Source organism: Molossus molossus, unplaced genomic scaffold (genome assembly GCF_014108415.1).
Source record: "Molossus molossus isolate mMolMol1 unplaced genomic scaffold, mMolMol1.p scaffold_m16_p_17, whole genome shotgun sequence".
In the NCBI taxonomy this organism is placed as follows: domain Eukaryota; kingdom Metazoa; phylum Chordata; class Mammalia; order Chiroptera; family Molossidae; genus Molossus; species Molossus molossus.
The window spans coordinates 25918481-25977611 of NW_023425352.1; the positions used below are offsets into that span (position 1 = coordinate 25918481).

The window sequence follows — 59131 nt, forward strand, 5'->3', positions numbered from 1 at the left end:
TATCACTCAACTTACTCCACCTAGTTAGTACCCACCCGCTCTCCCCACAGTCACCCTATAACCCTCCTAATCTTACCTGGGCCTCCCAAGAATTCCAACAGAGCCTGAAAAGGGAGGAAGAAAGCTGGCTCCAGCCTGAACCCATCTGGCTCCAAAGACCCCACTCTTCTGCCACTTTCTCCCACCGAGTATTCATTCGTCCATTTAGTCGTTCGTTCGTGCAACATGCATGGCACACCTCCTACGTGACTGACAGTGTGCGAGGAGCAAGGGACCTGAGATGGTTAAGACAAGGTCTTGCCCTTGTGGAACTCTGTCTACTAGACAGCCAGAAACTGAGAAAATAAACTCAGTGATATGCTGGGTGATGCAGTACAATGAGAGCTGCAAAGGGAGGTTCGCAGTTCTACAGAGATGGCCAGCGAGGACGCCTGGCCCACCTGGAGCCCAGGTGAGACCTTCACACTAAGAGCAATCAGAGCAGCTGAGGGTCTCAAGCTGCAGGGCGAGGCTATCAAGTCAGCAGTTTGAAATGGTCACTTTGCTCCTGCAGAGTGGAAAACAATGAGACCAGAGGGCTGCCCCAGCGGTGAGGCAGGACAGGGGTGAGGAGGCAGAGCACGAGTGGATTTCAGAGAAATTTACGAGTGAGAAGCCACAGAATTTGTGACGGTTTCTAAAGCCATTGTCACACCAATCTTCAATGGAATTAACTAACGATTATATAAACAGTTCCTTCTGTGTGCACCGTTCTAAGCAATTTTTAAATGAACTCTGATACTCTCAATAATCCTATAATGAATTACTGTTACCATCCTCATTTTACAGATGAGAAAACTGAAGCACAGTTAAATAACTTGCCCAAAGTCAAGTTATTTAGCATTGCTGAAATTAGAATCCAGTCTTGCTCCAGAGTTCATACTCTTTTTTTTTTTTTTAATATGTTTTTATTGATTTTTTTAGAGAAAGAGAAAGACAGGAACATCAATTGGTTGCCTCCTGCACGCCCCCTACTGGGGATTGAGCCTGCAACCCAGGCATGTGCCCTGACAGGAAACTGAATCGGAACCTCTCAGTCCATGGGAAAACACTCAATCCACTGAGCCACACAGGCCGGGCCAGAGTTCATACTCTTAACCAAAACATTTGACTGCTTCTCTGATAAGCTTTTAGCCGGGCTGCCCACTAGCCACAGCCTCGGACTCCAAGGTGTGCTGGGACCCACAGGAGAGCATTACTCAGCCTTTGCTCCACCCTATCCCTCAAGAACACCAGCAGTGTCCACCCCCACCCCACTTCCTTTTGCGCTTCAGGCAGGCTCTCTTAGACCTAGACCAAGCCCCAGACCCAATACCAGTGGGCCTCTGCTTTTGTTCCAGAGCCATGTGAGACCCAGTGTCCAGGTTCCTAAAAGGAAGGACTAAGGCCTGCCTTTCTGGCCTCTTGAGTCAGTGACAATGAGCCTAGCTCCAGCCTCCCTACCCCAGGCCCAGTGATGCCAGGCACCCAGAGATCCTGAGCAGGGCTTCTTGAACCGTTGCCAGAGCACAACACCACAAAGGGGGCTCTGGGACAGATGCTGACCTTGCAATCAACAAAGCTAAAACACTGGAAAGTAAAACTGCGTAGATGTGACAGGAAGAGCACTGAACTGGGAGTCAGAAAGACCGACTTCTAGTTTCCTCTTACAGAAAACGGTGGGTGGTGCTGGGGGACAACAGCAACGGGTCCCTGCCTGCATTTAATAGTCCTTTTAACTACACAGACCACTCACCCTGGGTTTTTGCTGAGCACCCAGGAGCAGCTTCTATGAAGACAGGTGTCCTGGCAGGGGAATGCTGACATTGCAAAAGGCAGATAATCCCAGGAGACTAAAATAAGGACAAGATTTGATCTCAACACTCTGGCATCCCAGCTGTGAACCTGGAAGGACAGTGGGGAAGACACCTACTAAGAAGAGCTCCTGGTGGCTAATTGGGCTCAAATTTAAAAAGCAGAGCCTAGCAGCCATTTCTGCACAGGGTCCTCACACGTAAAATGTACTTCACAGAGAAGCCCGAGCTGAACTGCCTGCCTGCCTGCACTGTGTTTCTGCCTTCTGAACAAGCCTTATAAAGGTTTCCTGGAATCCTATTTCAACTAATAGGAGCGAGGCTTTCCTATCCCAATCAGAGCTGAGCAGCTCTGACCAATCAGGACAGTGCCTTTGGGGCCAATCAAACTGTGAAGATTCAGAGCTCTCATTTACATGAGGATTGACCAATCAGGAACCAGGGGCGGGGACTTCTGTCTATATAAGCCTGGCCTCTTAGTGCGTTTCCAGCTGAAACACTGAAAAAGTCTAGCCAGAGCAGAGTGGAGCAGACTAACACAGCACAAACCAGACTGGCACAGTGCACAGAGAGGGGCCTGGCCCCAGGACGCCTGACTCCAGAGTTGTTCTGCAGCCATGCTGTATCACAATTGAGCCGTTCTGCATTGAGTGAAGTTTCCTTCTTCAGTGCACCCCAAACTGGGGAGTCTTGTTGGCCGTTGAATTGACACCAATATCTGTCAGGTGACACAACCTTCTTGAGAGGTGGGCAAGTCTTTGCTGGCAGGACCTCCTCACAGCAGAGGACAGAAGAGGTTCCCAACAGCAGGCCAAGGACAAAGTCAACCTCACCTGCACCATCATCCCAACCCTTTTCACTATCACATTTTATCCTCAAGATAGCCTCATGGGGAATGGAAGTCAGAGGTGGTTCTCCCAATTTACAGATGAGGAAAACCGAGACTCAGGATCGGGCGGAGGGGGACAGACTTGCTATTAAGTTGAAAACAAAACACAACACAGATCTTCTTAATCCAAGCTCGTGCACGCCCCACTATGACACACTGTCTCTCCTGGGTGCTCTGTAAGGCGGCACAAATGGGGCAGATCTCGCGGCCCCTGGCTATGTTGTCACCACAGACAACCACGTACTCTGCCAGGTGCTTTTCCCATCCCTTATCTCAGTAAGTTTTCACCACCACCAAGTAAACAAATGTTATTAACCCCATTTGACAGATGAAGAAAGTCATGTTCAAAGTCCAACAGACATATGTCCAAGAACACACTGCTAGGAAATGACAGAACTCACCACCAGTCAGTCTGACTCAAAGCCCAGACTCTTCCTGCTACACCGCGTTGCCGTGGTGTGCTCATGTTCCCCCCCGTGGACAGGTTCGGACTCTCACACGTAGCCTGGCCCATAGAAGGCTCTAGTTTAATATTGGTTTGTAGAATTATTATTCCCAAGACTAAAGCCTTAAACAGAACGAAGAAGACTATTATATACAGATAGAAATTACAATCCAACCAGAACATATAATCACGAAACTTTATGCTCCTAACAACATAGCTTCTAAGTATATGAAGCAAAGTGATTCAAGGGGGGGGAGGAAAAATAAAAAATCAACAATCAAAGTAGATGTAATATACTTCTATCAGAAATGAACAGAATAAGTCAACCAGTGATTCTTAAACTTTTTGGTCCCAGGACATCTTTATATTGTTAAAATTCATTGAGGTTTTATATTAAAGAGCTATTATTTATATGGGTTTACACCTATCAATATTTACCATGTTTAAAATAAAACAGAAAATTTTTATTTATTAACTTATTTAAAATAACAATAATAAACCCATTATACATTAACATAAATTTTGTGAAAAATAATTATATTTTACAAAACAAAAAAATTAGTGAGAAGAGAGGCATTGCTTTACATTTTTGCAAATCTCTTTCATGTCTGGCTTAACAAGAAAATAGATTCTCTTATCTCCTTCTGCATTCAGTGTGTTGTTAGATACTGTTCTGCTTGAAATATTTGAAGAAAATGTGGCCTCACACAGAAATGTAGCTGGACAGGAGAGTATTCCAATAGCCTTTCGGATACTGTGGATATTCTTCTTGGATACTACCAAAAATATTAACATATTAGCGGCAGTTCCTTAAATGTCTGATATAATGTAGAATCCGAATCCATATCAATAAACTTTTCTTACTCTGTTACCTTAAAATCTGTTGGTCTAGCCTGCATTTTGAGTGGATCTTGGAATTGTGTACCATTTGACCTTGCAGAACCCCTGAAAGGGACTTGAGGACCCTCAGAAGAATCCTGGTTGCACTTGGAGAAATACTGGAGTAAGCCATACAAAAGTAGAAATAACATAATTAACAAGTTTGACCAACAAGGTATCTGTATAAGACTTTGCTCACAACAAACCACGAATAAACATTCTTTTAAACAAATGGTCGCCTCTCTCAGCTGGGGGAAGTGTGTGCCTAGAGAGACTGCAGACCCTCCAAGATGGGCAGATGCCCAAGCATGCCAGGTGTTCCACCCGGCTGCCTAGGCCCTGGAACAGCTTCATCAGGAAGGGCACCCACATTGGAGTGAGGCCTCCTCCCTTCTAGGGCCGCAGAGCCAGGATAAGCAAATGGCCTGGCCTCAGACAGGAGAGCTTCCCTGGATGACTGCCTCGGTGAGGCACCACCTGGACACCATTTTTTTTTTTTTTTTTGGATCCTCACCAGAGGACATTTTTCCATCTTTTGTTCAGATAGAGTGGGGAGGGAGAGAGAGAGAGAGAGAAACATCGACATGAAAGGGGCACATCGAGTGGCTGTCACCCGCACAACCCAACCAGGGCCGGGGACAAACTGCAACCGAGGTACATGCCCTTAGCAGGAACCGAACCCGAGTCTCTCTGGATGGTAGGCCAACGCTCTAGCCGCCGAGTCAAACTGGCCAGGGCTGGGCACCATTCTTGTGATGATCTTCCCTCCTGGGTCTCAGCAGGAAGCCTCAAGGATCCCCAAAGCAGAGTTGGGTAAAGACTGCCCATCCTCCTCTCCCAGGAGGCTTCCAGCCTGGCCCGTTCCCCTCAGAGCCCCTGGAGCTGCCAGGTACAGACAGTCTGCTCTCGGACCATCTGCAGGTCTTACATAACCAGCAGCAGGAACAATGCCTCCCTCTGTCCAGACCAGGCACTGGAACTCCAAGAACAGCACAGGTGACCAGCTGCCCAGGGAGCCAGCACCTTGTACAACCACCTGGGGAGCTCCAACACCCCTCCCCACCAGTGCCAGAGGCCACACCTCCCCTGGAATGCAGAAGCCTGGCCAAGCCAGAAAGAGGACTTTGGAATGAGCTGGAGTACAGAGAGCAGAATCCCAAACCAGAGCCAGGGCCAAGGTGTCCGAGGGAGCTTTCAGAACACATGCCACATCTTTACCCTATAATCACACATCCCTTGGAGAGCTAACGTTCCTAGGTGCCTGTTATGTGCTGGCACCGTGCAGGGGGCTTTCTTTCCATGCATCATTTTGTTTGCCCTTCACAATAACTGCTGAGGAGGTTCCAGCTTACAAACAAGGAAACAGAGAGTCGGAATGGCTAAGTACTGGCACAAGGTCACTCAGTGAGTGTGCACTTGGATTTGAACCTGACTCTTTCTGTCTGCAGAATCCAGACTCTTGCACTGTTACTACACTGTTCTGTCTGTCCCCAGTATGGGACCGGTCCTTCACCTCCTTAGTGGTCATCCATAGAACCTCTTCATGCTGGGAACTGGGACAGGGAATAGGGGGAAGAAATACCCTCAGCTTGTTCTTCCTGGACCCAACTGAGTCATCCTGAGCATCAAAAGATATTCTGTCCCACCCCGAGGTTTTATCTGCTGACTTTTATTTTGCCTTCTCTGCCTTGTGTCTTCTTCTCACAACTAGATCAGATGAAGCAGAGCCTATGTCTTTTACATTTCTGCATCCCCTTGTGTGTGTGTAGTTGCTCCATGTACAGTGAGCATTAAGAGGAGAGGCCCTTCGCCTCTCTCCACTACCACTGCAAGGACAGATCCATGCGAATCCAGGAAGCTTGGAAACATCTGGGAGGATTGGGAGGCTGTGGGGATAAGGGCAGGTGTGTGGTGTGGGGGGGGACAAGTGCCTCAGCACTCCTGTCTCCCAGCAGAGCCAGATCCCAGAGCACCCCAAGCCCTCCTACAAGACACCTCCCCAGGGTATCCTCCCCAGCAAAGACTGGGAGGTCAAGTGCAGCCATCCTGTCCACAAGCCTCTCGTCCAAACTCCTCGGACAGTAAAGCCAATGGCAGGCAGACCCCATACAGAAGGAAACGACTCCAAACATAGGCTCCTAAAGTTGCCTTCTGATGCCTCCCTGGATATCCTCCTCAATTCCTTCCTTCTCCCAGCTCCCAGGGGAGGTACACTCTCTTCCCACTGCATTTACTACCCTGGGTTGGAATTTATCTTAGGGCAGAGTGGTTAAGCCCTGGCTCCTTCACCTATGAGCTATGTGACCAAGGACCAGTTACCTCACCTCTCTTTTTCCCCCATAGCCATTAAGCCTGCAGCCTCAGCATCCAGACCTCTGGTTGTATCTGGGCTCTGAGCCTGGAACCAGACTACCTGGGTTCAAGTCCCCACCCCAATGATTACTTAACCTCTCTTAACCCCTTTCCAAACTTATAGCAGTAAAAGTGGGGTTATTAATAGTATCTACCCACCTCATAGCATTGCTGTGTGAATTAAAAGAGGTAATTATGCAATGTGCTTAGAACAGACTTGCACCCAACAAGTATCAGCTATCATTAGAAATAGTACTTGATAAGGTTGCAAAGTGCTGTGCAGTGTCTTTGGCACTTAGGAAGAACTCACTAAATAGTAGGTCTAGTTATCTTAGCCCCCACTACGTTATGATGTTCCTGGAGGCGGGTTTGGGGTCACATCTCTGACTCCCTAGCAGCTAGCACGGTGCCCAACACCAAGCAGGAGTTTAAAAAACTGCTTGAGGAGTAAGGAACTGGCCGCCTGAACCAGGAGGGTGTGGGCAGCCAGGAGCCTCCTGCAGGGAGAAGGGAGAACGGAGGTGTCGGGGAAGAGAAAACAGAGAGGAGGGGGAAAGGCCGAGACGGAGAGATAAGCAAACGAAGTGAGTGAGAAAAGGAACAGGAGAGGCTGAGGCTGAGAGATAAGGAGGAAGGATGGAGAAGGCGAGGGCGAGGAAAATGTGGAGAGAGGTGAGGAGCCTCAAGGAGAGGCGTGAGGGGAGACCCGGGCAGCGGCAGGGGAGCCGGGGAGCGGGAGAGGGGCGTGAGCCGGCGCTGGGCGGGAGGGGCGGGGCCGCTGGGAGGGGCCAATAGGGCTCCACCCTGCCTCCCTGCGGCCTTGGGGCGGGGGCGGGCTGCCGGAGATTGGCTGGGGCGCGCGTCGAGGCCGGGCTGGAGCCCCGAGGTGGGAGGTGCCAGGATCCCACTCGGTGCGCCCCGGAGGGGAGCGAAATCGGCCACCCGCTCTGACGACTTCGGCTGCGGTGGCCGGAGGGGAGCGTCGTGGCGGCGGGAGCACGCGGGGCAGCTGCGGGCGCCGTGCACCGAGCGGCGGGGACCGCGCAGCCATGCGGGCGGTGGCGGGGGGCGCGCGGGCGGCCGCGCTGGCGCTGCTGTTGGGGGCGCTGCACTGGGCGCCGTCGCGCGGTCAGGAGTACGACTACTACGGCTGGCAGACCGAGCCGCTGCACGGACGCTCGTACTCCAAACCGCCCAAGTGCCTCGACATCCCCGCCGACCTGCCGCTCTGCCACACCGTGGGCTACAAGCGCATGCGGCTGCCCAACCTGCTGGAGCACGAGAGCCTGGCCGAGGTGAAGCAGCAGGCGAGCAGCTGGCTGCCGCTACTGGCCAAGCGCTGCCACTCGGACACGCAGGTCTTCCTCTGCTCGCTCTTCGCGCCGGTCTGCCTCGACCAGCCCATCTACCCGTGCCGCTCGCTGTGCGAGGCCGTGCGCGCCGGCTGCGCGCCGCTCATGGAGGCCTACGGCTTCCCCTGGCCCGAGATGCTGCACTGCCACAAGTTTCCCCTGGACAACGACCTCTGCATCGCTGTGCAGTTCGGGCACCTGCCCGCCACCGCGCCTCCAGGTAGCGCCGCCACCGCAGCCCCCTCGCGCTCCGATGGCCCTGGGTGCACCGCGAGCTGGGCCCCCGACGGATGCCGCTCCCCCATCCCCTTAGCACAGCTCTGTGAGCCCCCCAGAGGTGTCAACCCCTGTACACACACACACCAAATTCACTAGCCTTGAGCACCCTGGGGGATTGTCTCCCACAGCCTTCCAGCCTTCCCATCAACCCGTGGACTGCCGAAGTAGTGCCTCCCTGCGGCTGTGGACATTCCCACTGCTCCCCATTTCAACTCGGTTCCCCAAACCCTCCAGGCTTCCCTCGCAGCGCCCACCTTCCCCAGCCGCTGGAATCCCTGGGATGGCCCCAGTACTGTCCCCTCATCCTAGGACATCCTGATAAATGCCTTATTGCTTCTTTCAGCCCAAGAATGTTGGGGGTCGCTAAACAATGCCTTTCACCTCCCCCACAACCCTGGACCCCACGGTACCCAGGCAAGGGTCCCCACCCGGTTTGGGGACCTTGGGAGGAGAAGAGGGCTGATAGAAGGGATATCGTGAAAGACCGGGAGCTAAGTGCATACCTGGGCTATGATTTACATTTCCCCATTTTCTGTTCCTGGGAACCCTATTTTCCCACTCTCTTCCCAATCCCCCAGACTGGGAGACCTTAGGCAAGGCTCAGTGCAGAAGAAAGAGAATATTGCCAGGCTCTGCCCCTTCCGGGAGTTGCTTAATTTTGAGCATCGGTTTCCCCCAGGTTCCTGAAACCTGTGACATCCTGGGTGCTGCCTCCCACCCACCAAGTCCCATGACCCCTACTTCCTGCTTGGTCTCAGCCTCCCGTCACTCTGCATCCCTTTCACCTTCCCTCATCTTCCCAGCTCCTTCCAGGCAGAGTAACCCCCAGATGGCACCAGACAGGAGGATAAACCCTGGCATTTAGCAGGAAAGCTTTGCCCAGGCAGTTAATAGGAGAGTCTAAGGAACCCCTGACACTGGAATTTCCCCAAAGTGCAGGACAGCTCTCCTTTTTTCCTATCTGACCTGGTCCCCAAAGAGCAACTGGACCGCAGCATGCCACCCTCACCCCCCAGGATGCCCCACCCCTGCCAGGGCTAACCTCACCAATATAGTCTTCAGCCCTACACACCATGCCCTCTCCTGAGAGAGTCAAGGTTGGGTGGTGGTCCTGTGGCTGCAGAGTGTCAAGAGAAGGGAAATCCCTCCCCCTCCACCATCCACGGGTTGAAAATGGAACATGAAAGCGAAGAGACAGCCTAGTCCCCAGCAGGGATCCAATCTGGTTCTTTTTCCAGTTTTCTTAGAGCCCAACCATTCAGTCTGGAAGGCAGGGAAGTCCCGGGCTCGAAAACCCCTGGCCCCTACCCTTGCACTCCCACCCTCTTTGAGCCCCTTTTCCCCCATGTTGGGGCGGCCACCTGGAGACAGAGACATAGGAGAGCAGGGGTCAGTTGCTGTGCAGTTGCCTCAGGACCAGTAGCCTGAGTGTATCAGACAAACTCAGAATATGTCATATAAAAATCGAGAATTTTGGCTTCCTTTAAAAATCAGAAATCCTGGCAGTGCTAAGGCCTCCCACTCTAGAAGAGTGGGTGCTCCTCTCCCACAGTCCTTGCCCTGTCAGCGTCACTTGTCTACCCATACGCCTGGACCCACGAAGACCCACAAACACCCCCACCCAGCACGAGCCTGGAGTCACCAATCCTGAGGGGCGACTAAGCTCAGTTCTCACAGCTTTGCAGACTTGGGTAGTGCTCTGGACCTGAGTTTCCTTTTTTTAAAAAATAAAGAATTACTTACTTCATAGACTGAGGATTAAGTGAAATAAAATTTAGAAGAAAACAGTGCACATCATGGCTGCATCTGCTGGGGTCATGGACAATCGTGCCCATGGGCAGTTTTGTCCCTGCACAGTCTTATCTCCTTTCATATTCACAACTACTCAGTGAGCAGGTGCCATCATTCCCCCATTTCCTGATAAGGAAGTGGGGGCTGGGCACAGGGAGGTGGCTGGTCAGTGGGCAAGCCTGCACCGTGAGTGGCTCTTTGGACTCTGGTCCCCACACCAGCCTCCCTCGACCCCGCCCTTGCTTCTCTCTTCAGTGACCAAGATCTGCGCCCAGTGTGAGATGGAGCACAATGCCGACGGCCTCATGGAGCAGATGTGCTCCAGTGACTTTGGTGAGTGTGGAGCCCACGAGGCCACCCCTGCCCCTCCTCCTTGACACACACACATATGAACACATGCCCACACCCATCACTGTTTCTGCTTTATGGACCCTTTTGGACTGATGATAACCATGCACCCTCCCAGCAGAGACATGCCCCTCGTTTTTGTCATCTCAGGGACTTCAGGCCATGGTCCACAACCTCAGATACCATCCCTGCCCTGGGCTCCTGCAGTGCTCCCTTGGCACTATCCACACGGGGGCCTCTCGGGCTGGGTTCTCTCTGGGGGTGCAGGCTTAGTTCCGAGATGGATGGGGCAGCAAGTGGGGAGAGATGGACTCCAGGACGAAAGTGCAGCCCCCTTGTCCCTGGGGTCCTCTGCCGAGTCCCTGAGGCACTCTGGCCATGGGAGCTGTGGTCACCTGTGCCACAGCTTCATCCTGGAGCCTCCCCAGTCCTGGGGCAGCTGAGCCAAGTGCAGTCAGGCCCTGGCTCCTGTGTGGACCACACAGCCTAGCTTGTGATCTTCGCCAAGTCGGCTCCTGTTTTGTGTCTTGGCCTCCCTGTCCATAAAAGAGAGAGAGCAAAGAAATCCTTACTTCAGCAGCTCTTTCATGGCACTAGTCTGTTTGGAAAGAGAATACCACCATAGCAAGGTGTTTGTGTATCCAAGAGAGAAAATGAGGAGGTAGGGGGAAAGGGAGAAAGGAGGGAAGAGATTTTATAACTATTTCCTTCCCTGTGTGGAAAATTTATTCTCTGGCTTCTCCCTAGAATAGAGGCTCATTTCACCCCTCACCCGTACCTGCAGGATAAAATGTGATAAAGTCTGTGAAAGTCCAACACATTATGGGAGCTTCATAAATATTAAAATGTTCGGGTATAATAAGCCCCACCTCTCCGAGCCCCAGGCTTGTGACAGGCACAGCATCCTGAGCAAACCTGACCATCCTCATTTTGTCCTCTGTCCACCCCCACACAGTGGTCAAAATGCGCATCAAGGAGATCAAGATAGAGAACGGAGACCGGAAGCTGATTGGAGCCCAGAAAAAGAAGAAGCTGCTCAAGCCGGGCCCCCTGAAGCGCAAGGACACCAAGAGGCTGGTGCTGCATATGAAGAATGGCGCGGGCTGCCCCTGCCCGCAGCTGGACAGCCTGGCTGGCAGCTTCCTGGTCATGGGCCGCAAGGTGGATGGACAGCTGTTGCTCATGGCCGTCTACCGCTGGGACAAGAAGAATAAGGAGATGAAGTTCGCTGTCAAATTCATGTTCTCCTACCCCTGCTCCCTCTACTACCCCTTCTTCTACGGGGCTGCTGAGCCCCACTGAACAGCGCCCCTCCCGGCCCCACCAGCCAGCTGTGCCTTGCCCTCTGTCCCTGCCTTGGGGCGCACTGTCACCTCCTGCCCCCTGGCCTGGCCCTGAATCCCAGCGCAGGCTCCAAGGGATGGGCATGGAGTCCTTGACCAAGGTCTTCTGGGGTGTCTGAGGCTTCCTCTCTTAGAAATAAGGCATTCTCTTTTGGGGGGACCCCCAGGGTCTCAGAGAGTAGGCAGGGAAGAGAGATGGAGGGAAGGGTGGAGGGGCTGTGAGTGGCCCCGGGGGTTTCTGGAGGGGACCATGATGTCAGCTCCCCTCTGCTGCTGGTGAGGCCTTGGAGAGGGGTCTTGATATGAGGCTGAGCTACTGGAGGACAGTTCTCCACCCCCACTGCCCCTTCATGTGTCTTCTCCTAGCCCCCAAAGGAAAGGCACTAGGGTCACAGTACCCTCTAGCCACACCTCCCCACTGTCCCATCTCTGTCAGTTCCCTTCCCCCAGAGCTGGAGAGAAGCCCAGCCTAGACCCCCTCTCATAGGCTCACTCCTTGGATTCATTCCTCAGCCCCCACGTGCCCCTTTTACCTTGACAACAAGTAAATTATTGCTACTGCTACAAGGCCACAGGTACTAGACTGATGCACGTAGGTTTGGTTTTTCAATTTTTTAAAGTTTTTAATTAAATCAAAGAAAACAACAGTTGGTTTTGATCAGGTGATTTCTTTGTCAGGCAGTTCCCCAGAGGTTCAGAAGGGACCTTTAGCCAGAGGCCCTTGCCATAGCCCATGGCCTGTCCACACAGACAGACTCAGAATGACTAAGAGCAATGTCGTGTCTGGGCACAATGCCCCAAGAGCACACTACAAGGGTCACCCTAGTCCCTCCCACTAATGATGGGTGGAAATGACCGTCTTTGCCCCTGAGGAGGGACAGAGATGCCAAGTTCCCCAGCCTACTCCCACGGTCAGAACACCCCCATGGTCTGCAAACTCCAGCCATGCCTGCTCCAAGGAGCCCAAGAAGGCTGGGCCACGGTACCACTCAGAAGGGCCGGAGGCCTGAACGTGTCGCTCCTGCGCTTCCAGCACTGACACCCCCACACACGGGCCCTGCCCTGTCGGAGATGAGGGCAGGGCAGCGGTCTCTCAGCGTGGTCCCTGGACCAGAGCATCCGCATGAAGTAGAAGGTTAGGCCCACCCACACCTGCAGTGTCAGAATCTAGTTTAACACATAAAGCTTCCAATCATCGAAGGAGCTTCTACAAAACCCCGGACCTCACTCTAAACAATTAAATCCCAATCTCTGGAGGGTGTTCAGAAATCAGCATTTCACCATGCTCCCTGGGGTGGTTTGCAACCCCGGGTTGAGAACCTCCATCTAGGTATCTGCATAAGCCCACAGCTAAGGCAGGAGGAGGGCGAGGGGCTGAGGTTTCCTCGGGCTTGGAAGGGTGTTGGTCCTGCAGGCAGAGAGGGGACCAGCTATCATGCTTGAGGGGCTTCTCTGTCAACTCAGAGCAGATGGAGGCTGCTCCCTCGAGCTGGATGGGACAGGGAGGGGACCAGCCCCGAAACGGAGGCAACAGGCTGTTACCAAATGTCCAGCATTTGGAAGAGGTGGTGCCCAGAAAGGGGGGGAAGTCCATCAGCAGATACTGAGGGACAGGGCAGATGTGCCCAGAGCAGGGAGCTGGGGACACCAGTGAGGGTGCAGCAGGGGTGCCGAGGCCAGCCATGGTCTGGCTCCTCCATCACAGTAAAACAATGGAACCACAATCCTGGGAGGTGAGACCATCTTGGCTCCCGTGGCTCTCAGGGGAGCATGTTGCCTCAGAGAAACGAGGAGTCCAGGGGCCTGAGTTCTTGCTGTGGGGCCAGGGTGAGCTAACAGGTGGTCTGACAGTCTGCCCGTAAATCACCTCCTCGGGCCATCAGGTGGCCTCACCACAGGTCAGGAGCAGCAGAGGCCTGCTTGTTTCTCCTCACCTCTGAGGAAGCCACCGCCACCCACCCTTGCCCAAAGCCTGCCCGGCCCACCTGGCTCCCTGAATCCGCCCCTTGTCTCCCAGCCTCCTACCCTGACCAAATGTTTACGGACACTTCTATGGTCAACCAGGATCAGGGATTATTTTTCCACTGAACATACAGGACTGTGCCTCTTCTGGCTAGAGCACAATACTGACCTCTGTCAGGTGCTGGCAGCCAAGAGAGGGAGCAGGCAGGGAGAGGCTCCCTTAGCCCAGCCCCAGAAGCACTTCTTACCCACCCGCACAAAGGGACCAGGCCTGCTCTCCACGGTTCTGTCCCCAATATCTGCTGTCAGACCCTCAGCAATTTCTTCCCTGGGACCAAGACGAACCCTCCCAGAGCCCACGGAGGCCCTGGAGCCCACCCTTCATTTCCTTAGCCACAGCGCTCCCTCCTGGCTGGTCTGCAGCAGGCAGCGGGCGCTGTCAGCGGGCATCCAGGACAGCCTCTGACTGCGTGGAACAGAAATGCCGAGAAACAGTGGGGCTTCTCCAGTGGAGGCGGGCAGGGGAAAGGTCCATGTCCCAGACCCATCCTGTCTCCCTGCTCTGCCAGGGGGTGGCTTTTGTGCTCATGGTTATAAGATGGTGCCTCCTCCTCCCAGCTTCTGGGCCACTCAGGCAGCAAGGTATGGAAGGGCTAATGGCAAAAGCATGTCAGCTGCCTCTGGCTCTTTTGATCAGGGAAACGGTAATTTCCCAACATGTCCCACATGGTAGATTTCCACTTCTAGCTCACCAGCCAGGACCAAGTCACGTGCTCACCCCTAGTTGCAAGGGAGCAGAGGAAGTCAAGCATTTCAGCGGGGTACAAAATCAGAGTTCTGATAGAGTGCAGGAAGGTGGGGGAGGCTGCTGAACACTCAGAATCAGGCGAGAAAAGGTGGTAAAGCCCAGTTCTGGGTTCTAATCCTGTAACAGTGGCCGTGTGACATTGGGAACACAGCCCAGCTGTAAAATGTCTACTTCACAAGGTAACTGAGTGTTATGTGGGAAAATGTATGAAAAGTACCTGGAAACAATGTCCAGCATTTGGAAGGTGCTCATTAAATGGTAATCAGTATTTTTATGAACCAAAGGCCATTACCCAGCACAGTGCCCGCACATAAATACTGCTCAAGAAATCCCGAATTGACTTGTTAACCAACTACTGATGAGAAGACAGGAGCCGTTTATCTAAAAGCCAGAGCTGTCACTTTCAGAAGGGGCATGGAACCTACATTTGGACTTTTGCTTCAGAAAATACATCCCCAGTGGTGTGTAAGCCAATATAGGGGGAAAGACATATAATACCAGTGATCAATAAGTGTCCGCCTATGCTGGGTGGCAGGCCCTACTCAAAGCATTTTAACATTCTAACTTAAGCTGCCCCACAGCCCTTGAGGTAGGTACTGTTATTGTCCCCATTTTAACGATGAGGTGGCTGAGGCTCAGAGAGGGCAAGGAACTTGTTGAAGGTCACACAGCTTGTATGCGGCGGTGGTGCTAGGATCTGAGCCAAGGAAGGCCAGAGGGTGACAGGCAGCCAGGCTCCTGCCCCCCGCCGCACAGGAAGATTTCTGGGAGCCCTCTCCCAACCCCACTCCAAGAACCCCGACAGCAGCAGAGGAGCCAGCCTCAGACTGTGGCTTTTCTCGAGACTCCCAGAGCAGCCCACCCTGACCCACTCCTCTCTCAGCCCCATCAGCATTCAGCCTCTTGGGTCCCACAAAGGAAGCTCACATCCCACAACTGTTTAGTCGGCTGTAATCCTAGCTAAAGTTCACTCCTTGGGAAATACAACGTGGGGGGTGGTTGCTGCTGGAATGTGTGTGGCTGGGACCCAGTGTCCCAACCCAGACAGCGGGCTCTACTGGGGCCGTGAAAAGAGCAGGCGGCCAGGGGAATCCGGAGTCCCCAGCCCCCAGTTGTACCAGAGAATGGAATGTGCTGCTCTGGGTGTTAAAACAGACCCAGCCAAGGAAGGGGGGGGGTGCTGGGAGCTGGCGGAGTGGGGTGAGCTCCTACCACAAGGCTGCCTCTGTTCCCCTGGAGGCTGAGCCCACTTTGTTAGGGCTGGGGTGGGAAGTCCTTTCCTGCTAGCTCAGTGGCTCCGAAGCTGGTGGGGGCAAGGCAGAACAGGGGAAGGGGACAGTCAGGATTGCTGTTCTCCCAAAGTTCTCTTATGAGGCCTCTATAGGTACCTGTGGCACAATTACCGTCCTGGCCCAGTGGCTTCCGAGCTATGTGGCCTGGGGCAGGTTATTTAACCTCCCAGGGCCTTCATATAACCCTCGGTAAATGGGATAAATAACAGGATTAGCTTGGGGGACTTCCATAAGATTTAAACGATAATGTGCTCAGCATGTTGCCTGGCACAAGTGCTCAATAAACATAGGCATTTCATGATCTGAGGGCCACCACGGTAGGATGCTGGAGCCAGGGGCCCTCGAGAGGGTGGCCTCGAAGGTTCCATGGAGACAAGGGAATGAAAATAGAGCTTTGTTTGGCTTCAGCATCGATGGTGATCAAGGACCACAAAGATCCTAGAAAGCACAGCCAGTACAAGGCCCAGGGCCACTAGAGGCTGCTCCCCACCACGACCAAACCACGGAAAGATGGGCAGGCTGTGGGAGCTGGCAGCCCATCCCGGGTCTGCCCCAGCAGGCAGCAGGGCTGTCACTGAACCTGGCTTCTGTGCCTTCCTCCTGGGTGCTTGAGAACTGGAAAGAATCTTTCAAACAGGCATTCAATGCTGCAATGAACAGTCTGTCTTCCAGGCCACCCCACATTCAACCCTCTCCTCACTGTTGACCCCAGCCAGCCAACTGTAAGGCACAATCCAGTCCTGACAACCCGTCTGTGGTTTCCTTTCCCTCGTGGTACCTGCACTGTAAAGAGGTCCATCCCTGACCTGCTGTCACTGAGGCCCTCACATGACCACGTGAGACAAGGAGGTGCCTCCCAGCTTCCCTTCTCTGGAGCTATGGACCTCGGACGATGGGAACTGTTTCTCACGGCCTGTATCCCACGCCCTGCAAAATACTTGCACTATTCTGCATTTCACCAGCATTTGGCATTGTTTTCATTTTCCCAAAATAAAATGGTACTGACTCTCCTTACTCCAACTACACTCTGGCCACTCTCTGAGATTCTTTCCTGAATAACAATCTAAGACTATTCTTTGGTATAGTTAAAAAAAAAAAATCACTGTTCTAAGCCACCCAGGGCAGTTGTTTCTTCTTTCTCGGAAGACTGCCAGGATGATGGTAATGAGGTGGCGTTTACTGAACCTCACTATGCGCCAGACACTGCACTCCAACCTCACATGGACTATCTCATTTAACCCTCACAGTGGCCCTACAAGGCAATGTCACCATCATGCCCATTTTACAGATGAGTAAAGCAGCACAGAAAGGCTTGGAGGAATGCCCCTATGGCAACTCACATGGTGTCACTGCAGCTGATGGCAGAGCAGGGCCAAGGATGGAGCTGGCCCACAGCAAGCACCCACCCCTACCATCCCCAGGACACTCCCTGGCTAACGCAGGCCCTAAGGCCCCAGTCCATCTAACGCCATGCGGAACACACATCCACAAATGGACACGGTGCCACTTCTGAGTGAGAGGCAGGAGGACTGGATGATCTCTGGGCAGCCTCCCCACTGCCCTACCAGGACACACCCACGAGAAGTGCCAGCACAGCACAGCCACCCCTTCCCTTGGCCTCTGCTGTCATTCCTGTCCCCTCTTGCTCAAAGGCCCTCTTTTCTTTTCCCCTCCTCCATCTTCTGGCCCACCAGTCTGCTGAGGCTGCCTTAATTCCCTTTTTTTTTTAGAGAGTAAGAAGGGAGAGGGAGAGAAATATCGATGTGAGAGTGGAGCATTAATCAGCGCCTCCTGAACGCCCTCTAGCGGGGATCAAGCCTGCAAGCCAGGCTTGTGCCCTGACTGGGAAAATTCAGCAACCTTTCCGTGCATAGGACAATGCCCAACCAACTGAACCACACCAGCCAGGGCTGCCTTGATACTTTTTAAAGTGAACATGCTCATCTGTATAAACTGTCAGGACAAGGTCCTGGCTGCTTCCTTGCCTCTCAGGACCCCTCTGGAGCTGCTGGGGCTCCTCCACACTGGGTGAATTTCCCGAGCTTTGTAGAATCCCACCTAGACCAGACCAAGGCCGCAGCATGCTTCGAGGACACCCTGGCACCTCCGTCCGAGTGCACATACAGGGGGCTGCCACCTAACCTCCTCCCTGAGGGTGGGTCTTGCGCTCACTCCCTCACTTCCCCAGGCCTACCGTCCAGAAGACACAGCTCCTATCCAGCCCTGGTCTGCACAGTGCCGTGCTGAGCCTTTCACAGCCACTGCTTAGCTTCCCTGGGCCTCAGTTTCCTTTCCTGTGAAATGGGGAGAAGTCCAGCACCTGCTTCAGAGGGCACTGTGAGGGTTCAACTAAACAGTGTATGTGAAGCACTTACAACAGGGCCTGGCAGCCAGTCCACAGCCCCAGCCCCACTCTGGGAGAGCTGCTTCTCCCCCATCTCACAGCCACTCCTCTTTCCGGCTAGTAGATCCTTTTTTGCTTCCTCAGAGAGATTAGCTAAAATCTTTCCATTCTAAAGCCTGCATTGCTTAGAGTTTACTGAATTCTGGTACCAACCAAGCCCAGCCCCACAATTTGGTCACAAGACAGAGCTTCAAGTCAATCCAACAAACATGTGCTGAGCCTGCCGTGTGCAAGGCTTTCCTCCCTTTGCCCCGGCTCACACCCCAACTTCAGCCTCCACGCCCATCCAGCCCTGTGCTGCAGGCACAGCCTCGGCCTGCAAACTCAGCCAGCACTGGGGGGTCCAGCTCTCCATCTGTAGAGAGAAGGTGAGTGCAAGGACCAGGTCAAAAACTTAAGACACATGAGGCCTTTTTATTGATAATTTTCCACATACACAAAAGTCCTTTTGTTCCTCTCCAGTGTAATAAAGCACAGGACACTTAACTCTCATCTCTGAACAGGAAAAGGGAGCCCGAGAAAGGGGATACACCAAGACCTGCCTGGTTCCCCAGAGACTTGCACCTCACTGGCCGGGAGCAGAACCCTGTCTTCCCAGCCCTGGCTAGACTGGTTGGCCTGGCAAGAAAACTGGCCTAGGATGGTCCTTGTCTCCCCAATCTGCCTCCAGGGCCCCTGCTTAGGGTATAGAAACATCACCACCTATGGGCTCTGAGTCCCAGGCAGCCCAAGACTCCAGGGTAGCATCCTAAAGCAGGAGAAGCCCCCATCCTCCTCGGTCCATTCCTTGTGCCACATGTTCCCAGGAACCATACAATAAATAAATAAATACTTCAAAAAGGCTCCAGGGGAAGGTAGGGGTGCCTGAGCCCGCTCATGGCTTAGAGACACAGAGCCCTGAAGAGTATACAAGGGAATATGAAACTGCTGGAGAGAAGATGGGGACCCCAAGTGGCCTTGTCCCATAACTGAGACTGTCCAGTCCTGGAACTTAGGACCCAGCTCAGCAAAATCACACACTTCCCAGGCCCCCAAGGGTCAAAGGCTTCAAGACCTCTGCTCTGTTCGCCTGGTCTCATACTCCATGGGGCAAGGGGCTGGGAAGGGGAAATGTAGCTCTGAGCCAGAGGACGGGTGCCCGAGGCTCTGAGCAGCGGGAGAAGTGATCTGAGTGCCTGGCATCTATCCATCAGGGCTGAGGGCACCAGGGCAGCATGTGGACTAAGATTCTACAAGTCAAGGTTTCTGCAAGGTGGGGCTGAGGTCCTTTGAGCTGCAGGGGCTCCCTACGTTTTGCTCCAGTTAATAAATACTAAGGACTCTGCCAGGCCCTCCTAGACACATCCTCCTCTGGGGGAACTTGGGGACTTCAACCCTGTTTCTAGAAATACTTTTGGTCTTGTTAGCCCAGGCCACACCCTCTGGTGGGTACAATGAGATCCTGATGCCTGGAGGGACAAACAGCAGACTTGGGGCATGGCCCTCCCAAGCCCTTCTGCAGACTCTCAGGGGCAAAGGGCTTGGCCCAGTACCTAGCAGGAGAATATCTCTTTCCCCAGTTTCTGATCTCCAGTCTCAGAATATTCCCAGCTTTGGAGCGAGGCCCTGATCCCCAGAGACCCTAATTGAGACCAGGTGTGGCTCTCTGCTGCCCTCTAGCGCAAATCCCCTGCCTAACCCTAAATCTACTAAGCCTGGGACAGAGTAAGGCAAACATGCCAGACGCCCCCAGGGGTTTAAGAGCAGCCATACTAACTATCCACAGAAGTGGGGAACAGCTCCAGAACCCGACTAGAGACAGCAAGGGCAGAGAGGGGAAGCCTACCTAGCATTTGGGCCACATTTGCCCAGCACACGCCACATGGGGCGAGGGGTAGGGAGAGTGGGATCTACTGCTGACCCAGGGACTGGAGCCTGCTTGCATCCTGTCCCCTCTTCTCACTTGCTCAAGGTCTGGTTACACGAGGCACACACAAACACAGTCTCTCTCTGGGCTTCAGGGGCTGAAAAGAAGGAAGAATTGGGTGAGACATTTCCTCATGCCCTTTGGCTCATGGCCCCAACTACTAGAACCACTTCCCTAGCCCCCAAACCCCACAGACCACCCACTGCCCAGCCCACACCCTTGCTGAACCAACTCACTAGCCTGCCCTTGGAGACTTCTCTGTTCATGGGAACCAGGGGCTCTGGGAGTGACCATGCCAACAGCAGGCCTCTTCCAGGTATTCTATGCATTAGAAATTATTTTGCCACCAGCTCAACACCTTTAAAAATATTTTTTAAATAAAGTCCTAGAAGAAAAATTTCCAAAATGTTTTAACAGTGGTTATCTCTGGGTGGTAAGATTACAGGATCATTTTTCTCTTCCTACTTCTTCTGTCTAGTAATTTCCAAAACATCTAGTATAAGCATGGGCTACTTTCATTACCAGAAGGAAAAACAGAGCGCCTGTAATGTCTCCCTGCAACGTTACGAGGAACAAGGTGAAGCATGCTCCCTCCCGGACTGGGCATTAGCAGCAGCCTATGTGCACGGGGGCTCTTCCTGTTGCTCAGCCGTACGTTTCGTTGACAATTCATATGTACAGCTTTTATAGAAGGAAAAGGCATTCTTCTTTCTTTTGTCAAAAGTATTACCAAGGTAATGAGAAAAAGAAAGAACTGCAGGGCGGCGGTCTCCCCGGGGAAGGCAGGCGTGGCACGGGGAGCCCCGGTGGTGTGGCCGACACTGCTCTGTGTTTAACTTCAGTGGAGCGGTCACAGGCATTCATGATTATGCTTCATAACTGAGATATATCTTTTTTGCATGCATGCATGCATCAAATATTTCAGGTTTTTGTTTGTTAAAGGGTGATGGAGGAGAAGTTACTATGGGCCAGACCTATCAGTGACCCCTCACTCCTATCCCACAAGCACGCCTCCTCTGAGGAGGTGGGAACCAGCCAAGCCCACCCACTGCCCTGCCCCCCAGCTCTGTGCACCACTCACCTGTGGCGCCCATGGAAGCCTTGGGCACCTTGAAGGAGCAGCACCGGGAGCAGAAGCTGTTTCCACAGTTACTGCAGCTTCGCTGAGGACAAGTGCCAAGGTCAATATCAGATGCACCCCCCGCCCCAGGTACCTGGAGCCCCCAGCTCCTCTCCTGTCTACCCAGTGATCCCACCCAAGGAACCTGGGACTACTGTGGGACTGGGGAGGTGCCCAGGTGGGACAGGACTGAGACCCGACAGGGCACCCTCAAGGAGACTTACCCTCTTCTTCAGCACTGAGAAGGTGGCTGAGCAGCCCGTACAGCTCCCTGGAAAAAGACAGCAGCTCAGCTTTGACCTAGCCTGGGCCTCTCAACTCTCACCCGTTCCTGGATCTTCTAAATGGGGACCCTCAGGACTCCAGCCCAGCCCAGGCTCCTTGGCTGGGAGCAGTGAGCAAGGGAACCAAGTCCAGACCCAGAGACAGAAGGAAGGAACTGATCTCCAAACTGTATATAGCTGCCAGTCCCCATACCCTCCTGGGCTTAGAAGCCCCACCTGTAGGTCCGGCTGAAAGAGAAGAGCATCCAGCAGAATCTCCCTGTGGAAACCACACCAAGCTGAGGGGCCTGACGACAGGCATCCCTCAGACGAGGCAACTCCAACAACCTCAAATGAAACCTGCCTGACACAACCCCTTCCGTTGTGCCCTCACACACACTCCACCACGGGTACCTCCTAGAGCCCCAGACCCTGCTTTCTGTCACCTGAAGACTCAGGAGAGAAGCTCAGAAGCAGGCACCTCCCGAGAAGACATGCAGGGCAAGAGATGCAAGTGCAGAGTGGCAGGCAGGATGTGCAAGACAGAGCTGGGAGGCAGATGCTGCCTAAACAACCAGAGACCACAAGGTGACAAAGCTTCAGTCGATGGCAGCTCGGAAAATGGCTGGGAGGGGGAAGGACAGCGTAAGAAGAGAGGAAGGATGGAAGGGAGGGGACAAGTTATTCTTTCAGAGGCTATGTCAAGGCAAGGAGGCTGTACGCACCTCCCACCCATGCTCCTGGAAATTACAGATGGAAAAGGTGGGCTGCGACAAGGACAGTCTGATGAAGGTGCATGAAGGTGAAGGAAGAGAATCAAACGGATGAGGGCAAACGCGATCTGAGGAGAGGAAGGGCCACGATGGGCCCTACAACTTCAACAGGCTCTAGAAGCAAAAGCACACCCTGACGAGAACCAAGGAGGATCTGAGGGCTGCGCCCAGGAGTCCTGACTACAGTTCAGTGCTGATCTCTCCATGGAGGCAGGGGGACCGAGCCAGGGGAGGGAAGGCAGGGTCCACAGTAGGCAAGAGGTTGTTCCCAAAAGGGGACCAGAGGGCCCTGTAGGCACAGAAGGAAGCTGACTTGGGTCCTAGAAAAACTTGGGAGGGGATAAGGCCACTGGAGGAGATTTCCAGAACTTGGGGCCCAAAGGCCCCCTGTGATATGGCCAGACCAATTATCAGCTTCAGGGAGCACCGCTGTGCCTCCTGGACCACCTGTCTCACCTTCACACAAAGACCCCAAAGCTATATGGCACCTACATGTGGCCCCTTCCTCTGTCCAGCCAGAATCTCCTGAAGCTCTTGCTAAGGGTTACTCCCTGCACTCAAGGAAAGAAAGGCCCCAGCCAGAGCAAGGAGAAACCCGAATAAGGTCAGTGCTGTCGCTGTCAGTCAGCTCGTGGCCCCAGCAGAGGAAAGGAGAGGGAAGCGCACAGCAGCTGCTGGCTGGTGGTGCCAAACCAGAAAACAGGTTGCCCAACTCTCCCCAACGCTAAGAATCGGGCAGGCAACCTGCCTCTGCCTCTCCTTAGCAAGGGGGCAAGGGTATGGGACTGCAGAAATGAGCCGCTCAAAGACTGACACTCTGGCCCATGTATGCAGATTCTTGACATGGGCCACAGGAATGAATGAAGTCCTGGGCCAAGCACCGGCTCAGGCAAGTGTATGGAGGAGGAGAGCACCCCTGTTCCCTTCCAACATCTACCAACCCTTCCTGCCCCTACTCTCAGTATAGGTCCTGACTCACCCTGTGATGATGCCTCAGGGGCAATCCAGTAGGGAGGAGCCTAAGATGGAATGGAGCCTCCAGGACAGAGGGGGCCTTTCCACCAGGACTCTCCCACTTGGAGGCCAGAGAAGCTCCTGAGCAGCCTGTCCTCACTCCTCCCGTGCACCCCTTCATCCACTGGCAGCTGGAATAGAATGGCCCCTTGGCCTGCAGGAGCCAGACCCCGGAGCAGAGCTGGCACACCTGCCCTCACAGCAAGGAGCTTGAGGACATCTCCAGGAAGGGACACTGAGAGGTCTGGGAGGGGAAGAGTGTGCCCTGTCCTTGCCATCTCGCAGGAACCCGGAAGGTCTGGGAGGCAGGAACTGAGAGGGGACTGGAGGGGAAGAAGTGTGCCCTGTCCTTGCCATCTCGCAGGAACCCGGAAGGTCTGGGAGGCGGGAACTGAGAGGGACTGGAGGGGAAGAAGTGTGCCCTGTCCTTGCCATCTCGCAGGAACCCGGAAGGTCTGGGAGGCGGGGACTGAAAGGGGACTGGAGGGGAAGAAGTGTGCCCTGTCCTTGCCATCTCGCAGGAACCCGGAAGGTCTGGGAGGCGGGGACTGAAAGGGGACTGGAGGGGAAGAAGTGTGCCCTGTCCTTGCCATCTCGCAGGAACCCGGAAGGTCTGGGAGGCAGGAACTGAGAGGGGACTGGAGGGGAAGAAGTGTGCCCTGTCCTTGCCATCTCGCAGGAACCTGGAAGGTCTGGGAGGCGGGGACTGAGAGGGGACTGGAGGGGAAGAAGTGTGCCCTGTCCTTGCCATCTCGCAGGAACCCGGAAGGTCTGGGAGGCGGGAACTGAGAGGGACTGGAGGGGAAGAAGTGTGCCCTGTCCTTGCCATCTCGCAGGAACCCGGAAGGTCTGGGAGGCGGGGACTGAGAGGGGGCTGGAGGGGAAGAAGTGTGCCCTGTCCTTGCCATCTCGCAGGAACCCGGAAGGTCTGGGAGGCGGGGACTGAGAGGGGACTGGAGGGGAAGAAGTGTGCCCTGTCCTTGCCATCTCGCAGGAACCCGGAAGGTCTGGGAGGCGGGAACTGAGAGGGACTGGAGGGGAAGAAGTGTGCCCTGTCCTTGCCATCTCGCAGGAACCCGGAAGGTCTGGGAGGCGGGAACTGAGAGGGGACTGGAGGGGAAGAAGTGTGCCCTGTCCTTGCCATCTCGCAGGAACCCGGAAGGTCTGGGAGGCGGGAACTGAGAGGGACTGGAGGGGAAGAAGTGTGCCCTGTCCTTGCCATCTCGCAGGAACCCGGAAGGTCTGGGAGGCGGGAACTGAGAGGGACTGGAGGGGAAGAAGTGTGCCCTGTCCTTGCCATCTCGCAGGAACCCGGAAGGTCTGGGAGGCGGGAACTGAGAGGGACTGGAGGGGAAGAAGTGTGCCCTGTCCTTGCCATCTCGCAGGAACCCGGAAGGTCTGGGAGGCGGGAACTGAGAGGGACTGGAGGGGAAGAAGTGTGCCCTGTCCTTGCCATCTCGCAGGAACCCGGAAGGTCTGGGAGGCGGGAACTGAGAGGGGGCTGGAGGGGAAGAAGTGTGCCCTGTCCTTGCCATCTCGCAGGAACCCGGAAGGTCTGGGAGGCGGGGACTGAGAGGGGACTGGAGGGGAAGAAGTGTGCCCTGTCCTTGCCATCTCGCAGGAACCCGGAAGGTCTGGGAGGCGGGGACTGAGAGGGGACTGGAGGGGAAGAAGTGTGCCCTGTCCTTGCCATCTCGCAGGAACCCGGAAGGTCTGGGAGGCGGGGACTGAGAGGGGACTGGAGGGGAAGAAGTGTGCCCTGTCCTTGCCATCTCGCAGGAACCCGGAAGGTCTGGGAGGCGGGGACTGAGAGGGGGCTGGAGGGGAAGAAGTGTGCCCTGTCCTTGCCATCTCGCAGGAACCCGGAAGGTCTGGGAGGCGGGAACTGAGAGGGACTGGAGGGGAAGAAGTGTGCCCTGTCCTTGCCATCTCGCAGGAACCCGGAAGGTCTGGGAGGCGGGAACTGAGAGGGGGCTGGAGGGGAAGAAGTGTGCCCTGTCCTTGCCATCTCGCAGGAACCCGGAAGGTCTGGGAGGCGGGGACTGAGAGGGGACTGGAGGGGAAGAAGTGTGCCCTGTCCTTGCCATCTCGCAGGAACCCGGAAGGCCCTCGCCCATCCTGGCAGGGATTGTCTGAACCAAAACCAAATGCAGAAATGACAAGACATAAAACCAGGGACAAAGGGAGGAGGATGAATGAGAAAGAACACAGGAGCCAGATCAGGTGACCTGGATTTGAGTCACAGCTCAACCATTAACTGGCTGAAGACTCTGGACAAATCCCTCTTTTCACCTCAGGTTACTATCCTGTAAAATGGGAACATCTAGGACCTTTACTTAAAATCCAGACATAAATGAGTCATTTGTCAGAGTTAAAGTATTAATTCTCATGTAGTGTCATTTGAAACTTCTAAGCCCATGAGAACTGCCTGCTCCTGACACATCTACCATCAGGACTCACAAAGCAGTGCACTGAACCGAGTGCTCCAGAGAAGTCAGCGATCGTCCTCCGTACAGGAGAGGGACCGTGAATGACGGGGCATTCACACAGAAGAAAGAAACAGCTCGTCCAGGACCACTAATCCCGAGAGCTGCTTGCTGCAGGGGCAGGAAGGCAGCCCCTGGATGTCCTGGGTCAAATTCCTCAAGATAAGTCCCAGGGGCTTCTCCTAGGTCACAGAGCCTAGAAGTCACTCCCACCAGAACAGAGAGCACAGCGACCCATCCTCCTCCCTGGCAGCTGACACCAGGCAGAAATAGGGCTCTTCTTCAGGACCAAGGTGAACCCCAAGTCACCCTCTCTCTAGGCTTCAGCATAACTCTATCTGGCATAGCTCCTGCTCTGAAACAGGATTCCAAGCTGTACTACCAGTCAAGTCCACCCTTCTCCAAAGCTGCCTTCCTTGACCCACCCTCACTCCCAGTGAAAAAGGACTAGCCAATCTATGAACTTGGCTGGGGAGAAGGGACCTCAGGGCTCTATCATGCCCAGAGAAGACACCATTTGCTTCCACCTAGATAGGAAAGATCCAGACAGGCTCCGAGGCACCTGCAGGATGGACCAGGGCCTCTCATATTAACAGTGCCCCTTATTAAGCACCGACTATGAACCAGCCAGTACTGTGCTAGCACTTACTAAGCATTATCTTATTTGAGTTCCAAAACAACTCTGTGAGATAAGAACTACTATCCTCCTTTTACAGAAGGGGAAACTGAGGCATGGAAAAGTTAAATAATTTGCTCAAGGACACCCAGTGGAGCTGGGAGTCGCACCCACACTCAGACGCCATGCTCTGTTCTCAGCCATCATGCTACACTGCTTTCTGAGGCCCTGCATCTCAGGGTCACACCTCTCTCTGCAGTCCAGCGAACAGAATTCCTATCTTCCCACAAGCTAACGGTCAGTACAGAGGGACGAGGAACCCACAACTCACTCTCTCAACAATCCGGCTGTGTGTTTAATACCTTCCCAGGATCCCATGGACACCACTGTACTCCTCACTCTTGTCACAAACCAGTACCCCCAATGCCAAGAGTTTGGCCCTGCGGCCATGGCGCCCCCTCCCCGTCCCCGTGTCCTGGCCATACCAAAGTTGTTAGTGGGGTACCGCTTGCGGAGCCGCTCTGTGAGCCGCGACACCTTGCTGCGCAGCACTTCATTCTTGCTCAGGAACCCGTTGTCATGCAGGGCCAGCTCATCCTCTACTGGGCACGGGGCACCCTCATCATCCTCCTGTGGGAACAGCTCCTTCCAGTCCTGCCCACCTGTGGCAGAGCTCCAAGGCCGCACGCAGAGGCATCCCGGCACAGTGGACCCCACAAGGTGTGACAGCTGGCTTGCCCACCCTCCCCCTGCCCAGCCCCTGCCCACCTCATCAAGGATCCTCCTTACCAGCACCACCAGGTGGGTCTCCTGTTCCCAAGGTGCAGGGGAGAAGAAAGAAAACAGAGAGATAGCAAGAAGAAGGAAGCTGCTATGAGGGAGTCCCCAAGCAAAAGGAAACACTAAACTGCTACTCCAAGTTCTGTCTAAGCATGTCTCAAAGGGTGACATTAACAGAGGCCCCCATAAAAGGATTCCAACATCAAATAAGCTTGGGCGATGCTGTGTACTGGTCAAACTGGGTGACATTAATTAAGTGGGTCATTATTTTAACAGAATAGAATAGAACAGGAAAGAAAAGATCCCTTACGACATATTTTTTAGGAAACTTGTCTCAGTTAAGCTTTACACATATTACCGACCTGAGTGTGAACTGGGTCGGGATGTCCGTGTGTGCCTTTCCGTGGCTTATGGGCAGAAATGCTTGAAAGCTGCTGCTCTACATACTCCCCACCATCACCACCACCCCCATTCAGAGTCTACTTCGTACGTCAGCGTCTGAGAAACCTTTCAGCAGTTGAAAAGTAAATGCCTACATGGGTCGTGCTGATGTAAAAGTGGGTGGGCTGGGTGAAAGGCACTTATATCTCAATTTCCCACTTTACAGAGACACAAGGAGAAAGTATTTCCTACTGTAAGAAAACAATAGCACAAATGTGACCAAATGACAACTGCCATAGGACTCAGTGACTGGGGAACACAAGGAGAGATGGGGACTGTGTGACTTTTCTAAAGAGGACAGTCGCTCCTCAGCTACATGGACCATTACAGACTCAGGACTATCAGAGCTTCTGAAAAATTGAAAATCCAGGGTTTTCACTGAAATCTCTCCACTTTTAAATACTGTCTTAAAAAAAGTTTAAGGTTGTATTCCAAATAAAACACTGCAAACTGTCAGCTTGAACCACTGTCTTAAAGTCAGAAAGACTATTTAACTTTCTCTGACCTAGCGCTTGGCCACGCAACCACTTTCTCCAACCTCCCTTCCCTGACCCCCAAAGGAGCATCTTTCAGACCTCATTCTGCATAAGAGCAGTCGGAGACCCAACACAGTGCCCTACCCCAAATCTGCCTTCCCCACACCCAAGGTGACAAGTCCACAGTCTGCAGCCAATGCCCAGCAGGGCACTCCCCAGAGGCTCCCAAAGCCATCCCTGCCCTGGGCAGCGAGGACAAATCACTAGATCAGCAACAGGACAAGCAGAAGCTCAGGGGTTCCCTTTCATCCAGTGAGTACTAGCTCAGAGCAAGTTTCAGATTCTTACTTGAATATAAGAGGATTTTTAAAATCCAGACTTGGGATGTGAGAAGCCGCACAGCTCCAGGACCACCCAACTTCTGGCCTGGTCAGTAGAGGGTGCTAGGGAAGGGCCACCCACCTCAATCGCATCTTTAAACTCCTCATCAGGCTCGGCCTCCTCGGCCTCCTCCACACTGCCTGGCGTGAGGTCCTGGAAAGAGAGAATTGATTACAAAGGAGAGCGATAGCAGCCCTGGCCCCTGAGGCAGAGGCCATCTCCCCTGAGCCAGCACCCAGGTTTCCCAAAACTTCTGTTCCAGCCCCGGGGAAATGGAACAACTGCAAGAAAGAAGGAAGTCACAGAAAAGACGCACTCCTGGCCCAGCAGGGACAGGGAGGGGACCGAGACCATGACGGGCCCACAGTGGCTGCACAGCACAGTGGCTGAGGGCATGGGCTCTAGAGCTACAGGGCCTGGTCCGAGTCCTGCAACACCGCCCTCCGGCAGCTGCTCTGTGCTCAACCTTCTCCTCTGCAAAGGAGACAGTCTCATCCTCAGAAACAGCCCACTCCTCACAGGGTTAATATCTACAGAGTATTTGGAACAGCAGAATAACTACTCGATAAAGCACAGAGTGGCCATTACTATTACAATTATTATTATTAAGCACCTCAGAGGGGATGAGGCCTGGGAAGAAATAGGAACCACATAGAGGGCAGCCCAGGAGCTATGTGGTATGAGCAGCTGCTAACAGGAAGGTGCCAGAACCAGCCCACAGGAGGCTCTGTCCTGACAGTAGGGGGTGCTCACCTCTGTGGGTGTGGGTACAGGCGTGCAGTCTGGCAGAATGCCCTTCCCCCCAGCATCCGGGGGCGCTGGGCTCTGGAAGGCACCCTCATCCTGGCTGGGTTGCATCCGCCGCTGCAGAGATGCCCTGTACTCAGACACCACTACCCAGGGCAAGGAGAGTGGGATGGGAGACAGAACAAACAGCATGAATGAGTGCTATTTTAGGGGTATCCATTTCTGCTGCTGGTTGCTTCTTTCTCCAGCATCTCACTCTCTAATACAGGAAAGACTCACCCTCCTAATTCTGAACAAGTCACCTAATCTAAGCCTCATAAACAAAGCAGAGATACCACCACCTACACTATGAGATTGCGATAGAGATTAAATGTAGTAAGTGCTCAATAAATTAGGTATTCTGTAATTAATTACCCAACCACAGCAAGGAAAGCAAATATAGCAATCAGTCAAACACATGTTCAGGCCCAAACATCTGTAACTCAGGGCCCCTCCAGACTGCCTCATTGCTTTAGAAGCCAGATGGCAGATGGGGACTCTGGGATCACACAAGGTGTGGCAGCAACTCCAGGGGATTGCATCCCAGGAGTTGGGTGGCAGCACTGGAAAAACATCCCTCCCACACCTCCCAGAAGCCACTATACCACGTAAGCATTGGTTTACCTGCCTCAGAAAGGCAGAGGGACCCCTACAACAGCAGCCTCCCCAGTGTTCCAAGTAACATCTGAGAGAGGCAGAGCCCAGGAGAGCCCTCCTAGTGTGGTGCTGCCCCCTTGTGGAAGGAATAGCAAACAGATGATCGGCTATGGAGACAGATAAACAAGGAGCCCACCTGTCAGGCTCTCCAGGGCTTACCTCGGAAGAACTCCACATTCCCTAGAAAGAGTGTGCTGTTTAAAAGGGCAAGGACCCAACACAGCGGCAGCAGATACAGCATGCAAACCGTGCCCAGAAGAGCCCCATAGAACCTGGATCGACAGAGGAACCACAGGATCAGGAATTCATAAGATCAGAAGGAACTAATTTGGGGCACACCATATAGGGGTCGGGAAAGAAATAGTTCTGGGAAGTTAATAAACTGACAAGATCTGCTAATCAAACAAGTGGACAATAAAGTGAGGTGGAAGGCTTTACAACTACCAACAAGTCACTGATTGCTAACAACGGAGACGGTGAGGCCACCGTGGTGACTGAGGCAGGGGCCACATAAATGGGTTCAACGCTCATCACTCCTCAGGCTCTCGACTCTGACAGTCGAGAATAAGACAAACTTAGCTTTGAGTCCAGCTTTGCCACTTCTCACTGTGTGCCCTTGGGCCAGAGGTTCTCAACCTGTGGGTCGCAACCCCTTTGAGGGTCGAACGACCCTTTCACAGGGGTCACCTAAGACATAACAGTAGCAAAATTACAGTTATGAAGTAGCAACAAAAATAATTTTATGGTTGGGGGTCACCACAACATGAGGAACTGTATTAAAGGGTTGCGACATTAGGAAGGTTGAGAACCACTGCCTTAAGCAAATCCCTTGGTTCTCTGAGTGTTACTTCCTTCACGGGTAAAGTAGGGATTAAAAAGTGCCTACCACCTAGAGTTACTATGAAAAGTAAGATAATACATGGGAAGTGTTGAGCAAGGGCCTGGCACAAGGGGAAAACTAAATAACTACTAGTTATCAGTATTATTTATACATAAAGGGCCTAAAGGACATTCTTTTCATGGTATCCATAGTTTCATCCTTGAATTTATTCTAAGAAAAAAATATATATTTTTTATTCCTCGCCTGAGGATATTTTTCCATTTATCATCAGACACAGTGAGAGGGAGGGAGAGAGCAAGAGACAGAAAGAAACATCGATGTGATGAGCCACATTGACTGGTTGCCTTCTACACGACCTGACCAGAGCCGGAGATGAACCACAACGGAGGTACATGCCCTTGACCAGAATTGAACCCACGACTCATTGGTCCTCAGGCCGACACTCTAACTGCTGAGTCAAACTGGCCAGGGCAGAAAATTTTTTCAAAAAATTAAAGCTAAACCTTTACAGCGGTTCTCAACCTGTGGGTCACAACCCCTTTGGGGGTCGAACGACCCTGTCACAGGGGTCACCTAAGACCATCAGAAAACACATATTTCCCATGGTCTTAAGAACTGAGATACGGCTCTTCTATCCATCTCCCGGCAGGTCCGCCCACATGCAGATACGCCCACATACAACATGAGGAACTGTATTTAAGGGTCGTGGCATTAGGAAGGTTGAGAACCACTGCCTTACAGGGTTAGTAATAAAAGTTAAAATTGACTAAATGTGTAACAGAATGGTTCCATAAATCATAGTATATTCACCATCGATATTAATCTGGTATTACAATAATTCCAAAAGCCATGCAGCAACAAAGAAAACCATTTATGCCCTGGCTGGTTTGGCTCAGCGGTTGGAGCGTCGGCCTGCGGTACAGAGAGACCCGGGTTCGATTCCCGCTAAGGGCACGTACCTTGGTTGCAGTTTGTCCCCGGCCCTGGTTGGTCGTGCGGGTGGCAGCCACTCGATGTGTCCCTTCACATCGATGTTTCTCTCTGTCTCTCTTCCTCTCTCTCCCTCCTGCTCTATCTGAACAAAAAATGGAAAAATGTCCTCGGGTGAGGATAAAGAAAAAGAAAAAAAAAAAAGAAAACCATTTATGCCTAGTCAGTGTAGCTCAGTAGACTGAGTGTCGTCCCATGGACTGAGATGTCCTGGTTCGATTCCTGGTCGGGCACATGCTGGGGTTGCAGACTCCGTCCCCAACAGGGGGCATGCAGGAGGCAGCTGATTGATGTTTTCCTCTCACATCGATGTTTCTATCTCTCTCTCCCTTCCTCTCTCTCTAAAAAAAAATCAATAAAAACATATTTAATTTTTTTCTTTATTGAGAGACAGAGGAAAGAGAAGGGAGAGGCAGAAATACCGATGATGAGAGAACATCGACTGGCCGCCTACTGCATGCTCCCCAGCGGGGATCAGGCCCACAGCCTGGGCATGTGCCCTGACTGGGAATTGAACTGGCGACCCCCTGATGCATGGGTTGACGCTCAACCACTGAGCCACACCAGCCAGGCAATAAAAACATATTCAAAAAAAGGAAAAGAAGCCCTGGCCGGTTTTGCTCAGTGGTTAGAGCGTCAGCCTGCAGACCAACGAGTCACATGCTCAATTCCAGTCAAGGGCACGTACCTCGGTTGCAATTCATCCCCGGCCCTGGTTGGAGTCATGCAGGAGATGGCCACTCGATGTGTCCCTTTCACGTCGATGTTTCTCTCTCTCTCTCTCTCTCTCTCTCTGTATTCCTCTCTCCCCCTCCCACTCTATCTGAACAAAAAAATGGAGACATGTTCTCAGGTGAGGATAAAAAAAATTAAAGAAAACCATTTATGATATATAATGGTAAGTGAAAAAGAAAAAAAAGGGAATCTCACATACACTGTGAGGCTACAGAGTATATGCATATGACAAACTCTACAGGTCAATCTAAACATGATATCAGCCGCTATACTGGGGTGGGAGATTACATGGCAAGTTCTTTTTCTATTATTAAAATATTTTTACCAAACACAAAAGAAGTGCATTCCCACCTACAAGCCTACATGCAAGTCTGCACACAAGAGCCTCAGGGGCTCTCATCCCCTGAGCTAGGGGCACTGGTGCCCTCAAGGCAGCTCACTTTGCAACTTCCTCTAGCACAGTGGTAGTGGGAGCAGAGGGGCCACTCACTGCGAGGACACGGTGGGGTTCTCCCAGCGTAGCACTCGGTAGACAGCTTCACAGGTGCAGCACAGGTGGCGCAGGAAGGCCTCCAGCTGGATCAAGCTGCAGACACAAAGGGCTTCTGTGAGCCACTCCCCCTGCCCCACTCACCCAAGGGGCCTGACAGAGCTCTGAGCCAGCAGAGCCTAAGATTTCACAAGCCCAGCTGGCTAGGGGTGGCCGATCTCTCCAAACCCTCGGGAGGGGCCAGAGAACTCGGGAGAACATTCATACATTTTAGTCCTCCTTTTGGAATCCCCACTGAGGTGGAAACAGTATGAAGTTCCTGCTTTGGTCTCTTTCTACCTATTGTTAGAAGGCCAGTCACTTACCTTTACTTAAGTGGGCTGCCGTTCTCCTCTATAAAATGAGGATCAGGGTAGCCACCTCACAGATACACTAGAGCTGTGAGGATAAATGACAGGAGGTAGATAGGTCAATGTGTCTCCAGTTGGTATGTAAGGCAGACTCACTTGGAGAGGTTTTTTTTTTTAAATAGATATATCCCAGAAGCAATGAGCACAAGCTTGTACAATGAGCATTCAGATCTTGGTTTCTGAAATGCTCCTTGGAGAAATGACTGATTCTACAGCTAGAGCAGGGAAAGTATAAAACCAATCTGAACATCCTATTGTCCCATAAAGTAAGAAAGCACTCAAAAAAGATGGGGTCGGCTGGTGTTGCTCAGTGGTTGAGTGTCGACCCACGCACCAAGAAGTCTCTGTTTTGATTCCCGGTCAGGGCACATGCCCAGGTTATGGGCCAAATCCCCAGTGAGGGGTATGCAGGAGGAGTCCAATTGATGTTCTCTCTCATCCATGTTTCTCTCTCTCTCTCTCTCTTCCTCTCCCTTCCTCTAAAATCAAAGAAAAAAACATTAAAAAAAAAAAGATGGGGGCAGAGCAAAACAACACAGGGGCCAGTTCAAAAGTGATCCTACTGGCCAAATCTAGGACAATTTGAGATCAGAATAAATAATGACAGTAATAAATTATGACTCACTGAATTAAATTTTAAAATCTTGCATTCAGCCCTGGCTGGTTTGGCTCAGCAGTTAGAGCGTTAGCCCATAGACAAGAGTCTCAGGTTCAGTTCCAGTCAAGGGCATGTACCTTGGTTTGGTTCGGTTCCCAGCCCTGGTCAGGGTTGTGAGGGAGGCAACCAACCAATGTGTCTCTCTCACATCAATGTTTCTTTCTCTTTCTCTTTCCCCCAGTCCCCTCTCTCCCTCACACTCTATCTGAAGATAAATGGAGGAATATCCTCAGGTGAGGATTAAAAAAAATGTTGAATTCATATTGATAATAAATTAGAATTACAGTAGAATGCCAGCTAATAATGACAATTAGAAAATCACCTTTGTAATCATAATGGGAATAAATTGGTAAAGCCAAGACCCATCAATGAATTTAAAAGTAGTGGGTAAATGTTTGATGAAGAACAAGGTGTTTACTTGTGTACCCCCCTCAGATTACTAACTCTAAAAAGTAAAAGGGTCATCTTACCATGGAGAAACCTTAACCAAGGGATCAAAGTTAGTATCTCCCATATCGAGACAGACTGATATCGTGTACTCCTGAAGTGATGCACCGACAAGGATACCATGTCACCTGTCATTTCCTGCCAACAACCCACAGCCTGGATCTAATCATGAGGAACCAAACAACCCCAAACTGAGGGAAATCCTACAAAATAATAAGCTTGTTCTATTTTTAAAAAGCCAAGGTCGTGCCCTGGCTGGTTTGGCTCAGCGGTTAGAGCATCGGCCTGCGGTCCAGAGACACCGGGGTTCAGTTCCCGCTAAGGGCATGTACCTCAGTTGCAGTTTGTCCCCGGCCCTGGTTGAGTCGTGCAGGAGGCAGCCACTCAATGTGTCTCTTTCATGTCGATGTTTCTCTCTCTCTCTCTTCCTCTCTCTCCTTCCTATGGTGGGGTCATGCAGGTGGCAGCCACTTGATGTGTCTCTTTCATGTCGATGTTTCTCTCTCTCTCTTCCTCTCTCTCCTTTCCACTCTATCTGAACAAAAAATGAAAAAATGTCCTCGGGTGAGGACCAAAAAAAAAAAAGGGTAAATGCAATGTGTGATTCTGGATTGGATCCTGGATCAGGGGAAATTTACATAAAAGATTTTATTGCCCTGGCTGGTTTGGCTCAGCGGTTAGAGTATCAGCCTGTGGTCCAGAGAGACCCAGGTTCAGTTCCCGCTAGGGGCATGTACCACAGTTGCAGTCTGTCCCCTGCCCTGGTTGGGTTGTGTGGGTGGCAGCCACTCGATGTGTCCCTTTCACATCGATGTTTCTCTCTCTCTCTCTCTCTCTCTCTTCCTCTCTCTCTCCCTCCTACTCTATCTGAACAAAAAGTGGAAAAGTGTCCTTGGGTGAGGATAAAAAAAAAAAAAAAAAAATACTTTATTAACACAACTGGTAAAATTTGACTATGAACTCTATATTTAATAATAATACTAATGTTAATGTTATCAAGGTAAATTTTCCTAATTTTGATTACAGGACTAAGGCTATATAAAAGAATGTCCTTGTTCTTAGAAAATACACACTGAAGTATCTGGGGAAGACAGGCATGATGTTTGCAACTTAATTTCAACTGGTTCAGAAAGAAGAAAATAGCGTGAAGAAGAAAGATGCAGTCAATGTGACAAAATGTTGATAACTGTTCTGAGTAAAGGGCACGTGAGAGTTCTTTGTTATTCTTGCAACTGTTCTGTAAGGTTTTGTTTATTTGGTTTTTTTCTTTCACAACCTCACTTGAATAAGTCATATACAGGTTTACTAACTACAATCTATATCCTAATAAAGACTGAAACTATACATTCCAGTTGTCTTTAGCTTAAAATCACCTCAAAGTAAAATATATTTTTTTAAACCCCAGACACTCAGGCCCCACTCCAGATAACTGACTCAGAGTTTCGCCAGGGAAGGGCGAGGGAGGTTGGGGGGAAGGTGGGGGACTTCCAACTGTTTTTTGGAAGCTCCACAGATGCCTCCGCTGCCCCGGGAGGGATGAGAACCCTGCTATATGTCAAGAAAGCCCAGTTCAGGGAGGACTCACTAAATGGCAGCTGCCACTGAAGTTATGTTAATATTATTTGACAGTCTTAAGGTGCTTCCTCAGAAGTACCAGCTCTGTCACATTTAAGAAGTGTCTCCATAGTGCAGTGATGATGACTAACATTTACTGAACACTTCCTGGGTACTAGACACTCGTTTAATCTTCACAACCACCTGTGACGTAAGCCTATTATTACCTCATTTAAGAACTGGAGGCACAGGAAAGCTGAGCGACTTGCCCAGTACCACACAGTAAGTAATGAAAGAACTAGGACTTGAACCCAGGCAGTGGCTCCTGGGTGCACATGCTAAGTCAACACCCTAAACTGTCTCTAGTGGAAAGAACACAAACTGTGAAACCAGCTGGATCTGGATTCTCATCCCAGCTCGATCAGATTCTAGCTTTGAAAGCCCTTCTCCTCACCCATAAATGAAACATAATAATAGCAGCTAACTCCCAGAACTGTTAAAAAGATAAAAGGAAATTACATCTGTGGTTTACCTAATACAATGTCTGGCACACTCAGTGTGGTGGAAGGTTTTACTGTGAATGTCCCTCACCTCCCTGGCCCCTTCCATACTCACAAGCTCTTCACCTCAGCCACAGCCTCGGGGCGAGACAGGCGAACTCTCTGCAGGTCCTCCTGCCTCACGCTATGGTATTTCCTCCGCATCAGCTCAGACTCGGGCAGCCGTGCCCGGCAAACTTCCTGCAGGTAGCCCAGAAGAGCGGGCACTGAAATCACCAGGGCACCCACAGAGTACCATGCACCTGTGGGATCAACAATACTGTAAGTAAACAGGTAGAGCAAGGATCCGGAGTCTCGCTCACCCTCCACATGCTTGCTCCCTCATCTCCTCCAGGACTCTGCCTGAGAGGCCTTCTCTGATCACTCCACAGGAAACAGTGTCCAGCCCTCACCTCAGTTTTATTTTACTTCACTGAACTTACTACAGGACAGATTATAGATATGGTTGCTGTCTCTCCCACAAATGTAGACTATTGAGGGCTGGGATTTTGTCTATCTGGTCACTGTTATAGCACCAAACCCATGTTTTTCATATTAAAAAACCCACGCAGGCATACAGTAGGTGGCTCGTGTCTGGAGTCTGGCCACTGGGGGGCTCCTGATAACTGTATTCTGACCTTTGGGCCAACTGGGGCAAATTGGAAACCTTTCCTTTGGCTTTTAGGATACCCCAGACTACTGTGGACTGAAAAACGGTGAAGCTGAGAGAAAATCCAAAGGAACTTGGGTACCCCAAGGCAGGCTAATGGAGCATTGGGCACAGAAAAAATATCATCTGATTTATTTTGGAAATATGTTCAGAAAAACCTAACAGCCTGGGAATGATATTTGCATTTCAATCAGGCAGAGGAGAGCCCCACTGAGAAATAATAGGAGGTCTTTCTTAGGTGAAATGGGTTTTTTTTTTCTTTTTCTTTTTTTATCCTCACCCGAGGACATTTTTCCATCTTTTGTTTAGATAGAGTGGGAGGGAGAGAGAGAAACATCCACGTGAAAGGCACACATCTAGTGGCTGCCACCCGTAGACCCAACCAGGGTCGGGGACAAACTGCAACCAAGATGCATGCCCTTAGCGGGAACCGAACCCGGGTCTCTCTGGACCACAGGCCGATGCTCTAACCGCTGAGCCAAACCAGCCAGGGCGAAATGGGTTTATTTTCAAACCACCGAGTCCATCTCTCCATAGGAAACAAAGGAGACTTGAGAAATGGGGATTCAACAGAAGAATGAATATATGAGTAAAGGACCCAGCGCCTAAAAACAATCTATGCCAGGTCCTTCGCTCATTTCCCCTGAGGGATTCAGCTTTTTTTTTTTTTTTTTTTTGCAGCCATCTGCCAATTACCACAAGAGAAAGGGCTGGTTCACCGCACACCTTATCACAATAGGTCCCCAGGAGACATCACTACCCAGGACCCATACAGCCACCCACCTGTCCACACATCTACTCAAAGGCTTCACACTAGACCCCTCACTGGTGGTGGTGCCTGGCAACCCCCACTGGGATCATTTGCTGAGCCAGAAAAAAATCAACAGATGTGGCAAAAATCCTCATCAGCTCACCTTCCTGATCCCCTCACCCCATGTCATGCCCCAAATGACCCCAGAATCAGCTTGGAAACCAAACTAGAATAAGCATTCAGTCAAGAAAAAACAATAATAATAATAGCAATACAGAAGACCTCCTTACCTGCAGGGATATGATCCAAGTCCCAGTGGATACCTAAACCCGTGGATCTTACTGATTCCTACATACACTGTTTTTCCTATACATACATACCTATGATAAAGTTTAGTTTATAAATTAGGCAATTTCACAGACAGAAGATTCATTCTTACTGTAAAGTTTAGCAACCTCAGCACACAATATTTTTTCTTTCTTTAAGTCAAGAACTTCCACCTTTTCATTTAAAGGAAGCTCTTTACAGCTTCTTTGACATATCCAAATTGCCAGCATCACTACTCTTGAGCTTTGGGGCCATTACTTAGTTTAAAAAAGGGGAGGGGGTACGTGCAGCAACACCGTGATAGTCAATCTGATCACCAAGAGGTCTACAACGTGACAGGCAGCATATACAAAGAGGAGACACTGAACAAAGGGATGACTTCCATCCCAGGAGAGACAGAGTGGGATGGTGAGAGATTCCATCAGGCTACTCAGATTGGCCCCTCAAATTTAAAATTTATAAATTGCTTATTTCTGAACTTTCCCATTTAATATTTTTGAAAATATTTTTAAAACCTATGCTAGCACACTGTAGGTTGACAGCAAACAACTGAAACCATGGAAAGCACAACTGTGGATAAGGGGGAACTACTATAAAGTACTGGCTGCTTATCTGTGTGAGGCACTGAGCTAAGTGTTATACATAGATACTCTCACTCCCTACAACCACACTCTGAGAAAAGCACTGTTATTCTCCCTTTAAATATAAGGAAAATTAGGTGTTAGGTCACACCCCGAGCCCAGCCAGGATTCTAGCCCAGCATGTGTCTCTCGAGAACTTGTGTTCTAACATCATGCAGACATACAAGAAGGCCAACTCCAGGGCAAGACCAGTGTGGCTCCTTCACACGGGGCTGCTTTTCAGAATTCCTCCCATTTACTCACCAAAAAAAAAAAAAAAAAAAAAAAACCCTGGTCCCTGGAAGCAGTTCTTACCCTCATTCAAAGTGAGGAACAAGACGTTGAGGCCCAGGCAGGTCAGCAAGGAACACAAAGGCGTCTGCCACCTACAACATAGAGAGTTCTAGTCACTCAAGTCCACTCAGTCGCTCCTCCAAGTGGGAAGGGGGACTGAGCCAGCACAGGTGAGACATTAAAACCAGGAGCAGGAGAAGGGCCTGTAGTTCAGGGTGTCAAGGAGAAATGAAAACTGGGTCTCTCACTTGGACAGGCGCCTGGGAGAGGAGTTAAAGTCACATATTAGACCCTGGGGTGAGAAAAGGTATCCTCTTAGGACTACAATATCTGTAGCACTTTCTCCCAGGAACAGAAAACGTTCATAATATTATCTATTAAGAAACCTAGTTAGGAGTGCACTTTCCCTTTCTACCTAAGACTTCTTTCCCTGGCTGGAGCTGAAACACTGAAGATGTTCACTGGAGCACAGTGGAGCAGACCAACACAGGCCCGAGCATACTGGAACAGAACAGAGCCGAGCCGAGAAGAGCAGACTAGAGCAGGGCAGACCAGAGCAGAGTGGACCAGACTAGCGCAGGGCAAAGCAGGCTGGCGTGGAGCGCAGCAGAGCCAAGCAGACCAGCGAAGAGCAGGCAGAGCTGTCTAGCCAGAGAGGAGCCTGGCCCCAGGTCCACCTCACAGCCTGCGGTTTTCACAACTGTGCTGTATCATAATTGAGCTGTTTTGCCCTAAAGTTTCCTTCTTCACTGTACCCCAAATTGGAGATTCCTGTTGGCACTGAATTGGTGCCAACAATCATTTGTTGACAGTTGTTTGTGCACATCTACCCAACCCTGAGGCACTCAAAAAACAAAAAACAACAAAATATCTAGTTAATACAGTTTATCCTCTGTTTTATAAGGTTCTAGTCTCTTTAAAAGGTAACAATGACAAACATTCTTCTCTAAAATTTTCCTTTATTTTTATCAAGATACATATTTTTCCAGTTTCATAAGAACATATATTCACTGCACAAGATTCATCTAATACAGAAATCAAGAGAACAAAATATAAAGGATTTCTCTGACCCCATTTATAACTTTCTCCTATTTCTGCAATTTTGAGTTTGCTTTAAACATACATTAATAGAAAAAGAGGAAAATATTTTTAATATATTAAAAAATGAAGGCAAAACCAGGGTGTAGCATTCTCTTCACAAACATGCCCTAAGTAAACAGGACCAGATGAAAGCACAGACCCAGCTCCCATCATCACCACCCAATGGAAAAGCAGAAGCCTTCAAAGAGAGAAGACCAGAGACTCAGGCTGCTAAGGACAAGCAAATACTGCTGGCTTAGTCCCTGATAAAAGACATTTTACAGGGAAAAAAGAGCACAGATGTAATAATGAAGCCACTGACACGTACAGTCTAAAGAACAGCGTCAGTAAGGTCAGCCATCAGAGGAGAAAAACAAACAGAAAAATAAACAAGTAAGTTGCTGGCAAGCAATGTATTCAGAACTTTAATGTATTTTTTTTTTTTTTTGCTCTAATTGGAGTATTTCAGAGTTACTAAATGAGGTAAACTGAAATGTGTGCTGCTTTTATTTCTTAACAGTTATAGCAAGGGAATGAATGACCTCTCTCTCTGCCTGTTTCTTAAAATTCAACACATTCCAACTGTACCCACCCTAATTAGGCCACCAACCATCTAGAGGCAGCTACCAGGATAAAAGCAAATTAAAAGTCAGGTCTAAAACCAATCCCATTTCAGAAATAAAAGCATCACATAGCCACTGAAATCATTCATTTTAAACCCTCTCCCATTCTATCTGTCTTCACTGACATTTTGGACATGGAGGCCTACCTACTAGAATAGCTAATCCCAGAAAAGAGGAGTCTTTTAAAAATCTACTGCAGCCCTGGCCGGTGTGCTAAGTGGTTAAAGCATCAGCCCACACATCAGAGGGTCAAGGGTTGGATTCCAGGTTAAAGGGCACATACCTGGGTTGCAGGTTCAATCCCTGCCCTGGTTGGGGCACATGAGGGATGTAACTGATCAATGTGTCTCTCGCACACAGACATTTCTCTTTCTTTCTCTCTCTCTCCCTCCCTCCCTCCCTTCCACTTTCAATAAATAAATAAATGTAAATAAAAATCTACCTGCAGATCTAGGCTTCAGACCTAACAGACACAGCTCAAGATTAAGTCCCTTTTCCAAGTCAAATCCTCTTTACTAAGAAAAGAACAATCAAATGCACAAACTAATCTGACAGCCACTTTCACAAACCAGTGCTCTGTCTCCCAGTGGCATGGAGACCACAAGCTCCTAAGGGCTTTTTAAGCCCAATGCATCTCCTCCATCAATCCCACCACATCCTCAGATTTCTAATTTCATAAAAGGAAAAAACCCTAACACATTAGTGCTAAGAAGCACTAATAGGCACAAAAGAATGGCAAGATATACTGAACTTCTGCATTTTGCCAAAAAAGGGCAAAACACACGTACACATACATACATACATACATACATACATACTTCTGCACTCATACATGCGTACATCCGCACGCATAGTGGAAAACACCAGAGAGCACAGCCCCTTGCTCTCCAGAGCCAACTCCTCCCCTAGAGGAGACTGAAGTTCATTTCAGATAGTTCATGGTGGGATTATAAAATGAACTCCTCCTCATACTGTCTCACTATCACTTGCACCAAGAGTACAGTGATCTAACAGTAGAGAATATTGCTCTGGAACACTGAGTAGCTCATCTCCAGAGATAATGCCATAAAGTAAAGGGGCTCTGGAAAGAATAAGAAAAATTAGGGCTTTGGTCAGAAAGTTAAAAATAAACCTCCCACTATTTCCACACTAAGGTAAGAATGATTATTCAACAGCACCCTTAGAGGTTAACCCCACTCCACTCACTCTGCCTCCTACCTGTCTCTCGTTATCATTTTTTTTTTCCATTTTTCCCTACCTGTCTCTCCTGAGCATCTTAGAGGGTTGAAGATCCTTTATGAGAATCTGATAAAATTAGAAGCTTCTTCCTAGAAATCTATATGTGTGCCTACATATAATTTTCATTGTTTCAGGAGCTTCTAAAGCCCCTAAAGCCCATTTCACAGGCTCCAGGGTTAGAACGCCTGTTCTTTAAGACAGCCAGGTTTTATGGACTCCCACTGAGATGCAATATTAAAAACACATGACCTTTGTAAAAAAAAATTTTTTTTTAATTTAAATTCAATCCAATCTTTAAATCTAACTTGCAGTTTGCACCATGAAGAAGCAACCAGACATATCTGTATAGGAAGTTCTCCAGAACAGTGAGCCGAGTCTCTTCAGCAAGTCAGTTTTATAAAAGAAGAAACCACATTAGACTGAGAAGACTTAAGAGACTTACTAACCACAGAGAATGTATAGTCTGGACTGGAACCTCATTGGTCAAAAAAAATTGTAAATGACATTCTTGGGACAACTGAGGAAATCTGAGTATGAATTGGATACAGGGAGATATCATGGAATTATTGTTATTTTTGTTAGCTATGATGTTACTTTGATTATGAAAAAAAGTCCTTATTTTGAAACAAAGAGAAGTATTTAGAGAGTGAAATGGCACATATCTGTAATTTAAAATACTTTAATATAAGATATAAAATGAGCTGAAAGAAGAAAAAGAAAATTATGTAGGATGAAAATCAAAGCAGAATAGGAACAAAAAAATTTGAGACCTATAATCCTAAAGGATTCGTGAAAATAGTACCTACTTATTCATAGGTATTTGTATTTCTTTAACTTACATTCAAAATTATTTTCTAATTTTAATATTAATTAAGCTAATATTGGAAGGAGGAAAAAAGCATGCTCTAGATATAGAAGGCCCAATGTTCAAGGTTAGCTCGAAATCCTGAGGTATAAGATTATTCAACCACAAAGAAGAAACCCTGGTGAAAGGCCAGATGGTTCCCAGTGCCTGCCTCTCCTGGGCTGGGCCTGAGACACAGGATGGGCCTGGAATAAGCCCAGAGGCCCAATGGACCTTCACTAGGGCAGAAAGGACAGCCCAGCTACTGCCTAAACAGCCGGTGCAACTACAGAGCAGGAGACCCAGAAGGTCAGAGAAACTCTACAAAGTCTGTACCTGAGCAAGTACCGGACACCGTCACCTGCGTCCTTCAGAGGTTCAAGGTAGATCTCCAGCCTCTTGTAGGACAGAACCAAGTTGAAAAGATCAAACGCAGGGGATTTGGCAGGGGCTGGTGGAGACTCCGGGGGAGCCTCAGGCATCACGCTGGGGCTGGCCTCAGGCTCACGTTCTGATGACTGCATCCTGCAACCATAATTAATTCCTGATATTTCCATCACACTTCCAATGCCCCACACAATTCTACTTGCATTATTTCATGTGGTGCCCACAATCAACCTGTGAGGTAGGCAGGACTACAGGTGGAATGTCCATTTCACAGAGGAAACTAACATTCTACAAGGTGAAATGAATTACCCAGATATAAAATCCTGCTCTTCCGACTCTCTATCTAATGTTCTTTTTCCCCACACACCCATTAAAGAGTATAAACTGTAAAGACCAAGCAAACTGTAAAGACCAAGCACACATGGTTGCTGAAGGGAGGTAACCTGGAGTCTCAAGAGGATTGATGTCCTGAAATATTTTTCTCCCACTCTTTACCTGGTTAATTCCTACTATTCCTTCCAGTATTTGGCTTAAATATCACTCCCTTGCTCTGAGAAATCTTTGCCAACACCTCCAGTTCGGACTAGGACACCTCCCCAATGCTCCCAAAGGATTATGTACTCAGCCTAACAGCATTTATCACAGCAAAGTGACACTCCCCGCTTTCTTCCCAGGCTGCCCCTCTTAATTTTGAGCTCCACCAGTTAAAGGACTACGTCTGCCATTCACCACTGTTTCTGCACACAGTGGGCGCATAATGAGTAAATTAACTGCCCAGTGCTTTCTCCTGCGCCGCCCCATTCCCTAACCCTTCCCTCGCCCTTTTGTTCCCGACAACTTCCTGGACCATCCCTACCCACTATCCTCCCTTCTGCCCCCTCCCCCCCTTTGAACCCTGCGAGGCAGTCACCTTCCGTAACGCCCCATCTCCCTTCTCTGGATAGCCACAGGAAACGCTCACCCTCTTTCCTCATTTCAAAGTCCTGCCCAAACGCTAAGCAAAAACAAGGGGGCGGGACCTCGGCGCACAGCAACAAAAGCCAGTCCAGGCAAGGGGATGCAATCTAACGGCGGGGGACGGGCTGACAGAGGGGCCACCAAAACCCCCGCAGGCCGAAAGGACCCAGGGCGGCGCGAGGCGGGAGTCCAGGAGGGGTGAAGCACCTCAGCGCCGGCAGGGGCCCGGACCCCGACGTCTGAAGCCCTGGGAGCCTGACGCGGCCCTGTGGCCCAGACTAAGGCAGGCCACGCCCAAGGTCGCTGGGCCAGCAGGTGGTGGCCCCCAACTCCACACAATCGGCGGAAGCAAGGGAGTGGGGAGCAGGTGGTACCTCACCTACGCGGTTGCGGGGTTGGTTGAGGGAGGGGCGGGGACGGCCAGGGGGCACTGATAGGGCCGATAGGCCCGCCCCACTCCGACAGCTCGCCTCTCTCCAATGCGGTTCTGAAGTCGCTGGTCCGAGAACCTCCTCCGCCTCCCCCGCCGCCGCTTCCTCGCAGTGTGCGGCGGCGTGCACGTGACGCCATCGCGCTCGCCCCGCCTCCGGCCGCGCTCCCGGGCTTAGCACCGCCCTCTCCAGCACAGGTAAATGCTCTCGTTATCACTGCGCCTGCGCGCTTTCCCCTCAGCCGGGCCCGGACTCCGCTCCGCCCCTGCGCGACCGCAATTCGCGAAATCCTGCGGAGCCCTGGGAGCAAGCGCTTCGGTGGCCAGTCGCTGGCTGTCTCCGCCTCGCTCTGAAAGATTCCGACAGGGAACAGTTGGAAAGAACCTAAAGTGAAGAATTTTCGTCTGCATCCTTAACGGACTCGGGTGCACCCAGTCATACCACCACCCATCTTAGTCTTAACGTATTGACCTCATCCCCTGCTACTTTCTTTCAAGAGTATCTTAACTTGAGTCAATTGAGCGAGCCCTCCGTTGCTTGGGCATTGCCTTGCTAGTGCTGTGAGCTTGGGGTGGAATGCACTCCCCCCACTCCTGCTTTGGCCCTAATCCAGTCCATTCATGTAAGCAGGAGTCAAATGTCGTTCTCTGATTGCCCCAGCTGGAAACAATCATTTCCCCCTCCAAACAGCCAGAATGTAGACAGATAGAATCCCACATACAGTAGTCCCACCTTGGGAAGGGGGGGATATGTTTCAAGGCCCCCAGTGGATGCCTGAAATCCCAGCAGATAGTGCCAGATCCTATCTATACTATGTTTTTTTTTTTTCTATACATACCTACCTATGATAAAGTTTAATTTATAAATTAGGCACAGTAAGAGATTAACAGTAATAACTAATAATAAAATAGAAAAATTAAAACAATATACTGTTATAAGTTATGGGAGCCCTGGCTGGTGTGGCTCAGTTGGTTGGGCATCCTCCCATGCACCAAAAGGTTGCTGGTTTGATTCCCAGTCAGGGCACATAACTGGGTTTTAAGTGTGCAGGAGACAGCTGATTGATGTATCACCTCACATCCATGTTTCATCCTCTCTGTTCCTCTCTCTAACATTCAATAAATTATTCTTTTTTAAAAGTATGTGAATGTGGTCTTTCTCTCTCAAAGCATCTTACTGTACTGTACTCATCTTTTCATTTAAAGGAAGCACTTTACAGCTTCTCTTTGGCATATCTGAATCACTAGCATCACTATTCTTGTGTTTGGGGGCCATTATTAGGTAAAATAAGGATTTTTTTAACACAAGCACTGTGACACCATGACAGTCGATCTGATAACAAAGACAGCTAAGTGACTAATGGGCCAGTAGCATATGCCCTGTGGATACATTGGACAAAGGTATGAGTCACATCCCTGGCAGGTCAGAGCAAAACAGCACAATATTTCATCACACTACATGCTTAGAATAGCACACAATTTAAAACTTATGAATTGTGTATTTCTGTAATTTTCCATTTAATGTTTTTGGACCACGGTTGATTGAGGGTAAGTGAAACAGTGGAAAGTAAAATGGCAGATAAGGAGGGCTACTGTACACCACTAACTATATCAGAAATATCCCTACTTGTTAAAGGAATGGGTTTGCTTTGTGGCCTGCCCAGGCTTGTCCGCTGGACTCTGCCTCTTCTCTTTAGGATGAGTCTAGAAGAAGTATAAAAGAAGAATTTTTTTCTTCAATATCTTAACTACTTGAAATCCCACCATCAGTAATTTACTCCAAAGGTAAATTTCAGTTTCTCCTCCTTGGGTCTGCCTGAGCCACTGGCCTCAAGCTGGTTGTGGCTAGTAGTATTACTGGTTCTCTCTTCTGGCAACTATAGAATTGAGGGATATTATTCAAGAATTCTTAGACATTATTTGGGGGAGATCACTGGAAGATACAAGAAGCCTCTAAAGACCAGAAAGGGGCAGCAGTCATGGCCAACATCAACGAAAAAAAGTTCTCCCTGGTAATTAGAGATTGGTCAGTTGTACTCTGCTTTCTGAGGTGTGACTCTGAAATTTTGTGATCAAGTTCACTTAGTTCTTTCTTTCCCTTCTCCAGCATTCTGAATCTTCATTCTTTGCCTCAAATTCTGGTGCCACGGATGTTTTCCCCTACATAGCAGATAAATGGAAGAAACTAAAGGAGAAAATAAAATAGTAAAAGAGAATAATTAATACCTTAAGTTGACATTTTTCAGAGGTTAGTCTTTGCATCTATAAGTGATAGTGTGTACGGCCCACATATTTAACTCATAAACTTCACTGTGGCTCTTGGAGAAATTCCAGAAGAAAATGCTGGGTAGAACAAGCTAGAAAAATAGAAGAGTGGGAAGAGAAGGGAAAGTCTAAACACACCTTCATCCACCAGATGGCTCCCTCTCCCACTCTTACACAGACTGGCCTTTCAGGAGCACCTCTAAACTTGGAGTTACTGGCTGCGGTCTCATGCCATCGTTTCACTACAGGCCTACCACTGCGCTTCGCTTTACTGCGCTTCACAGAGGTTGCATTTGTTTTACAACTTGAAAGAAGACCTTCCACCAGCAAATGTGGTGGTCTGGAACTGAACCCGAAATATCTCCGAGGTATGCCTGGATACCAGATTTTTTCATGCTTCTAGCTATAAGTTACTGCCTGTATATATTTCAAAACTTAGTGGCTTAAAACAATAATAAATATATATTATCTCACATTGGGTTTTTGGCTTTTGCATGCTTTTGGTGAGGAAATCATGAACAACTTGGTGAGCAGTTTTGGCTCAGGGGCTTTCAGGCAGTTGCAGTCAGATGTTGGCCAGGGCTGCGGTCTGTCATCTGAAGGCTTGATAGAGCTGGAGGACTGGCTTCCATGATGGCTTCCTTACATGGCAGACCCACTGGCCAAAGATTTCAATTCCTCTTCACTTACGACTCTCCAGAAGGTATCTTGAGTGTCCTCATGCCATGGCGGTTGACTTCCCCCAAAGTGAAAAACCCAAGAGGGTGCAAGGCAGGTAGCCACAAGGTCCTCTATGATATATTCTCAGAAGTCACTTTCACAATATCCTATTGGTCTCATGAGTCAGAACCATTCATGTCCCAATGCATAATGGGAGGATTATAAAAGAGCATGATCACCAGGTGGTGAGAATAATTGTGGCCATTTTGCAGGCCATCTTAGATGCTGGCTACTAAGTGCTGTCAGCTTAGAATACCTTGCACTTCCACCTGAACTCCTCCACTCACCTTTTTCTTTTGGTTGCCTCCCGCACGACCCTAACTGGGGCCAGGGATTGAACTTGCAACCCAGGTAAGTGCCCTTGACTGGGAATCAAACCTGAAACCCTTTAGTCTGTGGGCCTATGCTGTAACTGCTGAGCCAAACCAGCCAGGGCCTACCATTCACCTTTTAATATCCAGCTTGAATGTTAGGACCTTTGTGAAGACTGCCCCAAATCATGCCTCATTTCCTCCTCTCTGTTTACATAGAACTATGTTCCATCTCTATTAAACACTTATCACCTTGCATTTTAATCTGTCTCTTGAATTTGATTGTTTCCCCCGCTGTGTTCTAAGTTCCTGAACTTAACATCTTGGCAGCCCCAGTTTCTGCCAAGTATAGCATCTTGGCACACTGGATACTCAATGGATGCTTGCTTTAAAATAAATGAATAAAACATAAAGTAACAAATGGTGGTGAGGATGGAGAAACTGGAACTCTTGTTTCAGTTTCTGTTGGTGGGAATGTAAATGATGTAGCCTCTATGGAATCAATATGGCAGTTCCTCAAAAAAATAAACCTGTTAATTAGAAATAAGCATTACCATATGATCTTGCGATGTCACTTCTGTGTATATACTCAAAAGAATTGAAAGCAGGGTCTTGAAGAAATATTCGTACACCCGTGTTCATGGCAGCATTATTCACAATAGCCAAAAGGAAGAAGCAACCCAAGTTTCCATGACAGATGAATGGATAAGCAAAATGCGGTATGTACATATATACAATGGACTCTTATGCAGCCTTAAAAAGTAAGGAAATTTTGACACATGCTGCAACATGAATGAAACTTGAGGACATTAATGGTAAGTGAAATAAGCCAGTCACAAAAAGACAAATATTATATGACTTCACTTTTTTGAGGTACCTAGACTAGTCAAATTCACAGAGACAGAAAGCTAAATAGTAGTTGCCAGGGGCTAGAGGGAGGGGGAATGGGGAGTTAGTGTTTAATGGGTACAGAGTTTCAGTTTTGCAAGGTGAGAAGCATTCTGGAAGTGATGGTGATGGTTGCACAACAATACAAACATACTTAATACCACTGAACTGTGTGCTTAAAAATGGTTCAAGATAGCCCTGGCCAGTTTGGCTCAGCGGTTAGAGCGTCGGCCTGTGGTCCGGAGAGACCCGGGTTCGGTTCCCGCTAAGGGCACGTACTTCGGTTGCAGTTTGTCCCCGGCCCTGGTTGGTCGTGCGGGTGGCAGCCACTCGATGTGTCCCTTCACGTCGATGTTTCTCTCTCTCTCTCCCTTCCTCTCTCTCCCTCCCACTCTATCTGTACAAAAAATGGAAAAATATCCTCGGGTGAGGATAAAAAAAATAATAATAAAAATGGTTCAAGATGGTCATTTTGCCACAATTAATTTGTAAAAATAAAAGAATGATAGATAAATAAAGTGTGATATATCTATTCAATGGAATATCGTTCACCATATAAAGCATGCCCTGGCCAGTTTTGCTCAGTGGTTAGTGTCAGCCCTCTGACCGAAGGGTCACAGGTTCGATTCCAGTCACAGACAAGTACCTGGGTTGTAGGTTCATCCCCAGCCCCAATTGGGGTCATGCGGGAAGCAACTAATAGATGTGTATCTCCCAATAGATATCCCCCCCGCACCTCCCAGCCACTTTCCACCCTATCTACTCTCCCTCCCACTCTATCTAAACAAACAAAAATCAATGGAAAAATACCCTCAGGTGAGGATTAACACACACACACAAAAAGCACGAAGTATTGATACATGCCACAGCAGGGATGAATTTTGAAAACATCACTATATGTGAAAGAAACCAGACACAGCCCTGGCCGGTTTGGCGCAGCGGTTATAGCATCGGCCTGCGGTCCAGAAAGACCCGGGTTCGGTTCCCGCTAAGGGCACGTGCCTCAGTTGCACATTGTCCCCGGCCCCGGTTGATCGTGCGGGTGGTAGCCACCCAATGTGTCCCTTTCGCGTTGATGTTTCTCTCTCTCTTTCTGTTCCTCTCTCTCCTTCCCACTCTACCTGAACAAAAAGTGGAAAAAGTGTCCTTATCCTCGGGTGAAGATAAAAAAAAAAAGAAACCAGACACAAAAGTCCACATATTGTGTGGTTCCATTTATATGAAATGTCCAGTATAGAAAAATCCGTAGAGACGGAAAGTAGATTAGTGGTTGCCAGGGGCTGGGGGGAGGAAAGAATTGGAAGTGACTGCTACCACGTACAGGGGTTCTTTGTGGGTTGATGGAAATGTTCTGGGATTGCACTGGCGTGATAGTTGCACAACTTTGTGAATATACTAAAACCATTGAGTTGTACACTTTAAAACTGAGAATTGTTATGTTGTGTAAAATTTTGTTACATAAATCATATTCGATTTTAAAAAGTAATGCTTAAGGAAATAAATATTTGACTGGTATGTGTCTTTAGATTCTCTTTAATATTTGGATTTTCTCTAGTATTTAAACTTCATGTTTGAGTATACTTTGGGATTAATAGCTCACTGCCTTTGCTCTGAAAAGTGTTCCGCAAATACATCTCTCTGTTCTTGTACCTGGGAAAGAAGTACTCATGAGTAATGAGTTTTCCAGCTGTGAGACACTAAGTTGTCCGACAAACACAGCAAGGAAATGAAAGCCTGCAGTTACATTCTTACTCAACAGCTCTTGGCAGCCATGAAAACAACCATTCATCAAACACGGGCACAAAAAATAGTCTTGCAGAGTAAGGCAATGAAAACCTCAGCATTAAAACCTTGTGGCTTCCTGTGAAAGAAAGTAAACTGTCCACCAAAAAGTCCTGTTTCCCATTCCATATTATAACACTGTAGCTGGGCAGCAGATGCTCAGCCAGGAACTACATTTCCCAGCCCCTTGCATATAGATCTAGATCGGGTCACATGACTCTCCAAAAGAAATGAGTGGAAGTGATGTCACTTCTAGAACAATACATTAAAAGTTAGAAATCTGTTCCTCCCTCCCTTCTCCCAAGTGACAGCTCAAAGCAAAGGGGATGGCTGGGCTACAAAATGAGTCCCTGAGACATCACATAGTGGAAAGCCTTCCACTAACCTGGATTATCCACAATGGACAATTATGCAAGGAAGAAGATTTGTATATGCACAAAAAATAGATTTTTCTCATACTAAGCTACTGAAATGTTGAGGGGGTACCTGTTATAGCAGCTAAACATCAATATTCATTCATTCCACCGAATGATTGTTTATTATATGCCTTTTGTAGAAATATAGAGATGAATTCTGGAACTCTTCCCAAAAAAGTTTCTAATTCTAAACTGGAGAACTGTATAGGAGAATTAATGGGAGAGAAAACTTGAATAAATATGCCACCAGTGGAAGGACAGTAGGTAACCCATCAAAAAAAAACCTGAATAGACCAATTACCACTAAAGAAATGGAAAGAATTACAAAAAACTTCCTAAAAAGCATCAGGCCCAGATTATTTTGTGAACAAATTTTATCAAACCCATCAATAAAAGTATATAGTTAATCTATTCCAAAGAATAGAACAAGATAGAAAACTTCCCAACTAATACTATGAGTCCAGAATTACTATTCCTGATACAAATGCGGGGCAAGACCACACACACACACACACACACACACACACACAAAGAAATTTCATCTAGAATATAGTCCATTTGAAAAGAATACACCTGAGCCCGGCCAGTGTGGCTCTGTGGTTGAGCATCAACCCATGCACCAAGAGGTCACCAGTTCAATTCCCGGTCAGGGCACATGCCCAAGTTGTGGGCCCGATCCCCAGTAGGGGGCATGTAGGAGGCGGCCAATCAATGTTCTCTCTCACCTATGTTTTTATCTCTCTCTCTCCCTCTCCCTTCCTATCTCTCTAAAATCAATAAAGAAAGAAAAAAAATATTTAAAAAAAATTTTTTTAAAAGAATATACCTGAAACTATTGTATAAAAATAAAGGTAAAATAAAGACATTTTCATATAAACAAACAAACAAAAAAGAATACACCTACCACATGACTGAGCCATTCCACTGCTAGGTATTTATCCAAGAGACATGAAAGCATATGTCCACCAAAGACTTGTATATGAATGTTTATAACAGCTTTATTTGCAAAAAGACAAAAACTTGAAACAACACAAATGTCCATCAATGATAAGTAGATAAGTATACCCATACAATGGACTAATACTCAACAATAAAAATGAATGCACTATTGTTACCACAATATCATGGATGGATCTCAGAATAATTGAATAAAAGGAAGCCAGACAACACCCCCTCCCCCAGAAAAAAAAAAAAAAAGCACATAACTGTACATTCCACTTACAGAAACTAACCGATAGCCATAGGAAGCCGATCAGTGGTTACCTGGGGTGGAAAGATGAGAAAGGGAAAAGGGAGAAATGACAAAGAGGCACAGGGAAACTTTGGGGCATAATAGATATGTTCACTGTCCTAATTGTGGTGATGGTTTCACAAGTATACACATATGTCAAAATTCATCACAGTGTACATTTAAACTATGTGCAGTTTAACATACATCAAGAGTACCCTAATAATTCATTTTTAAAAATATAAGCACTATCTAGGTAACCTCTTCATCTTTCCAAAACTCATCTACAAAATGCAGTTATTATCTGTACTGATTATCTGTTCATATGAGAATAACATGAAATAATGAATGTAAAAATATTTTGCATACTGAATACAAGAGGTAAGGGACACTGTAATCTTTATTACTATTAATGTCATTATCAACATTAAGTCATTCTTATCATCACTATCACAGTCACTACAAAAAGACCCCATCACCTTGGTCTTCTGGCACCCTATGTTAAGATCACTGAGGACGTTCAACAAGTTAACTTAAAAGAAAAAAACAAACCCAGCAAGTTCACTAGTTCCTAGGGACAGCTGGGAAAAGCAGGTGACCTACAGCACGTTTATCAGGGAAGTGAGGAAAGACATGTTGTGAAATGACCAAACATGCAGCAGCTAGGGAAGCCAAGCACACAACCATTTCTGTATATGCCCCCTGGGCCTGGACAAAGTTTTCTTTGAATGCAATCATAGAAATCCTACAAACATGTAATGAGGGGAGTCTGTGAGCATCCCACTACTGACACCTGAAACTTGTGGTCAGTTCATCTCTCCAGATGGACTGGAAGCCCAGGAAATGAAATAAGAATAGTGTCTTCCTGGGCTGAAAGGAGGCAGAACTGCCTGGGGCGCAGAGGCACAGTCTAGGGACTGCAAACGGGAATAAAAAGGAGGGTAAAGAAGGACCTTGGATTCTGTAGAGAAGTTTGACCTTCAGGTAGGTAACAATAATTCTTAACACTTCTGTGCCATCTTTTCAAGAAAGCCCAAATCCAGATACAAGAAACAACAGTAGAGGAATCGATCCATGGTGTGATGGTCATTCCTCAGGTGGGGAGAGAGCCAGGGGAGCAAGGAATGAACAATTATGAGCACTTGTTAAGGCTCAGGGTCCATGTCTTACATTCTCTTAGAAGTCCTCCCAACAGCATTGTGCTGCTGGGAGCTGAACTGCACTGACAAATTGCCAGGCACCCTGCTCTATGTGTGTGGCCTCATTAAGCCCCTTCAACAGCCCAGTGAGGTAGGTACAATATTACCCCCATTTAGTAAGTGATGAAGCTGAACACAAAGAGCTTCAGTAAATTGCCTAAGACCCGACAAGTAGTAAGAGATTAGGTTCACCTCTGATGTCACAGGGTGAGCTCACCTAACAATTAGAGCCAGCCATGCTAACTGCCTAGAGGACACACAAGGAGACAGCAGAGTACAGGACAGGGTTGTGACAGGCTGAGAGGCTAAGTATCTACAAGTTCAGGGTCAGGTCGGGCCATGCCTATGTCAACATTGAGAGGGAGGAGTGTTGGGTGGAGGGGTAGTCTTTCAAGCCCTTCTAACATCTGTCAGACAGAGGGGGGCTGTCTCCAGGGACTAGGAGAGTGACCTCAGCACAGTGAGCTGATTAAACATAAAGGTAAGTATCCAATTTCATTGTAAACTGGAAAGAAAGACACTGACATAATTCAGAGTTGTAATTTTTCGCCACAGTCTTCCCTTCCTGCTTTAGCTCAAGATGCTGTATAACTATTACAAAGCTCAACTTAGGTCTGGGTGGAGTGGATGGTTGGGAGAAACAATGTGTCTGTTGAGAAATCCTCAGAGACGGCATGTCATGGTAACACAGACCTGAGTTTGAATCTTGTTTCTGTCACTTAGCCAAGTGCCCTGGGCAGATCAAGTGCCCGAATCTGTCTCCAGTTAAACGGGGCTTTCTAATACTTCAGGGGCTTGTGTGGATGATCAGAGATGTCACCTAAGGTATTCATCATGTTCTTGGCTCACTGAAGATGCTTCGTGGAGTTCCCTTTCTCCCCTCTTCCCAACCTTGACTCAGAAGTGCTTTAGGACTAGGGTGTCAGAGCGCCCCCTTCAGGACTCCTGAAGATAGCAGTAAGGAGAACCAGCATGCCCCTGCAGGGAGAGGTGGGGATGAAGCCAGAGGGACTGCCTCTGGAGCTTGCCCTCTCTCACCTCAGTGCTGGGGAGAGAACTTCACAGCCTTGGCGCCTGCCAAGATCCCACACAGCCACCCAATTCAAAGGAAGGATCATGGAACAGGGAGGACAAAGGGGCTTTCAGATTAGGAGCCAGGCTGTAATTTCCACAGGCTCTGAGGTTGGTGTAATGGTTCATACCTCCTGCTGGCTATACACAGGTGTTCTTGGATTCTGGCCACCTCCCCAGCACGCCTTTCCTTTGCCCCACAGGGCCCAGAGAGTCTTGGACTCTCCTCCCATCTTCCCAGCTATCCCCACTAACCCTGGTTCCTCTCCTCAAGACTGGCTATGACGTGGGTGCAGTCACCCAGTGCTCCCTCCCTTCCTTGCTACTCTTGGCTGAGTGGGAACACAGACCTGGGCAAGCCACTTCACCTCCTAAGCCTCTATTGCCTCATCGGAATAAAAGGACACTTCCCCCCACCCCCATGTAAGGGTTTTACTATGATTTCTATAGAAAGCAGTCAAAGAAGTAACAAAATTAACCAATGTGAGAAAATTAGAATGGTTCCAGAAAGGCCACGAAATTCTTGTAGTCCCCAACTATTCATATGGACATTTAGAAAGGATAAAGTATATTATTATATTTATCAAACATATAGAGTTATAACTATATTATTGCTCATAATAAAGAGCAAGTTGTAGAAGAGTCTGAGTGTACACATGTAGACATTTTATTAGTTATATAAATTAAGGAAGGAGAGTTAATAGTTAATAATGGTTTAACTGTAGGGCATGAGATTAGGATGATCAAGTGTCTTCTCTTTTTACTTTGTACACTCTGAACAGTTTACACTTTTATTTTTAGTCCTCACTGGAGGATATTTTTCCATTGATTTTTGGAGAGAGTAGGAGGAAGGGAGGAAGAGAGAGACACATCGATTGGTTGCCTCCCGCACAATCTCTACTGGGGCCCGAGCCTGTCTCCAGTTAAACGGGGCTTCAGGGGCTTGTGTGGATGATCAGAGATATCACATAAGGTATTCATCATGTTCTCCAGTCCACGGGCTGGTGCTATAACCACTGAGCAAGACTGACCAGGGCCAGTTTAATTTTTTAATGGGTATGTATTGCTATTATATTTTAATGGATATATGCTGGTATTTATTTTACACATAACTACTGTAACAAGCAAATGATAAAAACTTAGTGTTAACTAGACCTTTCTCTCTTATATCCCTGCTCTTTTTTATATCCCTGGAAATAGTAACGTTTTAGCTCTCCTTCCTCACCACCAACCATCCCACCCCCATCCTTAGAAAAGCAGAAAAAATAAGACATAAATGAGCAAATCCCTCAGACTCAAATCGGTTCAATGATGTCCCCAAGGAGTAGTATCTTATTTCAACATGTCCCAGCATTAAATAGGAAATGTCAGCTTAGACCATTCCTGAATACCTGCTCTCCAGGTGGAAAAACCAAACTCCATCTAAACTTCGGAGCCTGCTGGACCACAAGGGCTTAGCAACCGGCAGCCAAGGGTAGTGTGAGCATCTGCCTTCCAGTCCCAGTCCTGCCAACTGCCTGCGTGACCATGAACAAGGCCTTCTCTCTGGGACGCCACTTTCCCTATTGAATGGGAGCGCCAATTCCAACCCCTATTGAATGGGAGCGCCAATTCCAACCTCTAATACCGTTTCACATCAAATAAGGTAATGCAAGTAGCAGCACGTTTTCAATTGCAAAATATTTCACCAGGATAAAGTAGAGCAGAGGGCTTACCAGCCTTTGCAGAAAGGGACGCCACTTTTCATTTTGAGTAAAATTTATGAACAAACACAGAGAGAAAAAGAAGTAAGGGAGGGACCTTGGAAGCTCGTGACATTTTCCTCCACCCTGGAAATTCAAACCACGAAGAGGAAGGTGTATGTGTTGTATGTTGGAGAGGATGCTTTGAAAGAGTGGGTGTGGAGCACACACAGAATCAAATCCCTGCCTGGAGCTGTTCAAAGGCAGTTTTGAGGTCTGTCGGTAGACTCCTGTGTCCTTGCTACAGACTTCATGCCCAGGGCACAGGAGAGAAGAGCCAGCAAGGAAGCCTGTTAACTGCCCTCCTGCCTTTTCAGGGCACCTAGTCAGCAAGCTGTGGCTAGAAGCAGGGGGGAAACCAGGTAGGGTGTGTCCAGGAGCCAACACCAAAGCAAGCAGTTTCTGTACAAAAGAACCAGAGTCTGGGCTCCAAGAGACCCATTCCGCCCCTACTCAACACTGTGACATTAGGCAAGTTGCCACCCCACCCTGGGCTTCATCTCTCCTTCTGGAAAATGTTGGGGTTGAACAACAGGACCCATCTGGCTCCATGTCGTGTCTGCCCATCAGACTATGGAGCTTCGCAATCAGATGGCCCATTGAGAGCCGAGAAAGAACTCTCAGGAATTCCCTCTGGCCTTAGCCAGAGACAGACACAGGCTGCTGTTTTTTCCCTCCGGTTCCTGTGTTCTGCCTGAAATGCACTGGAAATCTGTGAACTCATTTTTCTTTCCCTTCCAGGAGAGGAAGCCGGGAAGGTAGACAACAGGGCAGTGAGGCATAACAAGATGGAGGAAGGCTGGGGGGCCTGGCACAGAGGGAAACTGCAGGGGGCCAGAAGAGAAGACATACACACAAGATCAGACAAACCAAACTTTATTCAGAAAGCGTAATAATAATCACCACTGAACTCTGAAATGAGGCACATTGGTTTCCTCTCCTTACCGGCCCTCATCCTCCCCCCCCCCCCTTTCTTTTGGCCTTTGTAGAATGCTGGAAAAATTCTCTCCTGGGTCTGCAAGTGGTCCTAGACTTTGGTCTGGGGGCAGCGCACAGTGGTCTTGGGCTAGAGCTGAGTCCTGGGGCCCAGAGAGACCAATGAGACTGCCTCCAGTATTCAAATGTTCTGAGCCAGGCAGGTCGACATTCCCACCACACAGGGCCTCAAGGGGAAGGCGGGGATGGGTGTGGGGCCATTTTACCCATCCTTCTCACATCTGGAGAAATAGCTGGAGGCCAAGCTGGAGGCCAAGCAGAAGGCACATCTAGAAGAGCCAGTGAGCACTGGAATGTTTCAGGCACATCTGGATGGATAAGTTACCATGAAGGCCAAGAAGAAATCTGCTCCTGAGTAAGGTCACTTGACCACAGACAGAGCACCATGGGCTGGGGAGCTCAAAAGACATCCTCAGGGGCCTGGATCTGAGCTGAGGATGCAGCTTAGATGGTGGTCTAAGAAGAGGGAAAAGAAACAAAAGCTGGAGCCAAAACCTGTTGTTTAGGATACAAAAGCACACGACTCAGTTCCAGGTGTTTGGAATCTTATACCCAAGCCAGAGCACAAAGAGAATCAGGATTTCTTTCATGTTGAGGCAAAATGAATCTTGACCCATCTTGGCTCTTCCATTGGATGGTGCTGATGGGAGCTCCTTGGAAGAGGTCCTTCCCTTTCCTCGCTGTGAAACCTTGTGCTGACACAGGCCAGATGGTATTGCCCATCCAAGGAAACAGGCCCTGGGAATCTCCATGGCTCCTACAGCATGGAAAACTGCAACAGAAGAACCAGTCACTGGGTTTCTGAGGCACTCCCAAGTGTCCTAGCAAAGCTCACCCCCCAGCTCTGGCTGGCACCAGCTGTGGGAGCTGAGGGACCAGTCACCCTGCCTGGAGTGTGGCAGCAGCATGCCAGCCTGAGACACTGAAGAATTACCAGAGGAGAGAAAACAAAGATAACCCCAATTTTAATAGGTACAGAGTTTAGTTTTGCAAGATGAAGTTCTGGATATGCATGGTTGTGATAGTGCCACTGAACTGTCCACTCAAAAATGGTCAGTTTGGTTATGTATATTTTACCATAATTTAAGTGATTTTTTAAAGTAACCATATTAGCCTGGCAGGTGTGGCTCAGTGGATTGGGCGTCATCCCATAGACTGAGAGGTCCCAGTTCGATTCCAGGTCAGGACACATGCCCAGATTTCGGGCTTGATCCCCAATCGGGGGTGTGCAGGAGGCAGCCGATATATGTATCTCTCTCACATCAATGTTTCTCTCTCTCTAAAAAAAAAAAAACCTGCCCTGGCTGGTTTGGCTCAGCGGTTAGAGCGTCGGCCTGCGGTCCCTGAGAGACCCGGGTTCGGTTCCCGCTAAGGGCATGTACCTCGGTTGCAGTTTGTCCCCGGCCCTGGTTGGTCGTGCGGGTGGCAGCCACTCGATGTGTCCCTTTCACATCGATGTTTCTCTCTCTCTTCCTCTCTCCCCCTCCCACTCTGCCTGAACAAAAAATGGAAAAATGTCCTCAGGTGATTAAAAAAAAAAAAAAAATTAATAAAAACTTACTAAAAAAATATTAAAATAATCACATTAACAGTATCTAACATGTATTGACTCCCTACTATATATATATAGTATAGCCTGGTCTTGAAGAGTTTGAACTGCCAGAGTTCAAATCCTAGCTCCACCTATCACCAGCTGGGAGATTCTGGGCAAATTATTCAACCTCTCTGTGACTCATTTTCTTCATATGGAATAAGGAAATAATAATCCTCAATAGGGTTGTTGAGAGAATGAAACAAATATATCTAAGTGCTTTGAGCAGTGCCTGGCACACAGAGGGTTAGATAAATGCTGCGGTGACCAAGAAACTTCCATAAGTGCCCACCTCCCCCGCCCAGATCTTCACATGTACGACAGAGAAATCTAATACCTTTCCACCTATGCCTTAAAAACA

At 49.2% G+C, this 59131-nt stretch overlaps 3 protein-coding genes across 8 annotated transcripts in view; 1 reads left to right on the plus strand and 2 right to left on the minus strand.

Annotated features, from left to right (window-relative positions):
• Positions 1 to 7293: 7293 nt before the first annotated feature.
• SFRP5 (secreted frizzled related protein 5) lies at positions 7294 to 11549 on the plus strand. The gene is made up of 3 exons (XM_036265379.1): positions 7294 to 7969; positions 10075 to 10152; positions 11123 to 11549. The coding sequence occupies exons 1-3, from the start codon at positions 7447 to 7449 to the stop codon at positions 11467 to 11469; spliced, it is 948 nt and encodes a 315-aa protein (XP_036121272.1). The 5' UTR covers positions 7294 to 7446; the 3' UTR covers positions 11470 to 11549.
• Positions 11550 to 18353: 6804 nt separating this feature from the next.
• Positions 18354 to 44668, minus strand: ZFYVE27 (zinc finger FYVE-type containing 27). Of its 6 annotated transcripts, none has more exons than XM_036264671.1 (13): positions 44136 to 44266; positions 43124 to 43312; positions 39023 to 39093; positions 36416 to 36602; positions 32732 to 32827; positions 29835 to 29947; positions 28986 to 29125; positions 28314 to 28385; positions 26944 to 26964; positions 26640 to 26784; positions 21227 to 21273; positions 20964 to 21045; positions 18354 to 19979 (listed from the first exon to the last, which is right to left on the minus strand). In XM_036264671.1, exons 2-13 carry the CDS (start codon positions 43309 to 43311, stop codon positions 19915 to 19917), a joined length of 1227 nt encoding a protein of 408 aa, XP_036120564.1. In that variant the 5' UTR covers position 43312; positions 44136 to 44266; the 3' UTR covers positions 18354 to 19914. The 6 variants fall into 6 exon arrangements, with proteins under 6 accessions (XP_036120564.1, XP_036120561.1, XP_036120563.1 ...); XM_036264668.1 differs by lacking the exon at positions 44136 to 44266 and adding an exon at positions 44085 to 44129; XM_036264670.1 differs by lacking the exon at positions 44136 to 44266 and adding an exon at positions 43670 to 43936.
• Positions 44669 to 57133: 12465 nt separating this feature from the next.
• Positions 57134 to 59131, minus strand: part of MARVELD1 (MARVEL domain containing 1) — a 4496-nt gene continuing 2498 nt past the window's right edge. The window contains exon 2 of the mRNA XM_036265988.1: positions 57134 to 57951. The gene's annotated coding sequence lies outside the window, so the exon portion shown is untranslated. The remainder of the gene's footprint in view (positions 57952 to 59131) is intronic.

Coding starts and splice junctions, on each gene's coding strand:
- SFRP5 (XM_036265379.1), top strand. CDS start 7,447: ATGCGGGCGGTGGCGGGGGGCGCGCGGGCGGCCGCGCTGGCGCTGCTG. Junction 7,970..10,074: donor GCCCGCCACCGCGCCTCCAG/GTAGCGCCGCCA, acceptor TTCTCTCTTCAG/TGACCAAGATCTGCGCCCAG. Junction 10,153..11,122: donor GATGTGCTCCAGTGACTTTG/GTGAGTGTGGAG, acceptor ACCCCCACACAG/TGGTCAAAATGCGCATCAAG.
- ZFYVE27 (XM_036264668.1), bottom strand. Junction 28,386..28,985: donor CTGTACCCACACCCACAGAG/GTGAGCACCCCC, acceptor CTCTCTTTCCAG/GACCTCACGCCAGGCAGTGT. Junction 21,274..26,639: donor GTACCCCACTAACAACTTTG/GTATGGCCAGGA, acceptor GTCTTTTTCCAG/GGAGCTGTACGGGCTGCTCA.